We start from the raw sequence: 72089 nt of genomic DNA, 5'->3' as shown, positions 1-72089 counted from the left end.
GTCACATGGTCCTATGTTACATTGTATATTTTTTGTATTTTATTAAAACAAACAAACAATGATATCATGGGAACTAAAGTAAGAGGAGGGGCATCCAAAGCTAAGCTCCATCATATTTATAATAAGAATCATTATAGAATATATATGTCTAAAATAAATCCCAATCCCAAGCATTCTAGGAGGGGAATCTCTTTTTCTATATTATTATTCCAACTAAAATACTTAATAGTAGATAAACAAATCAGATTATTAGCTAGTCGGTATCTCTTATCCGGTTTGTAATTGAGTTTACAATTTACAATTAAGATATGAAAGTTAACAAAAGTTAGATACATAACATGATACAAAGCCAGCCACCAGGGCATTTACGCATTGTATTTATTTAAGAAAATACATAATCTTTATAGATTCCAGTAACCCAATCTCATGAATGATGCATGCATATTAATTTAAAATTAGAATGTGGCCACACATGCATTTTGCTTGGTTTAGATAAACAATAGAAAATGGAAATTTGTTGCTATGATTTTAGAACTTATATAATGATATGATACAGTAAAGGCCACCAGAATCAGTAGATTCTTTGAGTCTGACATTCTGAATTTGAGATTTGAGAATTTATCCACAAGAATTTCTATCTAATTTTGTTAGGAACTCAAGTTGGCTGCACCTATTATTGATTGTATATTTATAGACTATTATTAGTCTCAATTCTCAAATAAATTTTAAACTTTTTTATGTACCATAACAAATTCATTCTTGTGTCATTATAACCAATAACAAAGAAATTGATACTATTTTACACTTCTATATTATTTAATTTAAATTTATGATCATGACCATACAAACAATAGTTAGAATTATTGAGTTTGCTTGTTGCCAAACATACAATACAAGAGGATCATATTCATATTCCCATCTTCCTATAGGAAATGATTTTGATATGACCCTGAGTGCGCATCCCCTTAATCCTATCCTAAATGGAGTAACTCAAAAATAAAATAAAATTACTGCATAATTTAAAAAGGCTTAAATATGTATTTCATCTTTGCAATTAGAGGTTGTTTAAAAATTGGTCATGTATTCGTTAATTCTTGCAATCATTAATCATTTAAAATTTCGTCATTTGACCAACTTAATCAATGCCACGTCACTAATTTGATGACGTGGCAATCACTGTCACACATGAAATTCCAATTCTGCCCTTAAGAAGAGGACAAAATATTGAAGAAAGAATTGGAAACCCAGGGGTAAAATAGGAATTTCATGTGTGACAGTGATTACCACGTCATCAAATTAGTGACGTGGCAGTGATTAAGTGGGGAGAGGGAAGAAATTTTAAATGATTAAACAATGCAAGGATAAATTGTCAGGATTAGAGATTACAGAGATCAATTTTTAAACGACCCCTAATTGCAAGGATGAAATAGATATTTAAGTCAATTGAAAACTACTCTAGTGGCCCCACTTGTTCTCGTCATGGAAAATGACATCAAAAATCACCTTTTTTTTTTTCTCTTCACTCACACACAAACCATACCGTAATCCAAAAAAAAACAATGAAACCCATTAGTTAACTCTCTCTATAAATACCTTTCCACCCCATCACCCACTTCACAACCCAATCTTCATTTTTAAATCCTCCCTAAATAATACACATCTTCTCGTCCTTCCTTCTTACCAACTTCTCCTCTGTTTTCTCTCTGTTCTGTTCTGTTATACACCAAAAAAACAAAAATGGCTGCATACAGAGAACCCATGAACGTAAGTGAAAGAGCACCAATTTCATCACAAGTACCACACTCACCATGGCATTCACCAGTTCCATACTTGTTCGGTGGTTTAGCAGCCATGTTAGGTTTAATAGCTTTTGCTCTATTAATCCTTGCATGTTCTTATTGGAAGCTTTCAGGTTACCTTGAAGGTAACGGTGAATCAGAAAGAGACCTTGAAGCTGGTGAAAGAAACAACGACACGGATCAGAAACCGTATGAAGAAAAAATATTGGTGATTATGGCTGGACAAGATAAACCAACATTCTTAGCCACACCAAGCATGTCTTCAAGCACAAGTACAAGTACTAGTAGATCCTCTTCTTTTGGTGACAACACTAGTACTTGTACTTGTGAACATGACAAGGACCAGAAATCGATAGAAAATATGAATGATGAAGAATCAACCGTGAAACAAGGAGGGGGTGGTGGTGAAAATCATGTAAGAAGAACAGAAAGTGTGGAAACACCAACAACAGACACATCTTAAGATAAGAACGTTTGATATGATTAATCATGTTTAATGGAGTTTTTGCATGTTCCGTGATTGGTTATTATTATGTTATATATAGAGATAGAGATGAGATGGGTTTAGAATTTTAGATCCTTCTCTTCTTTTTATGGGACATGTGTAATTTTCTTCAATATCTACAAAGTACAACTGTACATTGATATTTCGGGAATGTAAATTTGATGAGGTGGAATGGAAGGTTTGCTAGTTCTCAATTTTTGTTTAAAATTTTCTTCTCTTCTTCTTTTTATCTTTTTTTTTTTTTGTTTTGTGTGCATTTAGTCGAAATGACAAATAAACACCACACACAAGAACCAGATAAGATTTATTTATCAGTGGGAATTTTAAGTAACATGAGGGTTAATTTTGGAAATATTTGTGGAAAAAATTATAATCTAGTACAAGATATAGATATTTAAGGAAATTGAGTTTAGATGTGGAGAGCTGCCATTGTATGGGCTGTACACAAAGAAAGGATAGGAAAAACTGTTGTTATGTGTATGATGCGACCAGAATGCACCATGGAACTGTTCCTCGTGCCACTATACTACTAATTTCAATATACTTTATTGCTCTTATTAATTTTATGGGTTTTTATTTTTTACATAGTATTCTTAATTAATTTCCGGTATTAAAACAACAACTGAGAATTCTTAGCGTGTTGTGTCTAAACCAGATTCACATTTCACACTGTTCTCTATCTGATTCCTGTCCATGAATTCACCACAAGTGTAAATTTATTAGCCATATGAAATAACAATACTATCCAATTGATTTAAGTCAAGCATAAAATATTTACTGTAACTCTTTTTTCTCTAGTTAAAAATACTTACTTCTATTATGAATAAAATGTACTAGCTAGTTGATATGAATGTTCTGATGTTAAAATATATTCTTGTTTTTGGAGTTGATGATATTCTTTGAAGCATCAAAAGTGGTGGGGTAAGGATGACGGTATTGTAAGTTTAATGTATGTCGATAGTGTGTCTCCCTGAATCATGTTCAACAATTAGCAGAATAATTGTTTGTTATTATTGGTAGTATCATAGTGGGAATTTTGGTATACCACTGCCACAACCCACAGAAGGAGCTAGCTTTCTTCTGCAAAGGATTTTTTTTTTTCTTTTTCTTTTCCTTTTATAGTTTCTCACCCTTCAAATTTGTAGATATTTTTATTTTTATATCACTAGCAAAATTCCATGCGAATTTATTTAGAGACTAATTAATTATCTTCTGGTTAAATAATTTGATAAGGGAAAGGTTTAATTACATATATGTGAAAATTTATGGTTGTAGTTATAGTGGAAAAAGTAATGTAAGTAAAATCAACAGCACTATAATAGATATAGGCATATAGCTTTCCATTTTGTGTTTTTTAAGTGGGGAACACGTAATTTTCTGCTTCATAACAAATTAACAATGGTAACACATACACCAAATGCAAAATCAAGTACGTTGCGCCTTTAAAAGTCATTTTTTTCAGTTCTCCATTTGAAGTAATTATTTCTCTAAGTGGTGTGTTAACTTTCTGGATTGTATGCCAGCTTAGGAAGTTACCTTCTAATTAAACGACTTTGATATTGGTAGATTGAAATACCCTTTGTACCTTTTATTTTAATATTTCAGTGTTCTTGCTGACAAAAATAATTCAATATAACCAGGTGATATTGGTAGTGATTTTTTGATAAACTACTAAAATATGATTTTTTTTTTTTTATTTTTTTTTTTAAGGGAATTACAAGAATACGAAAAGTACTTCACACAAATAATGGTTTAGATCAATTTAATCCTTTTTTACAACAAGGCTTGTAGTTTTCGACCTAAAGCAAAAGGAAAATATAAAGGAATTTTTATACTATTAGAAATTGTGGCTATGTCTAACACAACCCCATAAAGTCGGTTTGTGAGGTGAGGATTGCCCACACTTATAAACATATTGTCAGATCATCTCTTATTCGTTGTGGGACTCTTTAACACACCACTCTCACGGCCAGGGCTGGACGTGGACACAAATGGTGGATGACCGGATAACGAAAACCTGATAGCAAGTGGTCCAACGAATCTCGAACTACGGCTCTGATACCATCTTATAATTAAATCGTGATTAGGTCTAACACAATCCTACAAAACCGGCTTGTGAGATGACGATTGCCCTCATTTATAAACATGTTATCTCTTATCCGATGTGGGACTCTTTCACTGATAGACTAATGTTTGAATAGGTGGGCTTAGGCCATTGTTTCTTATATTATTTCCCTTAAGCAACTTATTCTAATCGTGGCCAAGTGTGTGTGGGAAATTATTTGCATTGCTTTCGTGAAAAGTAACGCCATAAACAAAAGTTTTCTAAAATATACATTTTTAAATGACAATTATGGTAGTAGGCATCCTTTTCTCAAATAATTCGTGAATGAAGGATAAGATGAATGCTTTTGCTCTTTGACTTGTACTTCTATAACTTTAAATATATACAATGCGTCCTCTAAATTGCTTAGTGTAGCGCACCATTTGCCCCGTTTAGGACGTTTGTACTTTGTACCCCAAAATTATGTTCAAATATTATATAATCTTCACAATCTACTCTTGTGTTTGTGTAATGTGTATGCATCTCCTGCGAATTTCAATTTTCAAGATACAACAAAACGTGAGGGTAAGATTTTCTAGTTGGCTTTTAAATCATCTTGATTGGGGTATCAACTTTCAACGCACATACAAACACGCAACATGGCATGCTGCATGCACATGTTTATCAAAATTAAGTTAGTATGTTTTGAAAAATCTTCATATGATTTAGTTTTAAAAATATAATCAATCCGAGTATCAAATAATCATTTTAAAAAGTTTTAATCCGTTTGTAACATTTTAGAAAAACTATCCTGTGAACATAGCTCAGTTGTTAGGACAATGCATTATTATATGCAGGGGCCGGGGTTCGAACCCCGGACACCCCACTTATTTACCTTATAAGGTGAATTCTAGCAACTAGGCTACCTGATCAAAAAAAAACTGCTTTCGTTACTCTTGTAAATCATTCTTATAATATTTTTTGTTATGATTTTTTTTAGGGTTATATTTGCTAACCCTGCCCCGAGGCACTAGTTAAACAATTAAAAATAGAAAGAAAAAACAACATTATCATTAGAAAGAACACTTTTTAATTGCTTAACTAATTTATGATATTTAAAAAAAAATTAAATTATTGAATATTAAAATTACTTTTTATAATTCGTAACAAAATAGACTCTGGAGCTTTTCTATTAGAATTTTTTATTAAAATCATGATTTTTGAGGTTCCATGAATCATACTAAATGCACAATTAGAGTAAGATTATTTAAGAAAAATTACAAAACATTTTTCAATTGAACTATTGAAGTTTATAAGTTTAAGTGGAAGCTGGTGACATCTACCAATAATAAAAGCTAGCATTCTATCAAGTAATTAAATAGAAGTTGCAATTTCTAGAAATAAGGAAGAATAAAGCAAAACTTGATAAGAAGAAGTAACAACTATTTTGATAAAATGACAAGGACAATTTATAGTGGGATAAATATGAACTATACGGTATAGCTGTTTAGCTTGCACATTATTCATTCATATATAGTGGGATAAATATGAACTATAATGCTCTCGTTGTCCCTGTTAAGGCTTTATTGACATTGATGTAACGAAAATTGTCTGTATTATTAAACCCTTGCATTATTAAAGAAGAAAGCGCTATGATATCTATCAAAAGAAAACAAAAACTGTATGATCATAAAAAGAAAGAAAACGAAAATTCAGGAAATTTCTCTAAAAAATTTAGGACAATCAATACTTTCATCTATCATTGATGTCATCATGTAACTACTTCATTTTTATTTCAACTCTATACATCAACATCCGTACATGTAATTAACAAGTTTCATCAATATTGATTAATTTATGATTGGATTGATATATATGATCAGACTCTGAGATGCACCAACTTTAGCTACCACAATTTAATGCGTCCGTAGTCAAACGTGTAAGAAAATTGAGATATGTGGTCATCTTTTAATAATGACCCAAATGTGACAAAGAGCAATAACTATATGCTCCATCTGCATACGCCTTAACAGTTCAAATCAAAAAAAGCCATCATAGCAATTAACCTCTCCATATGGGTTAGCAAAGCAACTGAACTTAGCATCCAATTATATATAATGTTTCTTTTGAGAGAATTGACCTGTGTGCTACCACCACCAGTCCACCATTGAATGGCATATTTCAAATTAATCTTTCATAATTTATATAATATGAATATAAAATAAATTGATTATTTTTTTTGGAACAAAAGATAAGTTGATTTTTATACACCGGCTATGTAAACTTTTTTACACATATTCAATTAAATAACACAATGATTTATTTTTTTAGGCTAGTTCCTAAGATATCTCTACCCAATACTTTGTGTAATTTAATAGGGTGCATGTTTAAATAAAAATTACAGTGCTATGGGTGCATTGAAATTAATTTCGCCCATATGCAATCTTTGACGAAATTAAACAATCGAATGTGTATTGTATTGCTTGCTACTATACATAGTTATCTACTTGACGTCAAATCAAACATTCCTAAATAGTAAATACAATGATGACGGCACTGTATGCAAGAATAATTTGATGAATTATTTATTTTCCTGCCATAAAATGGGTTGAAAGTTTCCCAAAAATAACTCAGTCCGTTCGAAACATCACATTATATATGTTGAAATCGAAGTTTAATGGCCAGAATCTTCTACTTATTTATTTTAAAGTGAATTTCTAATCATTAAATTATCTGACTAAAAAAATGAAATGGCCAGAAAATCTCAACTCTTGGACTCGGGTAAGGTGTATATGCATTTACATGGCTAGAGAAAAGTTCACATGCCTATTAGGAGGGTCACATTTGCAGAGTCAGTAATAATAGTTGGAAAAATATTTGATAGAAAAATAACAAAAGGAACAAAGAGTAACTTTATGAATAAATTAAGACTTTAGTATGTGGTTGGATGAGCGTTTAGAAAAGCAAAACCGCGATAAAAAACGACTTTTACATACCAACTTTTGATTTTCACCGTGGGGAGGCTCTCAAACCTGAGTTTGCGCAAGAAAATGTCAACCCAAACAAATGCTAAGTATTAATAAGGGGTAAATTCTATGGTACATTTAAAAATTTGAATGTATTGGTACATCAAATCAAAAAATTAATAGTCAAATGTGTTATTTTTTGAAGAGAAAAATTGTTTTCCATCACCTATAATTATAATAATAAAATCTTATTAACCAAAAACGTCGACGAAATAAAATTTAATTTTTCTGTATTTTTAATACTCATAATAGAGAATTTTGATTATTTTTTACAATAAAATGTAAAAAAAAAATAAAAAAAAATTAGTATGATTTTTATAAACAATGAAATGACGTTTTTTCTTATGAAATAACATTTTCTAAAATATAAATATCAACAAATAACTCTTTATTCCATAAAAATAATAGTTAATTTAAAGATTTTTGAATTAGGAGTACCGGTACACCTTAATTTGCAGGTGTACCGTAGAAGTTCCCCCCTAATTAACCTACTACGTGTGAGCGGAATGTCCCTTACGTAGTAGGTTAATTAGGGTCTTAGACTTGCAAAATCGAAAAAACTTCAACCAAATGACATGCAAGATCAACGAGTTCAGCCGATTCCCAAGAATACATACCTTACCATGCAATTTTTGGTGACACCCTCCAATAAAATAATCTAACAATTTCTCATTCGACATCAAACCTGACCGTTGGCCGCTAATGCCATTCGTGCTTTAATTTCAAGAACATACTCCTTAAGTCTCTCACCATGTCTGATCATTGTGAGCCACCGGACTATATATGCTTCCCGTTTATCCCCAAAACGCATAATCTATTTAAGCCATCGTGAGTCTTTCCTAAGAACCACTTGGGTTATTCGGTCTCCTGAAATTGAAAAGGGTGAAATGCTATGCCTTCCAATTGCAATTTTTGTCTACTAAGTTTTTGCATTTAGAGGAAAAATATCTACACTTGCGTTGCAAGCCATCCAGCTAGATCCGTTGCGTTGAACATATTGGTAGCTCATTTCTTGAACCACATAAGGTTGGTTACTAACGCCCTTTTCATGATGCTTCTTTGGGTCTGAGAAAGTTGTGCAACTCCCTATGATTAATTTCCTTCTCTTTCAAGAAAATCCAGAGCATTTTCTTAATTTTCTCAATGGTTGCGATGCGAATTTTTTCAAGAACTCTAAAGAGGCCTTCAAATTCTCCACATGAACTTCCATTGTTGTCGCAAGTCGCTGGCGTTTCCCCTAGATAGCGGCATGTTAGACCAATTGTTAGGAGAAAACAAAATTGAATTTTTATTGATAGGATAATTCATCTTTACAACTCTTGAAGCAGTTGTTACAATATAATGTTAACAGAAAACAAAATTGAATGCATAGGTCATTCTCTTCTGCTCCTATTTATACTTTTCTAGGGCCTCCTAAAGTTCACCTTTAAAATGGATATACTTGTATTCCAAATAATGTCCATAATTGATTGAATAACTAGTTGACAGCCTTAAGGGATTATTATAGGTCATGCTCTAATAAGAATGCTAAAACATGTTAAAGCTACAACTCAATGCATACGGTCATAATTATAATTGATCTACATCACATTCAACAAGCTAGCATACTGTTATGTCTTCGGACACTAATTATCGGTTTACATGATTTCGTCTCTTTTATTGGTTTAATTATACATTTGGTCCCTTAATTAATTTTTAGGTTTCGTTTTGGTCCCTTGATTAATAAAAGTTTTGTTTTGGTCCCTTAAATTTACTTATGTTAATCAATTTAATCCCTCCTCGATAATTTTAAAAAAGAAATCGTTGAATCATGCAAGTTTGTAGTATCTTAGAGTGAACCATCAACACTTAATCTTTTTTCCTTTTCTTCTTCCTCCCTTCTCTTCTTCATCATCTTTATGTACCTTCATCAAAACATACCAAAAAAACCAAGAAAAAAATTGAAATTCAATGAAAACATAAACTCACAATCAGTCTGCATTCAATACAAATTTGTGGGACCATAAATTGAGAATTTTGGTCTTTCATCAATTATTGTTTGACGTTGGCTATCATCAGGGGCGTTTCTACCGCCCAGCTAGCCTGGGCACACGTCCGAGCTCAACCGATACTTTCTTTGTATCGCTACAAGCAATTTGCAAGAAATTTGACTTATAGTGACAACCAAAAATCTGTCACTATAGGACAAATTTCCGTAGCTAAATCTGTCTGTCATTTTTAAATGGCTGTCACATGTTTACCACATTTACCTATGGAAAAAACGTAGGTAATTCTAAGGAGACCATTTTAAAATACATTACGGACCTCTACCTACGGTTTGGCTGTCACTAAAACTTATCATTGTTTTTATTTTTTATTTTTTTATTTTCTATTCTACTATAAATTTTAAAGTTGAATAATTCATAAAATTACCACTAAAATTAATTTAATCAATATAATAAAATATTATAATCAATATCATTAGAATTTGAAATCGAGTACTATAATCAATTTTTAGAATAAATTGTTGAAATGATTTAACTAGAATAATTCTCCCTAACTATGAACTATTATACCATTCCCCCAAACCAATACTCAATACTCGCAGAAATCAAAATCTATATATATATATATATATATATATATACTATATTGCTCATTTAATTTATGCTAACAACATGATCAACGGTGTGTGGTTCAATGACTTGATGATATGTTACATCGAGCGGGAGATAATCAAGGCACTTGATGATGTTGATATTATTCGAACATTCATCGCAAAGAGGTCTCGGAAAGGGCATTCACCTCTTAATTTCATTTAGCACACTATTGGCAAGTTATGTTTCATCTCTCTTATTTCAAATTGTACTTTTATCGACAAAATGACGAGCCTCTTTTATTTCGATTTATGACTATTTATATATTATGTCGCATGTGAATTTGCAATTAAAATTTTGTCCAAACTCGATAAAATTCTTAGCTCCGCCAGTGACTATCATTGTTTTAACTCTAACTTCTTTAATTCTTTTTTTTTATTTGAATTTGAAGGAGTTTTAGATTATCGTCTATCTATCTATCTATCTATATCTATCTATCTATCTATATATTTTTGGAAAGAAAACTTGAGTTAACTATATGCAAGTATTATGTCCAAGTGGCACTTCTAAAAGAGCTTATTCTCACTCTCTGTTATTCTCCATTCTCTCTTATTCTAAAATTCATTATTTATTATCTCCACTATATCAGTATTAATTAAAACCTTGTCTTACCAACAAAAAAAAAAAATTAAAACCTTGCCACTCTCTCTATTGAAACCATGATACAAATTAATTTTAAAACAAAAACCGATGCATTAATATATTTCAACTTTAGGAAGCTCCAAAACTTTTTTTAAAACGTTTTTTTATGTAAATCAGAGAAGATATACAGATTAAGTTAACTTTGTATTCATGATCAACACCACTCATTTAAGGTTTTAATTACATGGATGGAAGCTTTAGCACTTTTTTTTTTGTTATGTAAATTAGAGAAGATATATAAATTATACAGTTCATTTTGTATTCAAGATCGACACCTTTCATTTCTAAACAAGGTTATAGAGCACCTTTTCAATTCATATATTTATTTAACCAGTTTGATAACCAAATATTTTGTTGTTCCATTTATATATTCACCCATTCTCACACGGTTGTGTTAATCATCTATACTAACAAGCTCATCAAACACAAACACAGATGAAGTCCTTCTTATGATTCGATAGCTTTCTGTTCCAGAGGTGAGACAAGTTTCTTTTATCCTTTTATCTTCATTAATATTTAAGCACCCAAAAATGTTATAATATAGCTTTTTTTTACTCAAAAAATATGCACAATTTCTCTCATAAAATACATTGTCATTGCCATATTTTTTTTTAGGGAGCCATATCTTTATTCTTGAATGATGATTGAAGCTTAACAACCGTAATTCAATACTATCTCCGTTCCTTTTTAATTGTCACTTTTAGAGAAATTTTTTGTTCCAATTTAACTGTCACTTTCAAAGTTCAATACATCATTAAATGTTGTTTTATCAATATTACCCTTAAATATTTATTGTGGAAAGAGAAACATATGAAATAAAATATTAAATTAACAAGGTCATTATAGTAAAAGTAATAACAATTGTATCAAAAGTAGTATCATTTATTGATTGTCTTGGTTTGTGTAATTCAATACTACCAGCGATAAAACCCACACCAGAGATAAAACCCACAAAATGGCATTAATATGGTATTGTACAATATGGAAGAAAAAACGTTTTGAGAAATAAATAAATTCTTAGAAAATATCTTATTTAAGTTTGCAAAATCCCATGCGTTTCTCCATATTTTACAACTACATCCATTTTATGTGTACTCCTTACTTTCCCAAATTTATCAACTTCTTCATTGAGAAATATGGCTATTGTGTACCAAGCAATGGTAACAAGTAGATCACAAGTAAGTTTCAAAATATCAAAGTATATTCAAAGGACAACTACCCATGTTTTAAGTATTCTGATGTTGTTATTTTCTTAGTGAGAAAAGATAAACACATAACATCATTTTGTGGATAGTACAAGAAGACTATAACGATCCCATTGTGCAAGTGAAGGTAGGAAAAATTGAACAATTCACATTTTTGTATGGAAGTGAGTATATATTACTCTACTCACGTTTGTTTATTTATGCAATGTTTGTTAATCTAATTTTTTTAAGCTTCATTTTTTGTTGTATTTTTTTATGCGTTTATATATGGCTATTTTTTCCACGGGAATGATGAGAAGATGATAAAGGAGACTTCCATTTTCTTTTTCTTGTTTTGTTGCATCCTTGATACTATTGAAGCATCTGAAAATTGGCAGCCCATGTAAGCATAGGTCTTTGATCCAAATATTAGCATCAATTCTATTCAAATTTATTGAATTTGTATTACAAATTTTTATATAGTTGAAAATATATGTAACACTTAAATAATATCTTTCATAGACCCCTAATTTTTTATTTGGAACTTATTCATGTATTAATGAAGCTGTCGAATCAATAAAAATATATATATCTTTGAATTTGAAACTTGAACTACTCTTATACAAGAGTTTGATGATGTGGCATATCTAAATGAGCTTCAATTTCTCATTCTCTATTGATTGAAACTTTTGCCACTCTACAAAGAGTTCTTTCACTATTTTTAAACCAATTCAATGTCTAATTATATAACTTCAGCAACAAAAAACTGATGCTTTAAATTAAATATGTAAATGTATGTATATTTAAAAGGTTTCATATGATTGGACCCATGCATTGTCTTCTTTGAGTAAAAAAAAACCGTTGCTTTTACAATTTAATACTCCCTCCGTCCCAAATTGTATGACGTTTTGGTCATTTCACACGTATTAAGAAATGTAATTAATATTGTGTGGGGAAGAGAAATTATGAATTGTTTTACAAAATTATCCATAATAAATGGTATGGAAAAGATAAATGAAATAATTGAAAGAAGAGAGAGTAATTAATAGTTAAAGATATAATAGGAAAAATAACATTAATATTTCATTGGTATTGTAAAGCGACATATAATTTGGGACAATTTTTTTCCAAAGCGACATATAATTTGGGACGGAGAGAGTATTTAAAAGGTTTGGTTTATCTCCACAAAATGGTCATTAAATGACAACCGATGCAACTCTTGGTGGAATTTACAAGTGGCTTTTAAGAGTTTATTTTTGAAGGAGGATTTTCAGATTTAAGAATTAAAACTACTTATTTTTTTGACAACAAGAATTAAAACTACTTAAAATATTATTGTGTGTAGTTTTAAACAAAATATCGTTCCAAGCCAATAATTAATTTAATAAAAAAAAATTATATTGTAAAAAAAATTAGTATATACAGACATTTATCAAAGAAATGAAAGTAAATTTTGTTACACTTTAGTGTAACAGATTTAACTTAAGAGAAAAATATAGGTTTTGATTGTAAATGATTTGTCATTATCATGAGCCAATAATTTCGAGACGCTTTTTATTATTTTACAAACACTAAATTTGCTAAACTTCTAAACCTTAAACTTTTCAACTAATTACTTTTAGAAAGAAAATCAATAATTACAATAACTCTCTGTGGAATGATATTTTTACTACTTTGATAAAACCGTGTACTTGCAGATTTCACACATCAAGTTTTTGGCGTCGCTGCCGGAGAGTTAATAAATATTGATTAACTTTTTAGTATTGGTTAGACTGAATTCTTTTTTATTTTATAATTTAAATTAATAAATTGATGAGTTACAAGTGTTTTTAATTGCTTATTATCCCATTGACTTTAACAAACCAAAAAATAAGAATTAAATAAATAAGAAAATGGTCAACCAATCAATAGACTAAAAAAAACGAGACCAATACTAAATAAAAGTTAGAGATAAAAATATAAAAGAAATCATTGTATCAACACATGAATTGGATTTGCAATAAATATAAGAGAAAAAGAGACAAAACCTCTAAAGACAATCACATCCAAAATTGAGTGCACTTAAATGAAAAAATTATAAGTGCATTGTATCAAGATTACCGGTTTTTAGTCAATGAAATAATTTTTTATTATTGAACCGTATTTTTTATTATTGTATCAACGCACGGGTTGAATTCCTAGTATATACGTAAACTTTGGGGGCACCCACAAATCTTAAGTATTTTTTTAGGTGACTTCTTTTTACACCCTATGAGTTTTTCCTGTGCCTTATATAATTTGGATTATAGAATCTGAACGACATAAACACCCCATAAAAAATTTCAAAAATACGTTGAAACATTTTAAAATTTAGATTCCGAATAGAGCATGCGAGAAACTCCTAGGGTGGTAAAAGTAATGGCCTTTTTTTATGCTCCACTTTGGGCCCAGCCTAATTAGACAAAGACACAAGCCCATTGACAACAATATTTTGATTGTTTCTTTTCCAACCCTCCAACCTTCTCGTGCACTCTATTCCTGTTATATAATCTGGAAAGAAAGAAAAAAAGAAAAAAAAAAAGAGGTTTAGAAGGGTTTTTTACTGTGTTTTGAAGAGTGTTTTCCCCCACCTTGTCAAACCATCCACAAAATGACAAAAATTGTCTAAAAATTAACTCCCATACGAAGATAAGTATAACTATTGATTTCTTCTCAACTCCAGAGATACAGACCAATGTTTTAAACTAAGTTGGGTCATTAATTCAAGATCAAAAAGTCCGGTCATTTTTTCGCAGCATAATTGGCATGTGAAAATGCTTTTTTGACATTTAAAACTTCATATTGACACATTGAAATGATGTTTTTATCCCCAGTAGTAGTTAACTACCGTTGGATTTATCCGACGGTAGTTAACTACCGTTCCAAGTATACAGAAAAAAAAAAAAAAAAATGCTTGAGCGGTGGTTTACTACGTGGTCCATACACAATGTTAAACCTCCATGTACCGACATTGTCACCTTCATGTTCCTGCACTCAATGTTTCCCCTTTACTCTCATGAGTCTCACCTGTTTGTCTCCCTCCTTCAATGTCGGTTCCCTCACCCCTCTTCCCTGCCATTCACGTATCAAGATTGGGTGGTGAAAGACAAGTAGTAGCAGCTTCATCTATGGAGGAAATAAAAACTAATTTTACCCAAATTCAAACATAGAAGTTTCTTTTTTACATTCCTCACTTTTGGTTGTGTGTAGTCTCAAATTCATCCTTTGATTATCTTTTTCTTGTTTCCATTTTCAAATTTCAAATCAATGCAATGTACACCAAATCCTCATCTATATGTAAATATGGATGTGGTTCTTCAAAAATCTCTCTTTTATTTTCTTGTTTCTTTATCCCCAAAATGATAAAATTTCGGCCTTATTAATTATTATTGGATGTTGTTGTCGTGTGCAAAATAATAATAATATAATGCGCATAATCTTATTGAAGAACTTGATGTGTGAATACTAAAGGCAAGAAAAAAGACAAAGTTGTGGAGGAAGAAGATGAACATGTAGAGGTAAGAGAAAATGGAAAAAGATTGAGTATATAAAGGTTAACTACAGCTCGAGCAATTTTTTTTTTTGTGTTGTATATTTGAAACGGTAGTTAACTACCGCTGGAGATAAAAATGTCATTTTTATGTGTCAATATGACGTTTTGAATGTCAGAAAAGTAATTTTCTTGACTTGTTTAAAGTTGGACCCATTTTTATGCAATTTTAGAAAAAGAATCTTGCTCTTTACCCAGCACAAAACACTCGCGCCCAACTGAAATGACCAAACCCCGACGTGACTTAACTCACGCCAGTTCAATTCTTGGCCGCAGCTAGCAATAGCATACTTAGTGAGAGGTAAGGGTCGAAGCCAAAAAGAACAAAAAATTACCTCCAGCAGCACCAGCATTGGAGATGCAATTTTGGCAAATTGTTATTCATATTATTGCATCCAGCATTGGAGATTAAAATCACCCTTTTTATTGCAATTTAACAAAGTTAATTAACGAATTGAATTAAATGAAAGGGGTGTAGAAAGAAGAGAAAAATGAAAGGGGTGAATTGAATTAAATTTTTGGAGGTTGAATTGAATTGATCTACGAAGGTTGAATTGAATTCATCGACGAAGAAATCAAGAATTGAACTAGCTGAGGAATGGTAGCCGCTGATAGCATGCATGATAGTTGCTCTCAAGAATTTGAACTAGCGTGAGTTAACTCACACAGCTTTTAAAATCCGCGTGAGTTAACTCATGCAACAATTAACACTTGCGTGATTTAAGTCACGCTGCGTTTGTTAGGTAACGCAGAAATTAACATTTATGTTACTTAACTAACGCTAGAATATTTCCAGTATTTCAGCTTGGCGAGCAAAATCTGCTGGAGCAGAATTCTTAGAAAAATAGTCACTTTGTGTTGCTAAAAATGCAAGATAAATCTGGCCATTTAGATGTATTTTAGTGTTGAGAATTGAACTCGAAGTAAAATTTTACATTTTTGTCTAGATCGGATTTTACTTGAAGTTAATTTTTTTATTTAGGATTAATGTGAATATCCGATCTAGAAATGAATTTTTTCTATCATTAAAACGTAAAAAGTCAATCTTTTTCATCAGATCTTTCTTAAAACAAAACTTTCGGTATGAATACTTACATTGGATTTTTTTTTTAATTTCGATTACTATTATTTTTTAATTTGTTAGAATGAAGAATGTTTTGTTTAGTTTATGTGTTTTGCGGTAAAGGTACAATCATAGGATAGGAGTATAAAGTCAAATTCTCTTACTACTATTTGCTTGGATTTTACCCGATTGGACCATGTCACAGTGGCGGAAAAATAATTGGAAATTCAAGTTTAGAGTTTCGTCGGAAATGAAAAATTCAAAGTTAATTTTCCTATAATGCAATATTCATTTCAAAAAACTACAAAATCTGCAATTTTTAACTAAAGGAAGGATCAATATGAACTTTTTTTTTTGTTAGGGCAATATGAAGCCAGAAATTAAGATAGGAGATTAAAAAGATATTTAAGTATTTTATTAATGAGTGATACTAATTATCATTTTATAACATTCTTTGAATGATTTGAACTTTGTTTGTTGAGTTTCCAAGATTAAGATCCATTAAGTTAATTGATATATGAATATCGAAACAAAATTGCATAAAAATAGTTATTTCTTGAGTTTTTTTAGGTAGCATTTCATTATATATCAATTGGGTAACAGGGCCAGCCCCGAGGGGGCGCAAGCAGCTCTAGCGAGCCGAGCCTCCAAAATTTGGGGGCCTAAATATTATTTTTTAAAAATATAATACGTGTAATTATTTAATATATACAAATGGCGTAACAAATAAATAAGTCAAACTGAAATGGCCAAGCGGTAGCAGCACGAACTGGTGGTATCCAAGTCCTGGGTTCGTCACTCTGAATGTAGGTATTTTTTAAATTAGTACTTTTTTTTTTCCTTTTTTACTCTTTAATTTACCCCGGATCCGTTTTTCTTTAATTAATTATTTTTAGTATGAGAGGCCTTTTTGGTTTGGACATAATTTATTGTGGATTTCAGGCTCCTCAATCTTCTCTCCAATTCAACCAAATTGTCCTTAATATATTGGATTATATATTTAAAAATAAAAGCACAATATCATTGTTTTCTTCTTATAATTTTTGCCTCATACTTATCGTATAAAATTATAAAGCACTAACAACAAATATTATAATTTTTCATTTGAAAGGAAAAACATTATAATTATTTTCTAAAAAAACATTATAAATATTTTATTTTTTCCTTTGTACAAATTAAGGAAAATAACACCCTAGAAAATTGATAATGATATTCGTTTGAAGTTGTATTTTTATATTATTGATTAGAATATCAATTTTTTTGTGTGAGTTACAATAATGACTTTTTTTTTTTTATCTTTACGGATCTTATTTTTAATTTAAATTGATAATTGCTCTTTTAAAAAAAATTATATTTTTATTTTATTAGATGCCTATTTTTATATGAGAGCCGAGCCTCCAATTACTCGGGAACGGCCCGGTTGGGTAATACAGCGTGAGATGTGACTATCCGTATTAAAGCATGAGCGATCTTATTCATTTGCTCTAAATAAAATCGACATGAGAGTTTTGGAAAAATAAATTATTTATTTAGTTACATAAGTTTTTTACCCTTATAAATAACTCGGTTTTTCAGTTGGTGGCTAGAAATTCATCTTTTAAGGTGAATAAGTGAAATGTTCGAGGTTCGAACTTCGACCCCTGCATATATTATATATTGTTCATACCACTTGACTTCGACCCCTACATATATTATACATTGTTCCTACCGCTTGACTTCACATGGACTTCAGCTATGTTCTTTTATCACTATTTGAAGAATTAAATTTTTCACCACTTTTTTTGAAAGAAATTTTTTACTACTTATTTAAAGCATTTGAGTTTCTTATTCGAATTAACTATACTCATTCCGTCTCAAAATATAAGCAAAAATCACTTTTTAGGTTCATTCATTTAATGATGTATGTGATCCATATTATGAACCACATACATCATTAAATGAATGAACTTTTTATTTTGCTTATATTTTGAAACGGATGGAGTATGTGCCACCATATATGTCTAAGTTTTAATTAAAATCGTTTCGCAGCCGTGATATAACAAAAATGACATCAATCTTTTTTTGAAGTAGAGAAATACATCATCACATCAAATTAACTAATATTTTAATTTTTATGGTCTATTCAGTTTCAAGTTGAAATATTCACATCTTTTTTTTCCGAGAGAAATATTCAACATCTAGAACCTGTCATTTGTCCAATTGGCATGGCATGCTTCAAGTGTCTCAATTTTTAATTTTAGCTTTTGCAATATGCCGTTAACGAATGACTTGTGAGCAAATCCCAAAACTTTACAGAATTACATGACCGTGAACTTCAAAATTACCTATAATTATTAGAAAAAAAAAAAAGAAAAAAAAAGTTCAAAAGTTTGCTACTAAAGTGAATACAAGTACACAATTATAGTTAGTGTTTTCATTCAGCAATAATGGTAACCAAATATGATGAACAATTTGATGTCCCATATTTGTGTCCGAATAACATTACTTTGATAAGTTGAACATCCCTACCTATCAACTAGAGAAGCTAAGAATTTATGCACACAACAAAACAAAAAATAGTGACAAAATTAGAATGACAGCATATACATTTGCTATCAAGGGTTGAGCTGGCTTACAAACCTTGTGTAAAGCTAGTGAGGTTTCAAAATTATATTGTAAAATATCTTAAATGATCCAACACACGTTCTAACAAACACATTTTTTTATTTGTTGAATCGGTTTTTAAGGATGAGTTAGGCCTCCAATTTCATTATGGGATCCTATGATTTTGGCGTGGCCTACGTCATGAATTTTAACAGATAAAAGTTAGCGTGTTAGATATTCCGTGCTAAAGATTGTGTTGCTAGCCCTCCTTAAAATAATTAATCATTAATTTAATTTTGCACTATATGAGTGGGTCGTTACAACTTTTTATTTTTTTTACTCAATGTGTAATAAAACATAAACCAAAATAAAAATGCAAAATTTTAAATCCAAATATTTGAAGAGGAAAAATATGGGATTTTTGTTCAAGACAATTTGGTAGGTTAGGTCCTTGTAGACAAATTCGAGGCCAAGGGCTGAGAAAGGAATATTAATGGCATATTAGCACTTATGTCTACCAATCTATCTATGGTTTTAAAAAGCATATATATATTATATTAGTACTATACATATTATTATGACCCTTTGGCTATGCTATAGTGTTGAAGCAAATTCGATGTGACAAGTTTAGTTAGCCGGCCAAGGTCGATTGGCTTTGCCGGCATTTGAAAGTGAGATATTTTTGTGATGACCAGTTACCATTCTTTCTTTAAAAGAAAATATTTCATTTGGAGACATGTTCCTTAAAGTTGTTCTACACTTCAATATATCACATAACATAACAACATAGTAACATAGTACTACCAATTATGGGATCTTCCTTGAGTTGTTGTGGCTCAGAGAAGGTTGATGAAGTGTATGTATACTTAATCCACCTCTCTTTTTCTAATTATTTATTTTCATTTTAATCAAATGCTATGCTATTTAATTGATTGATTATTAGATCTCATTAATTTAGCATGATCATCAATGTTTTAATTGTGCATGTATGTAGGCCAACATCATATGGTGTAGCTAACAATTCTTGGAGAATTTTCACATACAAGGAGTTGCATACAGCTACAAACGGGTTCAGTGATGATTATAAGCTTGGTGAAGGTGGGTTTGGGAGTGTCTATTGGGGAAGAACCAGTGATGGGCTACAGGTAAAAAATTAAAAATCATTAGAACATTAATTTGGTGATGTAGACACGACATTGACATCGATAGTAATTTTAGAAAATGGAATCGGTGAACGTAACCACTGACACATATCGGACACGGAACATGTCTTTAATATGAAGTGACAAAGTCCTTGTCTTTGCCATTAACTCTCTTTTCATTGGAAATTACAGATAGCAGTGAAGAAACTGAAAGCAATGAACTCAAAGGCAGAGATGGAATTTGCTGTAGAAGTTGAAGTGCTTGGAAGGGTTAGGCACAAAAATTTGTTAGGTCTAAGGGGCTATTGTGTTGGCGATGATCAAAGGCTTATTGTCTATGATTACATGCCAAATCTAAGTCTGCTTTCTCATCTCCATGGTCAATATGCTGGTGAAGTGCAACTCAACTGGCAAAAGAGAATGAGCATTGCAATTGGCTCTGCTGAAGGCATTTTGTAAGCTTTCACCCATCCATTTTTTTTTTTCGATCATTAAACGATAAATTAAATCATGTTAAAAATTATAATCTTTCGTCCTCAAATATGTGTCCAATTGGCCTTAATTAAACATTATTCTTCCATCCGTCATAAAATAATTGTCGCATTTGACTATTTTGTTGCTAGGTACTTGCACCATGAGGTCACACCCCACATCATTCATAGAGACATCAAGGCAAGTAATGTTTTGCTTGATTCAGATTTTGTGCCTCTAGTTGCTGATTTTGGTTTTGCAAAGCTAATACCAGAAGGAGTTAGTCACATGACAACCAGGGTTAAGGGTACCTTAGGATACTTAGCACCTGAGTATGCTATGTGGGGAAAAGTTTCTGAAAGCTGTGATGTCTATAGTTTTGGAATTCTTCTATTAGAGCTAGTAACTGGTAGAAAGCCCATAGAGAAGTTACCTGGTGGGCTTAAGAGAACAATAACTGAATGGGCTGAGCCTTTGATAACCAAAGGAAGGTTTAGGGATATGGTTGATCCAAAACTCAGAGGAAACTTTGATGAAAATCAAGTTAAACAGACAGTTAATGTAGCTGCTCTTTGTGTGCAAAGTGAGCCTGAGAAACGACCAAACATGAAGCAAGTTGTTAGTCTTTTGAAAGGACAAGAACCTGATCAAGGGAAAGTGACTAAGATGAGAATTGATAGTGTCAAATATAATGATGAATTACTGGCACTTGATCAACCTAGTGATGATGATTATGATGGAAACAGCAGCTATGGTGTTTTTAGTGCTATTGATGTCCAAAAGATGAAAGATCCTTACAAGAAAATTGGCTAAATTTATGTAATGTAACCAACTTAAATGCTTTGTTATGTATTGGTAATTTATTCCATTTGGTAGTAGAACTATTTTGTAATGACTAATAGGTTCATTCATCTTAGACCAACTCTTGTATTGTAGAATCTTTAAATTGATATTATTTATGTGTTTTTCATATGAGCACTTTCGATTATCTGAGACCGAACACAGACTAACTTGTGAAGCTGATCAAATTGCAACAAGGATGAGTACACAAAATTTGAGTCAAGTGTTTTTGTGCTGCTAGTATTTAATTATCAGATAGAAGGGATTTGTTTTTGCAGTCATCAACTATTATAGAAATGAATATGGTTCCATCAATACTTTGATGATGATTCCGCATCCCTCTTATGGTTAGTACTAGTACTATTTGAAAATTTCATTAGATTTATGTCACCATTTTCTTTTGAGATATTTCCTTGTTGAACTTGAAATTTCTTGATACCAAAATAAGCCAAGGAATCACACACATTTGTTCACTCAAATTGCATGTGAATATGAATATACTTATGTTTGGAAATGTGGTGGCAGACTAATTATCGCGTTCCATTGAAATTTTCACCATGAAAACCAGAAGCTCCAATTTGTAGCTTCAGCTTCACCGTGAAATTGTCTAGCTGCACCACATTTCCAAACACATACCAAGTCTAGGGTGGCCACTACTTTTTTTATAAGAAAAACTTAACATTCACTAATATTAATATAGAAGGGGGAATGGATCAAAGACACAAGTTGAACCAGTAATCAAACCCAAGAGTTACAAGACAAAATGATGCAATCATCCAAAAGGTTTGGCTTACAAGGGCATTTACCATATCTTAATAAATAAGTAAAATTACCAAAAACATGTAAGAAATCTGAATGAGAAAACATGTAACCATGGAGTATAAGGTTAAACCAAGAGTCATCCATCCAAATGTAATCAACTAGTGGGTGCATAAAATTAGTGCTATTTGAGAGTCTGGTTCACAAAACACCTTTTCATTTCCAACTCCAAGCCATTTTCAGGCCATGCCATGAACAATTTCAATTGATGATCTGGTTTTACGTTAATGTTTGTACTTTGTATTGATTCTAGAGAACCTAGAAAAGCTTCCAAGGGACTCCTCCACATCTCTCTTTTATCAAACTTGCCAGGATTATCAATTAAATTTAACTTGCCCTCTAAGCTTCACAGTTATTTTATCCGCTACACATTTATCTTTACTAAATTAACTAAAAGTTAACTACATACCAACATTATGTAGACTAGTTGTGGATAATTTAGTCTCTTTTAAACATTGATCAATGTTTTTATAAAAAAATAAAAAAAACATATTAAGAAGTTACAAAATAATATCAATATTAACTTGAATTTGAAATAATACCAAGAAGAAATAGAAGTAGTTATCACAATTCACAATGTACTACTTTTTTAAATCCTTTCTAAATAATAAGATTAAAATAATTAGAAAAAATTGTAATGACTTTTTTTAATATTTCTTATTGTAGAGGTTCTTCTTGAAGATGGAGTGTTTTTTGTGCACAATAACTCAAGTGTCACATGTTACGAATAAATAAAGTTTTTTATGATATTCTTTGGTTAGAAGTAATTTCTAAAATTTGATTCCCTGTTGCCTTGTTGTTGCCCCTTCTACAAGAAAAACATGTGTTAGAGAATAGAGATGAGCGACATTTGAAATAAAAAGATAAAAAGAAGAAGAGTGAGAAGAGAATCGAGACATATACATATAGATAGTAGTGGAGTGAACTTTAATGAATAATGCAATAGAGTTTCAAGACCCTAAATTCTTCAAGTATAGATTTAAGAAATAATATTTGAACAATTATTTATTTTTCATACTCACTTTGTATTTTTATTTTCTCTCTCTATAAGAGTATATATTATTAATAACGCGGTAGTAGTTTCATATTCGTAAATGGTATAATTTTATTTTTTTTTGAACAAGTCAAAATGAGATATAATAGTAAAGAGTTTTGTTCCCTAGCGCAAGGAGTGCTAAAGGAGACAAAATAAGGTTACAAAATAGTTCCAATCAAACCACAAAAGACATCAACAAAAAATACATCAGCCAATCCCTAAACAAGCAAGTGGACGCTGCCACCACAAATGATATCCAAAAGAAAAGCATACATTTTTTGCTTTCAACCATTTGAGAGATGTAATCTTAACCTTCTCAAGAAGTTGCTCTGTTGTTTTAGTTGTGTTGACAAACAATCTTTTATTTCTTTCATTCCAAAGAACCCAAATACCACAAAGCCAAATCAAATGAAGAAAAGACCTTCTTGGAGCATAACCACCTGAAGAATAAACAAACTGATAATAATGGTCCAAAATCTGATGAGGATCCACATAAAACACGCCAATCCAAGTTTTAATTTGTTGCCAAAGATCACCAAAAATAGGACAATGAATAATTAAGTGGTCTATTGTTTCATTTTGTCCACAACCTGTAACACATAATTGAGAATCATGAGAAATAACACCTCGTCGCACCAAGTTATCCTTAGTTGGCCATCTATTGCGGAGAACACGCCACGCGCAAATAGAGACTTTCAACGGAGCACTCTTATGCCACGGAGCATCCGAGACAACGTCATAGTTGTGCATCTCCTGCCGCAAGAGCATTTGATACACACCACGAACAGTGTATCCATCACCAATGTTGGGCCGCCAAAGCCAGACATCTGATTCAGTATCCTGCAAAGTAACATTAGTAAGCAAATTCCTAATCTCCGCTACCAACTCCTCCTCCCAAGCTAACAAACGTCGCCTCCACCTCCAAGCCTCTCCATTTTCACCCCAACCCAAAATGTTCATCTCTCCCACTGACAGGTCCTTATGAATCGATAAATCATACAACCTCCTAAATCTCTCCATGAACGACATTGTCCATAACCAACAATCCGACCAAAAGAAAGTATTTAAGCCATTGCCTAAACGTTTTGAGATACTTTTTTCGAACCAACTACCACCTTCCACGCCTACATCATTTTGAATTTTAATTATCTCCTTCCACCAAGCTGAACCCGTCAATGGTATAATTTTGTGTCGACTGTATTAAATAATGATGTTGGTTTTGTTCACATTAAATCAAGCGTAGCATATATTAAATTTCATTGAACGTGCACAGATAAATTGTCCTCTTTACTTTCTAGTTATAATAGATTCATAAAAAATCTACCTAATATGGTTAAGATAAATTACAGGTTTGTTTTTAAATGAAGAAGATGTGTTAACAAGCTTGAACTGTATCTCACTTTTTATTTTAGCTTAAAACTAAGGCATCGTTATATATTAAATTTTTCTTTTCGAGACAGTAAACCATATAAAGTGGAATATGTTGAAATTTTTTAAGGTGTGTGGGGTTTAAGGAAAGATGAATTATCCATGTCTTGGCAGTTCCCTAATCCAAATCCCTTGCTCTCTCAACTCCACCATTCATTAGGTGTGGCTTTACGTTGTCATGTCTTGTGTAGACATGTTTGGAAGCTAGTTGATGAATTATGAAACTTATGTCGTTATAGCTTAAACTTCATAAAGTTTTGTCAAATCAATAAAATTAATAACAACTTCGTTGCAAATATTGAAGTGTCCCTTCAATACTGCTCATATGGATGGATGGGTGTAAACATATTATTTATTGAATTCATTTATTTTTTTTGTCAAATTATTTATTGACTCATAAATGTTACTTCTGTACAGTACAATGTAGTCCACTTTTCAATTTTTGGTAGCAGCAACCCCTACTATCTCATTTCATGGCAGCACATGTTCATGTTTTTTTATATACTCTGAATTGAAAAATCAGCATAATAATTTAACAAATCTTTAAGTGAAAGTTGCACATGCTCATAAGGCAATTCTTATTCTGGAAGCTATAAATGGATTTTGAATATTCTTGGAAGAGGGGAAATAAAAAAGGAATCCATTCTTTTTTATTTTTATACCACGCTAGAAAGGTCATCTGTTTTAAAGTAGAGTAAATAAAAAATTTGTTAGAATGTTTCAAACTACTCCCTCAGTTCTAAAATATAAATAAAAAAATCTCATATTCTTTGTCTCAAAATATAAGCAAAAAAAACCAACTTTTATGCTATTATTATGTTTTTTCAAACAAATCATCTTTTCCAATGTAAAATTAAATGCAAATTGCATTCAATTTGTTCTCCTTTTTATTTTCTCCATAATTTTTAACCAATGAGAATTATTTTTACATCTTTCTATGAAACTCATTCCAAGGAGAACACAAAAAATTATACCTCAAATCACTAAGTGTTAGTTTTCTTAATAAGTGTGAATTAATGTTTTTTACTTATAAATTAGGACGGAGGGCTAACCACATTTTAATATTTTGAAATTGCCAAATATTAATCATTTTACTTCTTCGTTTGAACTTGATTAACTTAGTTTTGTATTCATTTCCGATATTACCAATTTAATGTCATTATAGTCTCTACTAATTTGATTAACATTTTATAATTTTGCCCCTCAAAAAAAAACATTTTATAATTTCGTAGATCATTTTGAAATTATATTTATAATGTGAATGATTAATTTTTATATAAGCTAGGATTAAATTGACATAGTCCTTCAATATCAAGGAACAAACAGAGTATTGATTTCTTTAATAAACATTTTTAAAATATTTAAATGCTACATTTGGAAGCCATTTAGTTCGTGAGAATTTTCTTTCAAGTTTACTTCACCAATACAATAGTAAAAGCCAATTTTATGAGCCCTAAAAGTAACATGTAATGGATTTTCGGCTCATCGTGCTACAATCAGTTGGACATTTGTTTACACTAAAAAATATTCTAAATTGTAAGCCGGGAACGACATGAAGCAAAATTTAGGGTAAGTTAATTTCTATAGCCGAGTGTATAATCAATTGATATTAGAAAAGTCGAAGATTGTTTAGTCGAATCATTCTTATATGGAGAGGGGCTCAATGTAAGTGGATAATTTAATCTAAAGAATCTACTTCTTGTTTTCAAGCCTTCGAATAACAAACACAGCTAGAATCTAGGAAGCGTTATCAAAGAGAGAGAGAGAGAATATGCTTGAAATGAGTAATAGAACAAGACACATAAAGACCAATACTATACAAAATAACGGTCACATTTTCACACAAGTTTGTGTAAGGTTAGCCGAATAATAGCAATTAGGACACGATCTTTATATGTCATGATCATGGCTAATAGGATTTAGGCTCAAACACATTTGTCTGTAAATATCACTTGTAATTTGTAAACTATATATCAGAGAGACTCAATGAATCAAATAACTTAGTTTTAAAATATTGTTTGTGACACTTAAACCTCTTTGTAGAAGCTAAGAAACACGCAGTCAAGAGAAAATAAATAAAATGTTAAAAGATAAACTTTAAAATTGGACAATAATATTATTTCTACATAACGCCTTCACAGTCCCCTTGCACAAAATAAAACCTCTAATGCTGTTGTGTATGTCAAAAATAATGAAGGCTATGTGGCAACCTTGCAAGGTTTGATTTAGAGACAGAAATATTTTCCACTTTATCATCCATCAGAAAAAGAGAAAACAGTTAGTGTCCTCTCAAAGTTTCATTGATGATAAAGTGATGAATGTAACTATTTTTTTCAAGAATTGCAAATAGTCCAACAAGCTTTCCTACCAACTGGAAGTAAAAAAAAAAAAACTAAAAATAATAAAGGCACAAAATTTTGTAAAAAGGAGGTTCATTTTTGGCTTATATAACAAGACAAGATAAAATGATATACATGCCCACCACCTTTGCTTATACCCCAAAGCACCCAACTACAATACTTAATTGTCACCACCACAGATAGGCTATTTAATTTCCTATTTTGCCACTATATTATATTATTATTATTAACAATAAAGGCTATTTATGCTTCTCAATCAAACAAGTATAATGAAATTCAACTATATGGTTGGCCTCACACCCTAACTGAAATTTAATCATACTCTTCTTTACATATATACACTACTTATTCTTATATGCTAGCTGAGCCAGAATCAACAACATACCAAATAATTCCAATTCCATTTTCTCTGCACTTTTGCATTTGAAAATGGAACTTCCTTCCTCTTCTACAATACTAATTGGACTCTCTTTGGACCCAAATGATAGCAAGGAACTTCTATCATGGGCATGGGCAATAAGAGTTTTAGCTAATCCAAATGATACCATTGTTGCTGTGCATGTTCTTGGTTAGTCACTGTTTTTTTTTTTATTTTAACATGTACAATTTATTCAACCGTTTTTTCATACTGTGAATTATTAGTGTTCTTTTAATAGCCTGAAAATTTGTTCAATTTTCAGTAGCAGAGAATATGAAGAAACGTGTATCAGTGAGAAGAAGACAATCACAACTTAGGCAAGCAAAAGCATATGTTATATCTGTGCTTGGAGAATTTGCACAGACTTGTTGGTCCAAACAGGTAATTAATTTCAAACACACGTGAATCAAATCATACAAGTATATATGTGTCTCCATCATCAATAAAATTGGGGAAAAAATAATGTTTTGTTATTGGATAGGGGGAATGCAACACATTTGCCACGTAAACTTTTTACAAATTTAGTTAAATACTACATAATTTAAAAAAGTTTACGTGATTTGCATTCCTTCTGATTAGTCTGCAAAAAACGACATTCGATAGGGATGGATTCTAGAGACATGGAGTGGACCAAATTTTAGTAAGTACTAAGATGAAGAGTATTTTAGAGGGAATAAAAAATATAGTTGACCCTGTCTGTCATATAATGGTTAGACTTTAATATGGTTTGCTATTAGAGTCGAAGAATGCTGATGAAAACATCATTATCAGGTTAATTTGGAGGCAAAAGTGGCATTGAGTTCCACAGTAGGTGGTGGTTTAGTGGAGGAAGCCAAGTCAATTTCTGCTGATTTTCTTCTTCTTCTTGGCGGAACAAGAAACAAAACAATTAAGTAAGAACTCATCAGTGTAACATTTATTCAAATCATTTATAAAGATCTAAGCATTTGACAACCCCCTTTATCATTGTTTATAGAATTGGCACCTCTAAAGGAATTACCAATTATTGCTTTGAGCATGTGCATGAAGGCTGCACAATTGTCTCAGTTGGAAGGAACACAAAAACAGAACAGAATATCAATTCAACAGATTTTCAAGGTAATTCAGTTTTTCTAAAGTAATGTTAATTAACAAAATACAAATCAAATTACTGAAAAATAATGTACCTTGATATTTTCCTTTTTTTTTATCTCAGAAATGAATCAACAGAACAGTTCACCTAGAACAGTACTTCTAGATGGACTACTAGAGGGACAATCCAACAGCACAGAAGATGACACATTTAGCACTAGAGCATCAAGCTTGACATATACACCTTCATCTGGTCCTAAGATTAAGAGAAAATCACAATTATCATTCAGGTTCATAATATCGTTTCTTGGTTCACCATTCAGAATAAAAACCTTCAACATGTCCAAAATTGAAAAACATCAACCCTTGTTGAATTGCTTCAGCTATGAAAATATATCAAATGCTACTAATGACTTTCACCAAGGTATATTATTAATGTTATTTTTAATGTCATATGAAACATTGAATTGAGGTTTCTAATATACTCATTCATTTTTTGTTTCTTTGAAAATAGATAATTTAGTTGGAAGAGGAGGGTACTCAGAAGTATACAAAGGTGATCTTTGTAATGGAGAAACCATTGCTGTGAAGAGATTAGCCAAAGACAACAAAGATCCAAACAAGGAAAAAGAATTCCTTATGGAGTTGGGTATTATTGGACATGTTTGTCATCCTAATACTGCATCTTTATTGGGCTACTGCTTTGAAAATGGGCTTTATCTGATTTTCAATTACTCTCAAAATGGAAACTTGTCAACTGCATTGCATGGTTATGGTAAGTAAGCCTTGTACCCTCAACTCTCAATGTTTTTACCTGTTTCTGGATAAATAGCTTAATTAAGCGCTTAGTATAAGCACATATCATATAAGTTTTTATGTATAAACTGTTTTCATAAGCTATCTTGGAGAGCTTATGTAAATAAGCTGAAAACAACTTATGGACATATGATATGTTGTTTCCATAAACTCGTTTAAATAGCCTCACATGTATTTATGTCATTAGATAATCTCAAATCAATCCGATCAAGAATTAGTGTTTTTTGTGTCATGTGAGATTTAAATGTGCTAAAATGAATATATATATCAGGTAAAGCAGGAAATTCACTTGACTGGCCAATAAGATACAAAATAGCTATTGGAGTTGCAAGGGGACTCCATTATCTTCATAAATGTTGCAAACACAGAATAATTCATCGTGACATTAAAGCCTCCAATGTTCTTCTTGGTCCTGATTATGAACCACAGGTAGATACTATAGAACAGCAAGCAATGTTCTAATAACATTGATTGATTTTATACCAAATTCAATTCACACAACTAATAGTTTTAAATTATTACTTTTTGTTGCATATATTAGATTACTGATTTTGGACTAGCAAAGTGGCTTCCTAACAAATGGACTCACCATGCTGTAATCCCTGTTGAGGGAACATTTGGATATTTAGCACCAGAGGTCTTTATGCATGGTATTGTGGATGAGAAAACTGATATATTTGCATTTGGTGTTCTTCTTCTTGAGATTGTAACTGGAAGAAGACCTGTTGATTCATCAAAGCAAAACATTCTCCTATGGGTAAATATGCCTTTCATTTCATCCATGATATCAATGTAGCATCTAAACTTCAGTGTCGGGTGTCTGTGTCGTGCAAGTGGTTAATAGTTGATAGCTACTTAATGTCATAATTCATAAATGTTTCTGATTAACAAAATTCAGGAGTTATCAAATCAAATGATGATCTTCTAAAACATGTCTCCATAAATTTGTTAACAAAGACATTTTAATTATTAATAATAATAATAATAATAATAGTAAAGTGTTGGTAACGTCATACAGGCTAAGCCTCTGATGGAATCAGGGAATATTGCTGAGCTGGCAGATCCAAGAATGGAAGGTAGATATGATGTAGAGCAACTGTATAGGGTAGTCCTAACAGCTTCATATTGTGTTAGACAAACTGCCATTTGGCGTCCCGCAATGACCGAGGTGAACTAACAAATAACAACCGATATGTTTTCATGTTTAGTGGTTCTGTTTGGTTTGAGAAAACGTTTTCTATTTTCATTTTAATTATCGAAATAAAAATAGAAAACATTTTTTCAAACACCAAACAGACCTTAAGGTTTATTTGTGTCTTAACAAGATCACACTTCACTAAAATTTTCATGTGTTTTCTTCATTTTGATTATACACAGGTGTTAGAGCTGCTAACCAATGGACAAGACTATGAAGTTGGAAAGAGTTGGAGAATCCCAAAGTTCACTTCTGATGAATTGGATGATTACTCTATGATTTTTGGGTATGATGTCCCCTCAGACATATCTCTAGAGGATTATTTGTGAGGATGAAAAGTAGATTAGTTTCAAAGTTTGTTGGCATATACAATATTTGAGGTTTCAGAGAGGAGTATGTTGTAATGAAGTTGAAGATTAGAAGTTGGCTGATTATTTTTGTAACTTAATAACATATGAGAATGTTAGAATATGAAAGCATGAGAACAATTAATCTTCACAATGGATGGATGGTTAAGATTATTTTCTTTTTTATATGAAAAAAGGCCAGAAGATGATATATTAAAACAACACAATTGCAACACAAGAAATGCTATGATTAAAAATTGATACAATTTTAGCAAGTGTGCTAATTTATATCGAGTAATAAGTAATTTAATTCATATCCAAGCATTCAGGTAATCACAGTTCTAAGATTAAGAGAAATTCCAAGTTAAGATAATCACAGTTCTCATTCAGGTTCACCATTCTGAATAAAAGCATCAACCTTTGCTATAGTGCTTCAGCTGTGAAAATATTTCCAATGCTGCAAATCACTGTCACCAAGGTTTATGATCAGTGTTATTTTTCAAGGTCGTAGAAAACATTGAATTGATGTTTCGTAGTATTTATTTACGGGAAATGCCAACTTTTGCCCTGAAGGCACGAGTTAATAAGCCAAATATATAAACATAATTTTGAAAATTGTGCATTCAATGTCTTAAAAGTTTAAATACTTGGTACTTTTACAATACAAAACTTATGCCTTGCAATTCTTTATTTAGATCCTTAACTTGTGCCCTAAGGGAGTCTACAAGTTAGCATGACCATTTATTTATTTATTGGTTTTTTTGAAAACAATATTTATTGGTTTTTTTTAAAACAATATAATTTGGTTGGAAGAGGAGGGGAGGTTACTCAGAATTATACAATGGTGATCTTTGTAATGGAGAAACCATTGTTGTGAAGAGGTTAGCCTAAGACAACAAAGATCCAAACAAGGAAAAAGACTAAATGAGTTCCTTATGGAGTTGGGTATTATTGGACATGTTTGTCAAACTAATACTGCATCTTTATTAGGCTACTGCATTGAAAATGGCCTTTATCTGATTTTCAATTACTCTCAAAATGGAAAGTAGTCAACTTCATTGCATGGTTACAGTGAGAAAGCCTTGTACTCTCCACTTCCAATGTTACTACCTGTTTGGATTAATAGCTTAATTAAGCGTTTTTTGTATAAGTAATTATCATATAAGTGCTTATGTATATAAAACTATTATAACAAAAGATAAAATCATATTGGTTGGTTAACATTATATTCAAACAAAAACAAAATTAACCATCTGTGTTTAACTGCATAGTAAAGAATTAAGATCAATTGGTCTTATGAGAACTTTTCTCACTAAATATATCCCCTAAGATATGACTCTATTTTATTATGTATCTTGTGGGGTTCGTTTTGTACACTTTAGTCTAGTTTGTCTAGATTGAACAAGAACAAATATTGATAGTATTTTCTTTTACTTTACAGAGGCGGGGGGGTCTAGAAAATAAGAATTTGTATGATGATTTCAGGGAAATATTGTTATGATAAATTCTTGTGTTCAAATAGATCTTCACGTAAAAAAATAAAAACTTTTAGATGTAGTTTTTGGTCCTCAAAATAAGTTTGCGTCGGACAAATAATCACAATTGTTTTGATTTTGACCTTCAAGTTTTAATTGCTCGACATTAGACCCCAAGTTTATCTCATTTTGCATTGGTTAGTTTGTAAGCATTTTGATTGATAAACGCTAACGTGGACATTTCATTCACGAGTGTTTGATTCAAATTGGCAACTTGAAAATGTAAAAATTGATTTAAAAAACATAAAATAGTATGATGTGACTTGTTGAAAGAAGAAATGCGTTTTAATGAGTTTTTACCTAGATGGGGAAGAGGAATTTTCAACTGCCCAAGAAGTAAGAGGGTAAGTGGTGGCCTTTTTTCGTTTTAAAAACAACTTATTTATTTTAATATGCAACGTTAGTGTTTCATGTTAAAATTTCAATGGTGACTGGCAAATCGTAACGGGGGAAATTTGGGATAAAATCGAGTAAAATCAAATAATTATAGCAGGTCAAAATCGAGTAATTGAAACTTTTGAGGCCGGTATCAAACAATTATAGAACTTAGGAGTTCAAAACTGCATGTAAGGTCAAATCCATCTTGAGATCTTTTATGTTTAGAGTTTGAACTAGATTAATCCTTTAAGTTTTTTTAGTTTTAAATTGATCAATTATCTTAGAAAAGTGTGTATTCATCCTTTAAGTCATAAAATAATGCACTATTACCCTATTTTCATCGAACTTAGTTAAAAAATACTTATGTTGACGTTTATTGCAAAGTTGGTAGGTTCAATTTCACGGCTAGTTGTTCATGGCACCATAAACACTTGTTGGACCTTCCACCTTAGGCTATGTTTGGTTTGGAGAAGAAAGTTTAAGGAAAGAAAGAGTAAGGATGGATAGTAGATGGAAAGAAAGATAGAAGAAAGTGAGATGATTTGTTTAGTTGTTTGGTATAAAAGACATTGAATAGATTGTGAGAGGAAAGAAAGATATGTATATTTGTAAAATGACAATTATAACCTTATAAAGTTTTAGCTAAATTTGTTTATTTTAAATTAATTATCTATCTACACATTTAAATATATTTTATTAATACTTTTTAATTTACATAACATTTATTAAATTTTTTGTTAATGTCCTTTTTGTTCAAGACATCATGTCAAGAGAAAAAAATTGGAGCATGATTCAAAAGCATAGCTTATAAGACCATTGTTTGGTTCAACATAGTAATATTAATAATACAACAAGGGTATTTTTGACATTTTCCCAAAAAATAGTGTTTCCTCAATGTTTCTGTCCAAATTAGGGAGGAAAGGTTTTGAGCGTGGATCCCACCTCAAACTTTCTTTCCTCTACTTTTTGAAGTGCTTCCAAACTACGGAAAGACAATCTTTCCACAGACTTTCTTTCCTTCCTCAATCTTTCCTTTATCTTTCTCTGGATCTAAACACAGCCTTAGTGTTAAATGGCTACGTATGCATTTTTTTACAAAGTTAGATGCAAAACGAGATGAATTTGTTAAAATAAAATAAAATAAAGGACTAACTTGTTCATTTATGATGACATAAATGACCAACTTAAAAATAAAAAAATAAATGACTAATCTGATACAAACGTTAAACTTAAAAAATCCTAGACGTATTTAGTCTATCTCTTATTAAAATTTGAGAATCAATAAAACCCCGCCCTTCAATACGAAGACAAGTTTTTAAGAAGGCCTTACATTAGAGTGTTCCTTTTCCCACCCTATGTCTTTCCTTGCGCCTCTATTTTTTTCCAAAATTATCCTCGGAGCAATCCGGATTATATAATCCGGAATGGTGTTTTTCCAAAAAAAAAATATTTTAAGTTTTCTATTATTGTGGAATTGGTTGCTAATCCTTCAATCATCTTCATGGATGAACCAACATTAGGCCTTGATGCTAGAGCCGCTGCTATTGTGATGCGAACTGTGAGAAACACAGTAGACACATGGAGAACGGTTGTGTGCACAATTCACCAACCAAGCATTGATATTTTTTAAGCTTTTGATGAGGCAAGTTAATTTGGAATTTGAAATCTTTACAATTCATGACTCATGATTCTAATGCTTTGAAGTGGGTATTGAACTTTACTTTTCTCATTCATCACAAGAGTTCTGGATATGTCAGCTTCATACTTTGAGCATTGTTATGTAGAGAAATAAGTACTCCAACACCAGGTTTCAATGATTTATTCTTCCCAACAAAATATTCTCAACCATATTTTATGCAATTCAAAGCTTGTTTTTGGAAAAGAAAAAAAAAATATTGGTCATACTAGAGAAGTCCTCCATATAATCACATTCCTGATTATAAAATCCGAATTGTTTTAACGCATTCCAGATTATGTAATCCGGAATCATCATTTTTCACCCTATTTGTTGACTTTCAACGGGGTGATTTACATATTTCGGATTATATAATCCGGAATGTGTAAAAACATCCGGATTATGTAATCCTAATCCATACATTGAAAATTGAAATCAACAAATTCCTTCATATGGATTAACCAAGAAAATAGGAATGAGACTTCCACTTCGATTAATATCAATAATCAATCTTCTAGTGGAGCAAAAGCTGTGTCGGAAGCTAGTGCAAGCACCTCAAGTTATGGTCCAGCTTGAATCTACTCAAGCACCAACTAGTAAACCATCAGATTCTTTAGTACCACCAGTAAGTTCCACTGGTACAGCAACACTAAAGAGTAGCAACAGTTTGGAAGATCTTACAAAGCCTTTGTTGGAGAATGATAAACAGGGGTATTTGATTTGAGGAAGAAGATGGGGGAGAAATTGGAAGAGAAAAGGCGTCATATTGAAGAAAAGAGCAGGCCCTTGTCATGTCGATTTTGTCTGGATTTTAAAATCCGGAAAGCACTAACAAGGGTATTTTTAAAATTTTGCAGGGCGCGTAAGAAGACAGTAGGGTGGGATAAGTAACACTCCTTACATTATCTTTTGGTAGAATAAAAGGTCTTTACTTCCACATAGAAAAAGGCCTTACATTACAAGTTACAATGACACCTCCAAATAATCCACCAACTATAAATTTTGCATATAACAACCAAATTGTTGTGTAGTAAGTTTAAATTAGAAGTTTTACATTGTTTAGACAATTAAAAGTTGAATATTTTATAAGTGACAAGACCCATAAATCCAATGCATTAAGGTTTTAGGTTGAAGTGTGGTGTCTAACTCACTTGCGTTGTTGCTCTGAGCCCAATGTGGATGATTTTTTGGGATTCCCTCGTGACCTAATAGTGGTATTAGAGTCGAGATCCGACAATGGGCTCGATCGATTCCTTGTGTTGAAAGTCTTCCTGGCAGTGGTTTTAGGCGATGTGTCATATTGATGTGGCAGGTATAAATAGAGGTACAAGTATAAGTGTATGCAGGGTAAGGCTTAATATTATAGGAGGATCCACAACTGGAGATGTAATGTAAGGTGTAGAATCAAAGGAGAGATGAATAAGAGCATCCATATCTGAAACAGTGCAAACGATAATCATAAAACCGGTATGTTTATGTAAATGCAAGGTTTTCTAAATTTTCAGATTACATAATTTGAGCGGTATCAGTATAAGTTTGGTGATATGATTGAAACGAAAATGTTTAAAAATTGAATGAGGAAGGTTTGAGTCACATTATCTTTGCTTAGACAAAAATTGTGTGAATGGAGTCTACTGATGCTTGGATTGTGACAATATGAATCATGTTTCGACATATGATGGTGTTTTTGGGAGGGGTTTGGATTGGAAGGTGAGAAATGCGGTGAGGTGATGCCTAATTTTGGACAACATATAAATAGGTGTATTTCAGAGTAAATAATCTGAAAGCGGCAAAACATGCTTTGAATTATATAATTTAAAATGAGTTTTTTTTTTTAAAAGAAAGGTGAATTGTCCCATGAGATGATCGAATGGGAGATATATACATTTCTTATATCTCACAATCCAAAACATCTCAAATATGTTACGAATTATAAAATCTGAACTGAAATAAAATAAGTATTTTAAAGGATACACGAGAAACATGTAGGGTGGAAAAGAAGTTCACAAAATAATTAGTCTCTCGAACCTATAAATGACGCTTTAAATTAGACAACAAATTTGTGAAAGTAATTTGATATCTAATATTCACACCCCTCACGAATAGAAATGGCACGTTATTATAAACTTTTGTTCTTTCACACTCTGTATAGCTTCAATGTTTTAAAAGTATAATTTTTTTATAAATACATTCTCTAGTCTAACATACCAACCGAATGGTAAGAGTATGATTTTGTAATTTTAAGAGCGTCAATATTTTTTTGTCAAAAAAGAAAGAGCTTCAATATTTCAAAAGTAATTTTTTTTTTATAAATATGTTCTCTAGTCTAAAATATTAATTGAACGGTAAGAGTTAGACTTTGTAATTTTAAGAGATATGGTTACAATTCATCTAAAGTAATAATTAGCGCCACCTCAAATCTCCATTTTTTTAATATTCTCTAAATATTCAAGAGTTGGGGTTCGAACCCATATTACCCATTTCTCCACATATAATGTATAACTATTAGGGTACTAGACAAAAGAATAAGTTCTGTTAGACAAACTGCATCATTTTCTATCAATGTAATAGAATATTTTTTCCTCAAAGAAAAAATTAATAAAAAAAAATTTGACAGAAAAATAACAAACTTAAAATAAAATAATTGCAAGCATGCATAAAACAAAGAAAAGGACCACCAGCCACATGGTAGGTTTATGAAACAAAGTAGGCTACCTTATTGTAAGGTTGAAAAGGATGGACACAGATAGATCCAAATACTTCTATAAACAAACAATTTCTGCAATCCATGCCCCTCAAACTTGACTTGCTATTTTCTTACAACAACTTATTTTCCAATTTATCATTCAGTTGTGGGATATGGAAGAATGACCATTCTAAATTGAGAGTAATCATTTATACCAAGAGGAGGAGACCAACCCCTAACGTGTTCTCTTTCACTAAATTTGTCCAGTCCCACTCCCCAGTTCCCAAATCTAAACATGTGTATTTATTAACACAAAAATCTGAACATGGATACAGTACCATCCTCACAAATATGTACTGTTTTTTGGTCTCAAAAAAAAAAAAAATCGATTCGATTTATTGAAAGACAACTCTATCTATCAATCTTATCTCACTTTTTCATTTTCATATATTTCATCGTTTCTAAGATACATATCTGTGTGTATTCACAAAGCATCTTATAGTAAAATATTTTTTAAATTGTAAATATATTTTTATATTTCTAAGGTACATAGCCATATGATATCATTATCCAGTACGGATATGTTTCAATTTTAAAGTGTCAGGGCGTCATGTGTTGAAAACTGTTTAATATTTTTTACCATGGCAAATATGTTGAAAAGGTTGCCTTTGGCATAGTCTGGATAGGCCCAGATAGGTGGCATTTAGGGTGGGTAGAAGGAATTCTTTCCCACCATAAAAAAGTAAATATTGACCATTAAATAAAGTAGAGAACATGGTTTTATCATAGACACTCAACACCAAATCTTTTTTCACACTCACCTCCAACTGTCTCAACTCTCTTTCTTCCTCTCCTACTCGTGGTCTTCACAGTCACCAATCACCACTAAATCTTATGCTTGCTTGACAACATCTTTCAAAAAATGAGAGAAGAGTACAATAAAGCCGGTATAATAGCAGAACAAGCAATTTCTTCAATTAGAACTGTTTATTCCTTTGCAGGAGAAAGCAAAACCATAGCTGCTTTCTCTAATGCTTTGGAAGGATGAGTGAAATTGGGATTGAAACAAGGCTTAGCTAAAGGCTTAAGCATAGGAAGTAATGGTCTTCTTTTTGCTGTATGGTCTTTGATGGCCTATTATGGTAGCAGAATGGAAGTTCTAATTGAAATTTCATGATCCAGAAAAATCATGAAACTAACATAGGACTCAAAATCTCAAGAGAATTGCGTTCAAGGGTTAAAGAGAAGCACAGTCACCATTAACAAAGCCACTTTTCTTAAATTCTAATTGAAATTTCTTCTATGATGTTATGTTTTTTTTTTTATTTATGTTTTTTTTTTTGACTGTGGAGAGAAACTCATGCCGAAGGAAATTTTTTGTATAATGATTTAGGTTCATCATTTTAATTTTGAAATTTTGCCCTTAAAATTTAGAGAATGGTTTTTGAAAAATCTATTTTTTTTGTCACCAACAATGGTTTGAAGGAGACGAAGAAGAAGAGGAAAAGATTTGATGTTGAGTGTCTATGATAAAACCATGTTCTCTATTTTATCTAATGGTCAATATTTACTTTCCCATGGTGGGAAAGAATTCCTTCTACCCACCCTAAATACCACCGCCTAGATAATATTTTTGTTTTAAATAGACAATACCAAGACTTGTGTATAAGAAGACTATTAGCCCAAAAGTTGAGAGAAATACATGGTTAGACACAGTAATACATATTACATGTTAGATACACCTGGTATTAAAAAAACAAAATGATATTAATTGATGTGACTATTTTTTATTTATTTTTTTATTTATATGTGTGTCTAAATTTTGTGTTTAAATGCTTGTGTTTATGTAAGACTATTTTAAAAGTTGAATTTATAGGGTAGCACTTGGGTGATATTGGGGTGTCAATCATGTAGCATTGGTCAACCACAATGTCACAAATAAACAAAAAAGTAAGAATCTTTCTGAGAGAGAATAAAATCACTTATGACACTACATTTTTTAAGATAATAATTTGCTTAGGGTGTGTTTGTTTTGGCTTTTGAGCAACAAGAAGCACTTCTACAAACTTCAAAAGTGGAAATTGAGTTTTTAACGCCGTTTGATTTGGCTTTTTAGAATTGATTCTATCCTCCAAAAGCAATTATCCTTAAAGCTACAATTCCTAACTTTTGGCTTTCCTATAATCAATTCTACATTAAATTTTATATTTTGATTATTACAACCTATTATTTTCCTTTATTACCCTTTATCAATCCTCCTTCTTTTTGCTTTGTAATTAATTTGATGAACCAAATTTAATCAGAAAACTTAACGAACCTAATTAGCCCCTGAAAAATGTTTATGGTCATGAGTTACCAAATTTTGGATTTTCCTTTACGGTGTCCCCATTCAAATTTGTTTTTCTTCTTTTACCTTTCTTTTACGCTATATTGTATCATTTTTGGCAACTAACTCTAGTATTATTTAACTTAAATATATCTTATCAAAAAATATATGAACAAATATTTTGTAAAAAAAATTAGTTTAATGATCATATTTATTATGTTTTAAATTAATATATAGAAAATTTATTTATTTAAATTAAATAATATATCTACATTTAGTATTGATCTACATATACATTCAACTATGCACATTTACTTGAATTTAGTTATGTCTATTTTAGTAATTATACATTCAAAAACAATTTTGTTAAAAACTATCCAAACAACATTCAGTTTGTTTAATCAATTTTGCATTATTGTATCCAAACATAAATCAATTCTTTTAAAATCAATTATGTCATAATCAATTCTATCAGAATCAATTCTATGCAAAATTAAACCAAACACACACTTATACTAGCATGCATCAATTTTGACATATTTAAAATTATAACTGTCAAAAGGATTTAAATTATTAACAACAAATTGATCCAAATAGTAAAAAAGTTGAACCTCAAGTGGTCATGGGTTGATATTCTTTCCGGATATTACTCACCACTAACGGGTGCAAAAACTTTGTAAATATAACATAAAAGCTCAAAACAATAAATAGAATTTAAAATATATATCACATAAAGTTAGATTATCTAAAAGTTCATGTTTGATATCAAAGTAGAATTTAATTTCATTAATCTTAGTTCGTTAATATAAAATATATCTTTAAGCTAGTAGAGAAAAGTTTTGTCGATCTCTCTAAAAGGCTATATCATTGCTTCTCAACCAATCATCAATCAACTCAAGAAACAAAGGCTAAAAACAATTGTATGCTAGATAATAGATCAAACTTGGTCTTTGCAATTTTTAAACAAATTAGGCTTATTTATGACCTGTTTATGTAAAACTTAAGAGAAATGATATTTGTACAACTATTTTGTAACAATTTTTGTACAACTTTCTCTCTCATATTCACATGATGTTCTTATTCTCTCTCTTCATTGTTTTTGACTAATAAGAAGAGAGAAAAACAAAATTATCACTAAAGTTGTCATGAAATGGATGTACATATATCATTGCTCAAAACTTAAGTCGATCCAATCCATTCTGAGTGTTTCTTTTGTTTTATTTTATGTATTATTATTACTACTGTATTAGTGGTGAATGGCCTTGAGATTGAAGTGTTGTGTTGACTATTCATTCATACCTTAACTTTGGTGGGCTCCTTCCAAAGTGGGGGTAATAGACTGATAATGGATTGGACATAACTGGGTCTGGAATGGGACCACACAACCACGAGACAGCAGTGCTACACGACAACAACCCGAGCCCACCATGAGATGGTTGGACACGTGAAGTGAGTATGGGCTTGGGCCCACATTGTAGCCCATTTGATTAAGACAGCGCGTGATACAAAACAATCGACATCTTTTTCGCGTTTCCGTGTTGCGTCGCATAAACAACACCAATGCAGCAATGCTATCCATATCAGTGTTTCTGTTTTCTTCAATCAGATCATATTTAGACAGTTTGGTTGTTTTGATGCTTATAATTGAATGAGACACAATTGTAACTTGTCTATCAACAAACATTTGCATCTTCCATGGCTCAAATGTTGCTATAAAAATCAGTTTTGTCTTTAGATTTATGAAAGGTGTAATTATTTAGGTTAAATATATTTTAGTTACTATAAAATTCACTATTTTTTAGAGTCTACAAATATTTTATCAAATCTTCACCGATCTTTTTGATACACAAGTTGTGTATCGAGCTTTGATCACTTGATTAAGAAGTTTAAATATCTTACTGTTTAGATCAATTCATTGATTATTTTTTAGACCAAATTTAAGGAAAGAATAGACTAAATGTGAATAATATTTTTTAAATGATTTAACTTATTTATATAATTTTATATGGACTAAAAATATATTTAACTCTAATTATTTTTATTATTTCATTGAAAATATATTCATTAATATATACATGTAGGGATAATATTACTTTAAAAAACTCGCGTAATTTTTTTAACGAAACAGACGTAACTGATATCATTAATAAACAAATATTCAATACAAGTAGGCTAAATCTAAAAAAAAAATATGGTGACTAACCCAAGAACATGCCGCCCGTGCAAAGTATGAGTAGTCATGTTCGTTTATCGTCTAATAATTTTTACCTCGAAGTTGAAATGTAAAGCTAACTCATAAATAATATAAGAAACAATAAAAAAATCAAAAGCTCCATGATGCTTGTCTTTTAGAGATGCCACCACCATTTGAGAATCTTATTCAAAAATCACACACTCACATTCTTTGGTACGAGTGAACTTGGTTGCTTCAAGAAGAGCGGAAGCCTCGCCTTCAAGCAACGACATATGGCCATGTCTCCATTGTGTGTGTGTGTGTGTCATGTGCCGTCATGAATCAACCATCAGAATCATGAGCGCAACATCCAAAAGAAGTGGACCTATCTTCCTGTTGGAAATCCACATCCATGTTGCACTTAAGCCATATATACGTTGGTCTTTCCTATGCTATGTTGCGATGTTCATTAGCAGCCCTCCCATTGGGCAGATTATTGGTCTCAACTCACAATGAATTGGAAAGCAAACGTTGAGAAACATATGAGAGAGAATATAAGATGTATATATCTAATGTCTTAAGATTTGGATGAACATGTGGTGCTCAAATTCACTAGTGTAGATGCTCTTTGTTGTGGCAAGTATGAGATGAGTTAGAAATTTCACATTGCTTGGAAAAATGCATGTTCAGCCACATATAAGTGAGAGGACACATAATTAACCCCGGTGCATCAAGGTTTTAGGTTACGATGTGAAGACAACTCACTTGCGTGGTTACTCCTGTCCAATGTGGTGATCAAATAAGCTCCAATCACGACCCAACAACGTATCAGTGTCAAAGGTTGACCAAGGTGACTGGTTCCTTGTATAGAACATCTTCCTAACCATGGGTTCCCAGACGATAGTACAAGTATATGTGGATAAAAAAAATTCACTTGAGGAGAGCATAATGAATGAAATGACTCACACTCGAGGGGGAGATTGTTGTGGCAAGTGTAAGGTGATTTAAGGTTCCATAATGCTTGGAAAAATGAATGTCGACAACAATGAGACGACTCATAAACATGATGCCTTAAGGTTTTAGGTTAAGTCCCAATAGCGGTGTGAAAGTTTGATTCAAGAAGTGAATAGTCTCACACTTGAAAGAGAGATTGTTGGATGTATCATGTATGACTTCGAAGACTCATAGAAGATGAAAAGTTGATGTTGGGCTATATATATGCAAACATATCCATATATTTAATACCTTAGGTTTTTTTCGATGAAGATTCTCTTGGTGAGACATGCCAAAAAGAGAAAATTGTTAAAACTTCTTTTAAACCTAAAAACATAGTTTCCATCTCCAGACCATTGGAACTTCTTAACATTGAGCTACTTAGGTGTGTTTGTAGTGCCTCTGTCGAGGGAAAAAAATATGGATTAGTCATTGTTGATGAGTTTAGTAGATAAACTTTTTTATATTCACTACATTGACATAATTATCAATATTAAAAAATAAAAAATGAAAGAGTGTAGAATATTTGATATGTTGAGATTTGAGTTGAAAAACGCAATTTTTCACATCTTAATACTTAATAATTTCTCTCTTAAAAAGACACTTAATAATTACGAATTTTGTCAACATGCTCTTTAGAACAAAAACAATACCAAACAAGATTTATAATAATGGTAAAACCTTCACACTTGAATTGATTTAATTAGTGCAACGATATTTTTTGAAAGAAAATCGACAGTTGAATAATGACTAATAGATAAAGAAAAAACATAAAAACTAGTTGAACTAACTCCGATAGAAATGAGTTTTCTAAAGGCTTTTAGCTTGGTTTGAGCTTAGCCCCCTTCTTTATGAAATAAATCAATTAATTAATTTCAACTTGTTCACTTCAATTAGGTTTTGTAACCAAAAAAAAAAATTAATTAGGTTTGAGTGACTACAATTTAAAGGAAATAGAAATTGGACGAATAGACTGATTTCTAATTCAATTGATTGAACTCGCTAATTGTGTATTATTTTTTAAAATACTTTATATTATTTTTAAGAAAATGTTAACGAGTATCCTGACAACACTCTTTAAAGGTTTAATATAATAAGTTAATAATCTTAAACTTTGAAATTTGTATATTCAATACATTTTAAATTAAAGTATTTAACTTTATAATAAATAATTTTTTAATTGAAAATCTTTTTTTTTTTTTTTGTCACTAACACACATGATAACAAAATCATTATTTTTATTGACAACTCAACTTCCTTAACCTAATCTTAGAGTGAATAGATTACCAGATATGACATTTCTACTTTATTGTCTAAAAAAATTCATGACGGGAAGAAGGGAAAAAAATTCATGACGGGAACACGATCATGGACTTGCTCCTTGTCTAATTTAAGAGTTAATAGTGTTTTACCCTTTCTATAATATAACTTATTTTCGGTTTTATCTCATGTGAAATATTTTTTTTGGATTTCGTCCTTATAATTTGAAGATTTTTGGTTTTGGACCTTCATAAATTTTTGTTTAAGAAATCTACCGTAAGATTTTTTTTTTTAGAAATTACAAGTATGAGTCCTCAAGATATTTTCTAAGTACATTTTATACAAAAGTTATGATTTTTAGTTGTTTAAACAATATCTTGACGATATTTACTTTTCCTAGTTTAAAAGTATCCTAAAGAATGAGAAAGTTATTCCAAAATTTCCTATGATAGACTCCTTCCTCTTCTCTTTCATATTCTTTAGATAATTGATGCATCTTTTAGATAAAATCGGTTTTTTTTTAAGGATCTAGATAAAATAGATATGTGATCGATGGAATATAGCACTCCTTCCGGTTCTATTTATAAGAAAAAGTTAATTTTTTAGATTTATTGTATAACTAATGTATTTTGTCTAGAATATAGACCAAATACATTATTCATACAATGAATAAAAAAAGTTAAATATTTCTTATAAATATGACCGGAGGGGATATAAAATAGATAAAATGATAGAAGGGAGGAGAGGAAGTATATAATATATAAGCTGACAAAAACAAGTTGACTGGAAAAGTTACACAAAAAAGAAAAACACGGATACAGAGATACAGCTGGAGAAAAGGAGTGGCACCCCATCCAATAGGAATGGGGAAAGAGATCCGTGATCCCATTAGAAAAAGACACTTTCTTTTTTCTCAAAATAGATTTCAATCAAACAGTGAAATATGATTCATTTTACAGTACAGATTCTAATTCTACACCAGATTAATAATATCAATATCAACTAAAAAAGCCCGCTCCTTTCTTCAACAACCAAAAGTAAAAAACGGGCTTTTTTTACTCCAGACAAATCTTCAATTCAATTCAAAGTTCATGCAAAGCTTCTTAACCATGCTCTGCCCCTACACCGTACAACCGCGCCAAATCTAACCAATTCACCACTTTTCATCCTAATAATAATAATCAACATTATTAAAACAGTTGATCCAGTTGGTAAGAAGTCCAGTGATAAAGACCTCGTTAGTGCGCGACGGGTAAATATCTTTGTCTCTGATCATTGATGTATCTGAGGGACTCAACTTATCTGAACTTTTAATTAGCAATAAAAACAAAATAATCAACGGTTCCCACAGAATCATCATCACTAATTATTCTAACACATTGAAACCATAGTATAGGAGAATCATACTCCTCTGTTATCCTTGTTTACTAAAACGTGGGAACGACGCCGTATGGACAGTCCATTAGCATAGATGAAGGAACTGAGAGAGGATCAGCAGGGTTATAGAGACGGTCCACATCCGAGTCAATTTCGGTTCGTTTAGCGAACCGGCCTTTAATTCTAGGCCGGGTTTCTGCATAAGCTTTTCGTGAAGCGTAACGAATAGTCTTCTCGAATTTTCGGTTCTTCCTTTTCTCTCTGTACCTCATAACCCTCGCTTCACGATCCATTCCACATAATTGTGTTGCTCCTTGCACCCCTTGGTTACTACTATTCACACCCCCTGAAACCATCGATTCCGATCCGAAATTGTATGATATCTCTGACACTGTGTTTCCGTCTGGCACCACTCCAACGTCAAGTGAAGATGACGAAACCTGCTAATAACAAATCAAATCATTATTAATTAACTACTTCTAATACTTAATCAAATTATTAACTTACTAAATACTTACGCTATGGCTAATCGAATGTGATGGATAGTTAAAGGAAGATAGCTTCGATCTGCAAAAATCAATGTCAAAGCAACCTTCTGAGTTGTGATTCATCATCGGCGCCGGAGTAGGTTTAGTTTGAACAGGAACAACGCTATCGTTCATCGCGTTGCTGCAGTTATTGTTCTGGAAGTTGTTTGAGTAATCAAAATCGAGAAACGGATCCATATCAGAGAAAAACATCTCTCTAGTTTTGATATCTTGAGTTTCATTGAGTTTTGATCCAAAATTAGGATTCGGAATAAGCCACGCAGCTGCTTCAGCATCATCTTGACCGTAACCGTCGTCAGTAGGAACAACGAAATTGAAAGACGCAGCTGCTGCGGCGGCGGCGGAGGAGGATTTGACTACGGATTCAGCGGAATCAAAGAAAGGTTCAACGGGGACACGTTCGTGACGGCGAGCGAGTGGATTGGCAGAGTGGATGTCGGAATCGCACGTGACGCAGAGAGCGGCGGCGTCAGCTTTGCACGTGACGGAAGCTGGTGCTTGTTCGCAGACTTCGCACATCCAGACACGCTCGTGGCGGGAAGAGAGTTTGTTAGCAGAGTGAATGGTGGAATCACAGTTGATGCATAGAAACGCAGAATCAGAACGGCAAAAAAGCGCGGCGGGAGTAAGCTTGCAAGAATCACATAGCTTAGGTGGCACACTCCAGCCGCCACGAAGACTCTTTAGTCCTCCTCTTTCAATACCCATGTTATGTTATGATTCTATGATTAATGAAATCGCTTATTTATTTTTGTTACAAACGCGCTTCTTAGCTTATTAGAAGAGTGGGAGGATAATGTTGTTTGAATGAAGTTGGGTGAGTTTGTTTGATTACTTTGGGTGCGGTTTTTGTAATATGTATAGTCAAGTGACTGGTCATAGAGAGGAAATCTAGGTAATGACGAATGAAAAGAAGACACGTGGGTGAGTATTGGCCATGTAAATGGTTCGCTCAAAACAACAAAGTATTAAAAAAATATTAGATATATATTGGGGAGTAGTAGTTGTCATCGTGTTTTGTCTGTGCCGACGTGGGACCTCCACGAATGTACATTAGATGCAATCAAGCTAAGCTATGCTTTTTTATATGGGAAATGCTAATTGGTGTCTCGGACACTTGTTAAGGATATGAAAAAAGAAATTATATAATAGTTAATGTATTGAAATTGTGTAATTAATTTATAATAAAGTTAAAAATAATTTTATTTTATGGTAATAATTTCATTTTATGGTATGCTTAATCAGTGCCTCGGAGGCACCGGTTAACCAGATCCTTTTATTTTATTTTATTTATTTATAAGAGATTGCCAATAATAATAATAATAAAGTATTCCCATGAGTTTAGCTCAATTGGTAGAGATATTTGATATTATATGCAGGAATTGAGATTCGAACTCTGGACACTCTACATTTCTATAATTAAATTGTGTAAGCTCTAACCACTATTGCTATTTGATAAAAAAAATAAAATAATAATAATTAATAAAGTAAACATAAAGAACACGAGGATCAACTCCATCTTCTTAAAGGAGGGGCAAAAAAACTGTCTTGGTGCATGTTTGATCTCACTGAGTTGAGTTGCCAAAACTACAGTGGGCCACTAAAATTGTATTTGGATCCTCCTTTCCTTCATATTTTAAAAAGTTATATTTATTTATCTCTAAGATTTAGAGAGAAGATCACAAAAAATAAAAAATAAAAAAGAAGACTAAGAAAGAGGGAGAAGGTCAAGAGAGAGATATAAACAAATGGTGGAAGAAGGGCGAAGGTGAGAATGAGAGAAAGGAAATAGATTTCACTTAATGTTAAAAATTCATCATAAATATTATGCTTTGACGCAAATTGATTGAGTAAAAATGAATCACAGATAAAATGATTTGTGTTTGAATATATTTTTGCAATGATTAATTGAACTATAAATTTGTGTGTTAAAATTGATTTTAAAATCCAAATCTTTAAATAATAGCTTCAAGTAGAAATGTTTTTAGTCTTCAAATTGATTTCTCAAAAAAAATGTCAAACAAATTTTATACTAGAGTTAAAATCATTTTATTACTTGAAAAACACTTATAAGACATCTAAGAGTGAAACCAAACATCCTCTTAGTATTTTGTTAGGAGTTGAGATCAAACTCTAACATTTTTAACACTCCTTTTTTAACTCATATACTCCCGTCATCAAACCATCAATTTTTATCCCTTAGCTTTAGCTACCTCATATTTTTTTTTATTTGTATGAGTAAATGTATTTTATGTTTAGCTACTCCAATAAAATATATTTACCTACTCTAAATAAGTTCAAGTCATGAGGAATAAGATACTTTAAAAGTAGAGAAATGATATTTGAACATCTATTTTATGATAATTTTTGTGACAACTTTCTCTTTCATATTCATATTATTTTTTACTTTATCTCTCCATTACGTTAGTTTTTGTGCAACTACCTACTATTTCTTTGTAAATTATGGTTGTCCCATAAATTATCAATCAAATTGGTTATTCAAATAACACTCCTCTTAAAATTATTACTTGTTTAATATATTTATTTTGTCTCATTTCCACACTTTTGATATCTTAAACAACTAGAAATTGACCTTTGCTAACAATGAAAATTGTATAGACCATAGTTTATTTTGCATATATAGCTTATTTTGCTTAAATTATTATGAATATTTTTCTTATGAATTAACTTTACTAGGTTCATTTAAAAATGGGTCTTGCAAACCAGTGTTATAAGGATAATGGTTAAAAATTCCATAAATAGAAACTTTGTCTTGTAAATACAAGTCTTTACTTTTTTCTTCGCAATAATTACACCATTTTTCGATGCAAACATACTTATTTTAATACTTTAACCAATGACCTAATGACAATGGTTAGCATTCTCCTTTAAAAATTGGTTTGGCACCGATCAAACCATCGTGCATAGCCCCTCTCAATAATGAACATAGTTTCGTTTTTGTTGTTCTTGTCAGAGCAATGTCTCTTTTAAATGTAAAACGATGAAATTTGTTTTTTTTGACGAAGTGACAAACATCACAAAAAATTCAAGTAACAATAAAATCTTGAATTATAACTTAAATATCAAACTTAACAACATCAACATTGACAATTGAGTTGAGTCTTAAAAAAAGAACAATAAAAAATGTTGTCAATTGTCGTTAGAATTTTAGCATTCCATCTGCATACAAAAAGTCAGATGCCTTTTTTTTCATATTGAAAGAAATGGTATATGAATTTCAAAAAAAAAAAAACTAAACATATTTAAACTGATAAAAATATCAAAATGGTTAAATTAAACGTCATGATCTAATTTAAATTCTGACTCCTCTACTTTTTTATATATATGTGTGTGTGTTTTCTTAAATGATTATTACTATTTTCTCTATCAAACATAACAAATATTACATGATACCACAAAATAATTGAGATTTTCTTCACGTTACCTAATGGAACATTTATTTCTATCAATCATAGACCTAAACATTGATCAGGAGACACGATTGAGAAGAGGCGACATGCTCAAGCTGGCACTGAGACCTAACAACCAGCCCACATGGGATAAAACGAAACACAACTGATATTATTATTCTCATAAATTAAAAGTTTGTTCTTCAATACCTAAAATAATTTATTTATTTATTTAATCATTGCATGCTAAAAGTTTTTGTAAAATACATTAATTTTGTACGATATAAAACGTGTGACCAAAAAAAACGTGTGAAAATATGTGAAAATAGCATTTCTGAAAATGAAATATAAAGGGATTTATGTTATAAAATAACTAAATTTTTTATTTATTTCTTAGGATATCATCACTCAATACGTAAACACAAAAAATGATATCATGCATCCACTCCGTCCTTAAGGATTTAGGATCTCTCTATTTTTTTTTTTTATCTTTATTATAGTTTTAAAGAAAATGGAAAGGATGGAAAATAGAGAGGATCATTAACTCACCCAAAAGCATAAAGACTAATCACACTATGGAGGATCTTAGACATAAAAATCAGGACCAAGATATAAAGCATATGCAAGAGTTGTCTTCGCATTAGACTTATATAAATGTGGCTTAGATGCTTTTTTAATCCCTTAAGTATTATTTAATTGGTATTGCTTCGGTCTCTTAACTAAAAAAAAGATTGTTTGAATACTTTAAGTTTTTTTTAATCTCGTTTTGGTCCCTTCTGTTAGGTTTAATAAAAAACGTTAAGTGTGGACACGTGTCACCTTGTCATTGGCACTAAGATTTATTTATTTAAATTTTTTTTTATAAAAAAATATTTTTCATTTTTTTTTTATAAAAACATATTTTTAATATTGTTTTTTTTAAATATATATATATTTTTTAATTTTTTTTTTTAAAAAAAAAATTGTAAAAAAAAAACTCAGCCAATGACAAGGTGACACGTGTCCAGGAGTTAATTTTTTTTTTAAACCCTAACGGAAACCTAACAGAAGGGACCAAAACGAGACTAAAAAAAAAACTTAAAGTACTTAAACAATCTTTTGTTTAGTTAAGAGACTAAAGCGATACCAATTAAATACTTAAGGGACCAAAATAACATTTAAGCCTATAAAAGTTGTATATCATATAATCATTGATCAAGTTTACATCAAATATCAAGAGGAAAGGTTGAAGAAAGAACGAATCTGGTTCCTATATTCCAAGTTTGATACAACACACTATTGATCTTGGTAAATAGTGTTCTATTATTTCAACTTCCAATTGATATCTTTTATTTGTGTGTTTTGGTATATTTATTTCTTGCTTTTACCTGTAACTTATCTTTTTTCTGGTTTTCAAATATTTTCTTTCAAAATGACAATGATTCACTTTAATAATTTGAGAAGCATTTCCGAAAATATCAAATAAAATGGAAATAGACATAGTACATTTGCATGTATTCTACACAAGAGGGAATATTATTAACTAAAAATAGGAAGAGACACATAGTAAATGTGAAATGGTGGGTGTCTCTATCAAATTAGATCGAGGGACCTATAAAGAAAAGTCAAATGATGCAAGGGGGATAGGAAATGATCTGCTTGGGATAGTGGGGACCGATAATTTTCATTGCCTTTGGAGAAAAAAATTGAATGAGTGTGTAGCCATCTGGCCATGTTAGAATGTAAAATAGCACAGGTTTAGCATGGAATTTGAAGTTCAAAGCTTAGATATAATCATATAAATAAATTATATATAACTTATAACGTATATGTTTTTTATCTTGCATGAAATTTTTTGTATGTTTTTTTCCTTTATATATAACACTTTTTCCTTTTAATCTTTATTATTTTATTTTAGTCTTATAAAACTTGTTGTTAAAACTGGATCCACAAAATTTCTTCATGTTGGAAAACAGCACATTGAGCTTGATTTAGTGGTTTGGTTTTATAGAAAATTAAGAAAATAATGAGAGAAAAAAATAAAGAAGTATATATATATATATATATATATATATATATATATATATATATATATAGTGAGAATGGATATCTTACATGAGAATGATGAGAACACTTATGAACGGTTAGATTAAAAATAAACAGTCAAGATTAAAAACAACATTTTGAACAACCATATGACTCTCCATAGCCTATCAATTTTGATGAACCCATTCACGGTTCATCTTCTCCAAGTCACTAACAGCAATTTCAAGACAGATATGAGAAAATCATTCCATTGAGATTATTAACCCTAGCTGTAAGTATTTTATGAAATTGTAATTCTAGATCTAGATGAATTTTACAAAATTGTTTAATATGACAATTAAACTCAAAAATGAAATTCCTTCCTATGCTTTCCAACGTGATTCCCAGTTTCTATTTTTTCCCAAATAAATTGTGTTTATATAGATCCAAAACAAACAAACAAATTCAAATTCAAAGGCTTTGCATCAAGAAATTATTTCCAAGCCTTGAAATTGGATCAGAAATGGCTTTCTTTTATGGGGTTGCTTGCCATGAACGGTATATGAAGGTGCGGTGGCGGCGGGATTCCGACCGTGAACGGGTGATGAAGGTGGCGGCGGGTTTTGCGTCGGTGAGGGTTGGGGTCGCCGGAGAAGATTGATGTTGAGGGGGAAAAGGAAGAGTCGCAGAGAATGAATGCGTGAAAGTAATTGAGTGAGATTTAATTAGATGATTGACACAAAGTCATTTTTAATCTCAGCCTTTACTTTTTAATCTAAAGGCTGTAGTTTATTCTCACCATTCTCACATACAAAAACCATTATCATGTGATATGTCCTATATATATAAGCAAAGATAGCCTAGCAACGAGCTAAAGCTATCCAAATTGTATTATCAAAAGAAAAAGGAAACAAGAACACAAAAGGAAAAGAGGGGGGTCAGACCAAACCTCTATTAGAAGTTAATAAACCTAAAACATGGCAAACATAGCCTGTTTTGATAATAAAAATTCCTAATACAAGGAGGAACCTCAAGCCAGATAGTAAGATTATGGAGGGTGAGGCCAAGATTAGCCAGGGCATCAGCACACCCATTCCCTTCCCTAAATACATGTGTAACCAAAAAGTTCATGTGTTTGATGATATGCATACAGTTATGCCAACGGTTTCTAAGCTTCCATAAAGAATGATCGACTTCTTAGATCATGTATAAGATTAAGTCGCTAACTTTTATGTGGTTGAAGGCGAAGTTTACTACCCTTCCTTTCAATTACCATGCTTGATGGCTTAGTCCATTCACAATGTTGGACATTGACTAATGTTGTTTCTTCTTGTTTTTGTTTTCCGTTTCCCTGTTTTGTACATATTTTTGTAACTCTTCGTTCTTTACTAGTACACCTTGTGCTAGGAAGAACGCTTTGATTGTGTACTATATTCCATTTTAACCTCTTAAAAAAAAGTAATAAACAATTATTGGTATAAGTAAGAAATAAAGTCTAGTGCTTAATCTTTTATGTTAAAACTACATCTGAAATCATTTTTTAGGTTTTGCTAACCATTGCTCTAAGAGTATATATTGGTTAAGGAATTCATTAGTAGAAATTTTGTTTTGAAAATATAAAATTTTTACTTTTGTCTTAGCAATAAATACACAACTTCTTTTATACAAAATTACTAATTTTGACATTTTAACCAATGTTCCAAAAGCACTCATTAACATTCTTCTTTTTTAACATGTTATGTTATTGGTATGAATTTGTTCACAATACAGTTACTGAGTAAGGGGGTTTAACTCCCTACCCTACCAATAGTTGAACCAATTATACATTTAAAATCATTTATATTCAATGTCTCCTTGAATTGGTTTTTCCTCAACGGTTAATCCACTAACATATAGTTAGTGAGTCCTCATAATTGGTTGTACGGTATAATTGTTATCCATATATAGCACACAATCATACTTTTTGTACGAGCACATTGTTCTGAAATTGCTATTCTAATTTTATCAAGCGACATCATCCAAAAATATTTTGATCCTTAGTATCCAAACTCAAATTGGTTTTATTTACACCTTCATGAGTTTGATGGGGATGATATGATGAGAAGATAAAGGCCAGCAAAATAAAAAATAAAATGATAAAAAAATTGCTTGATTTTAGAATTGATTGAATGAAAAAATTGATACAATGAGTGTAGAATGCACCTTATAAAATATAAATTACCATAATATGTAACTAATGTAATCAGCTTGTAATTATAGCTAACAAGTACCTTAAATAGTATTCAACTAATTCTAATTATTATCCAAATATATCTAATATGATCAACAAGTAGAATAGTGGCTGAATAACTTGATTGCATTTTTAAATTAGTTTGTTGTTATTTTATATTTATTTTCAGCTCATTGTAAATCCTTTTTTTTTTTTTTTTTTTTGAGGGAAGCTCATTGTAAATCCTACGAGGTTAGCTTACGAGTTATATGATTTGCGTAAGCATCAAATGTATATAAATGAATTTTCATTTTTCCTGTTTCACATAAATAGGAAAAACTTATCGGGAACTAAAATTAGTCTCGATCAATAAGCAAAATGCAAAATTGAAAAGAAAAGAAAAAGGTACATTTTAAAGATATTATCCATTAGTTTATCTCTTCTTCTATTGATTGCACCGTGTATGCAGGTTTTAGTTTAATTTTTAACTATAAAAATTAATATGATACTATCATGGCTCAGTCTAGGATGGGAGACCTTGATAGGTTCCTACCGTGAGTGGGTGAACAAAACAATATTTTTTTTTGGTATAAATAATGAAACAAATTTTAACCATTAAATTGTAAAATCATATGATTCTTATTATACACCAATAACATCCAATACTTTTTATTTTACCGTCACTTTTTCTATTGTCTTTCCTCTTCTTCATACATTCATCTTTCTTCATTGCAGATCCCCACCATCTCTTTGCCATTGCAGTTATTTACGAATGTTTTTTCCTCTATGTTTCCTTTTTATTCCTTTCAATCATTGAATTTAAATTTATGATTATAAAAATTCCAAATTATGCTATCTTCAATTTTAATTTACAATAACAAAAAACTTTCAATTTTCGACATTTTGACGATACCATATATAATTTCATCAAAGTGCATAAGGCTTGATTTTGTGGTCTTGTTGAATCTCTCTTGGGGTTGTGAATTACGTGTTTCTTAGTTTTTTTGACAGTGTACATTTGGGTTTTAAACCAGATTGAAAACAAAGAACACAAAGAGAAGAGTGAAACATAATAATAACAAGAATAATAAATTGATAAAACTGAGTGAAACATACTTAGGAAGATGGATCTGGTCTGAATAAATGATCTGATGGAAGGGATCTCAATTCCCATGTGTGAGAGAGGAAAGAGAAGAGTAATTTAGAATAAAAGAAAGTAATTGGGTGTTGGAGGTGTATAGTAAACATTTTGATCTAAATGTTGGTTAATCCTTATCTAATAGTTCATATTCATTTTGTAAAAAAAAAAAAAAAACACCATGTCTCCTACGGTAGGTGACCTATTCAGGTCTCCCACCGGAGACGGCGCCATCAATCATGGCTTAGTTCAAGTTGTAAGAGACATGGACTCCTTAATCATATATATATATATATTTTTTTTACTAAAATAAACGATATATATTCATTCATTCAAATTGATAGAGTACATCGATACAATTACAAATCCAAATTCGCTAAAAACAAAAAGGATGAATATGTGAACAAACTCATAACATCCATGTTAATAGCATTAAACGGCAAAGTACCTATGCCTACAAATATGACTATATCCATGTCTCCGGATCTGCAATGTTGGCGACGCCAAAGTCATTGTCATTGATCGGATCTGCACTTGCTCAAAGTTAATTTTTCAACCTGAATCAAATAAACACCGCACTAAGACGGAAAATAAAAAACACACCGCACAAAGACGTATGAAAAAATCTGATTAAAAAGAATTTTTATACTTTATGTGTCATATATTCTTCGACGAAGATTAATCACTACTCACTATTAAACAGCGGTGGTAAAAACTTCGTATTAATATAAAAAAAAAATACTACATAATAATCAAGTATTCAACTTCTGTTTTTTAGGCAAATCTCGTAATCAATGTGTATTTTTAATTTCTCTACCTAAATATATTAATTCAATAATTTTTTTATTCATTTGTGTTTCTTTTACATCCAAAACAAGGATTAATTAGATTTAAATTTAGAGAAATGATATTTGAACATTCATTTGATGACAATTTTTTTTTCATACTCACATAATTTTTTTACTTTATCTCTCTATTGCTTTGATTTCCGTATAAATACCTATCTTTTCTTTATAAATTATGGTTGTCACATAAGTTGTCAACCAAATTGATTGTTCAAATATCACTTCTCTAAATTTTAACCAAAAAAAAAAAAAAACAAGGATTAGGAAGGCAAGATTCAAGAATATCCAAAACATTTTGGCCACACCGAGTATAAGGCGGACCTACGCTAAGGTGATAGTGTGCATTCTGCACATGCACAACACACCAACAAAAATTGGATTATATTATTTTATAAATTTGTGGGTTTTCCAATGTACATATTCTTTTTAAATTACCATCGTCTATTAACTTAATTTTAAATAATTATTTTGTCACTTGTCAATTATCACATTTTTTACATTGTTTTTCTTATTTCTTTCTCTCAAAGTACAAAGAAAGGGAAAGAGATAATGAGAACAAATATAATGGTGTAATAATGGCCGAGTCTCAATTATTTTTGCTATATATTTGGACACTTAAAATTTTGTCTAGCTTCGTCATAGTATCCACCAAATATTTTCTATAATAGAGGGTGAGAAATCTTGATCGTCGGATTTTGATTCAGCAGTTGAAACTGTTTTACTGATTTTAAAATCTTAACCGTTTGATCTTAAATCGTAAAAGGGCATGTTTTTTTATGAGCAAGAAATCCGTGTACTAGTTTGGTCCACTTTGAGAATTTGTTGGGCGGTGGCAATAAGGCATGGTGAAAAGGAAAATGCATAGAAAACGACAAAAGAGAAAGGAAAATAGGTGGCAAAAACGCATCACGATTGCGAGTGGGTTAAAACGTGATGAGACTCCAAAAGGCTGCGCTCGTCTTTTTGTGACAACCTTACCTTGCTTTGCTGGTTGCTCTTCCCTTCCCCAAAGGGCATTACCTTTCGGCATTAAATGAATATCTCTAAATAACCTTTCAACTATTTCATCTTCCACTATCCTTAATTCCTACCAAAACCTTTGCTGTCTGATTCATAATCAAAATTTTATTTTATAAAAATAATTATGTGAAATTAAACGTGATTTCAAAAGTTCTCCTTCATCAGTTTTGATTAGCCAAGATTTTCAAAGATCGCCTAGCAGTTATTAGTTGGGTTATATTGTCTCCCAATGCCAAGTACGACTAATACTCCCTCCGATCCTAAATATAGGAGAAGAATCTTTTTTTAGGTTTATTGTCCGAGGCTCATTCATCAAGAATGAATAAGAAATTGAAGGATTGAGTTAGCCACCAGTGTTTACTTAGAATTCGAAATTTCAATCACCGAAGAAAACTTGGTTACTTTCTTTCCAAATAAGTTTCTAGTTGCTTAATAAGATCGAATTGTAGACATGTCGACTTTCATGTTGAGATTAAATCCATTCATTAACATTTGCACGTGACATCACATTATTTGCAATGTGTTTCATCTCCCTTTTTTGGCCTCTTAATAACACCTGGTTTTCTCTAGGTTGCAAATTTTGCTTGGATCAGACAAAATTTTGAATAGAAAATTTCCGAAGCTCTCATGCAGTCACTTTGGTTCACACAAACTCTAGACACCTTCTTTATTTTCTTTCTTTTTCTCAATTATATTAAAAAACACAAATTAAATATTTGTCTTATGAATGTGCAGCTGCCTTCAAAAAAATTAGTTGACAAATTTTATTAGAATGTTCAATTTATATATTTATCCAAGACCATAGTTTTAATTAAAAAACATTAGGTTTTCTTCATTTTCTTTTGAAATTTTTCTGGGATTTTTGTTGTTGAAGGTTGACGGAGATGATATGAAGTGAAAAAGAGGAGAAGAAGATAAAGAAAATCTAACGTTTTTGAATTAAAACTAACGGAAATGACCAAAATGTGTAACGGAGAGAAGTTAAAGGACCAAAATAAACCGAATTTTAATTAAGGGACCAAAGCGATACTATCTAAATAGTTAAGGGACAAAAAAAAAATGCAAATTAGCCTTTATTTTTCTTAGAAATTCAGGGCTCTGGCAAAATCAATGTAGATATTTTTCAGAAAGAGGCTTCTTCTCTAAGGTTAGAGCTTTGCGTCAAACTATGGAGATGATATTTGAGGACAATTGATACTGTTTCTATTGTTTAACGTTGACAGCACCAAAATTATGGAATAGAGAGAGAAAATGAAGTTTAACATTGACACAGTCGTGAATAGAAAGGAAAGCGAGGAAGGAGTTTGGTTTAGGAAAGCAAAAGTTACACGAGACACTAAAGATTAAATTTAATCACAACCATAAATTTTAATCTAAGGGCTATCATTTAATCCTCTCATCTTCTCTCACATTAAAGCTCCTCTCATTTGATTTGTCATACATATATATAAACAGTGTTGTCACTTGATAAAATGCAATCTCAGTTCAAATCCACATTCATCAACAACCATTGTCATTTACTAAACTGCTATAAGGTTACGTTGAAAACACATAACTCCAATATAAACCCCATGTAGCTCGATTACACAAACAAATTTGAAGACAAATTTTTCTTTCGAAACTACTCTATGCAGAGGGGTCAAGAAATGAACTTGAAAAAACAGCAGCAACAAAAAGACAAACATTCATAGTTAATCTTTGAAAACAAAAAAAGGAATAAAATAGGTGAGCCCAATAACAATAATCATTATAACGTCTTAGTGAAAGTGATACCAAAAATCAAATGTCGACCATCCTTCAGAATTCACCAATCGATTTAAATATATCTAATTTGCTGAAGCTTGCACCTTCAGCCACCTCCAGATTTGAGTGTATTGCTCAACCTACATATTAACATTTGGCATCACGTAACCCCAGTGAGCAACAAGGAAGTGCAAGGTTATATCAAACTTTCAGCTTGAAGCAGTGTAACTCTAAACATCTCGAACAGTGATATTAACATTGGCAAATATCAAACTAGTAGTAACAAGAAAGACCCATTAATAACTACACAACGTAAAAGTCCATAGGCGTATTTCCTAGACCAAGATATACCTCCCTTCACATTTCAAATGTATTTCCTAGACCAAGAAATACCTCCCATCACATTTCAAACGACCATAAGTAAGGTTAAATCTCATACTATTACATTGGGTTTCTATCAGCAGACCATAATAATTTCTACATTTTGCATATATGTCACTAGACAACTATTCAAAACTACCAAGATCGCTGCACATTCATACTTATGTAGCCATAAGAATAACTGTCCTTAAATTTTGTTTGAGATATAAAAAAGGGTTAAATGTATTTTTAGTCCCTATAAAAAAGGGTTAAATTTTGTTTGAAACTGTGCTTTTAATAATTCCTAACTGAGTTGATGATTGATAACATTGGAAAAAATATCCTTTAAATACTGAAAAAATGAAAAAGTATAAATTAACAATGCAGCATCACCTTATTTACGATATTTGATATACTTTAACTACCTTGAAATAGCATTCAACTTTATTAGACTTACCAGTCAAGGCCCTCAAAAAGTCCTTCGCCTTTTATAGCAGAAGTTTTAAAAATAGCCCATTGGCGATTTTTAATCTTGTGCAACTCAAGAGACTCCGTCACTGCAGCATCATCAAGGGCACCTGGTAGGTCCTGCATAATGGAACGGGACACACATGAGAAGTTTTACACTATATTTGCCATATTATCTATGTACATGTGCAAATAATTAGTTAAGCCCGATCATATCAGCTTCATAACTCTTATATATCCAGCCTTTACTTCTTATCCCCCTAGTGAAAATATGAGCATCCAACAACTATGAATCAAATTCTGACCTGTTTGTTTGCAAAAATGAGAACAACTGCACCTTTTAGTTCTTCTTCCTGAAAAAAAGGTTCAGAGAAAATAATTAGTGTTAATTTTGTTATTTGTAAAACTGAAATCACAATCACATCAGACAACAAAACCATAGTCAAAGGAGAAACGGATAAAAATCAATTAGGCATCAAATTTTAACACACACACACACATAAATTAAAAAATGCACTAGATTATAATGACTCAAGAAATGAAATTGACAAGTAGGCACATGCATATTTATTAATCAAATTTCAGATTCATGAAAACACCTCCACAATAAAATTACAATTGCTAAGGATTTGTTTTTTTTGAGAAAACATTATTTCAGTTTATTTTATTGATAAATACAAAATGTCACCATAGTTTTAATTTGTTCCCGACTATCAAGGAGTGCATGAAATGATGAAAACGCAAAAATGTAGTCACCATTTTGTAAACAAATCCTCTAAAACAGTAAATACAATTACAACGAAGTAGCATTTTTGTAATTACCAGTAAAAATAAGGAATAGAAAATAAAAAATTACTTTTTAAACAAAACAGGCCCCTAAACATTCAAAACAAGGATCAAAACCTATTCCAACTAGGATGAATCAAACACCAGAACTAGATTCAGTCAAAAACTAATTCCTCTTAGCTTAGGAGACGCCTATAATCACAAATAACACCTACATCATCCTTCTATAGTCCTCTTTCAAAATGTTCAAGCTTCACGTAATCAATATACTTTAGAAATACAACTTAGAGCCACCAATCCCTTGTAAATTGTAATATAGGCTACAAGAGAATTTTAAGAGGAACAAACTGAATTCTTGCGCCAAAGGTCTAGATGAAGTGTGTGTGTGTGTGTGTGTGGGTGTGTGTTGTATCAGGAACATATACCTCCAGAATTGCATGGAACTCCTCCCTAGCTATCACAAGCCTATCAGTGTCACTTGAATCAACAACATAGATTATTGCTTGAGTATTTGGAAAGTAACACCTCCAATATGGCCTATGGACAAAAAAATAATCAAAGACAGTAAAAGGTTATAGAAATTTACTACATAGTTATTAGGGATGAATTTAGTTTCCCATCTTGTGGTTTGGTCCACCTGGTTTTCAATTTTCCCGTGATTTGTTCTTTTAATCATTCTAGTGCCATATATTTTTTTTTCCCACATTTACAAGTGAAATGGCATGTCAGAACTGAGAAGTAATGTATGCGATCTTTTCTGGGTGTTGAAATATTTTTTGAAATGACATATTTTTGTGCTGCGCATGCTTATACATGCAGTTTTGTTTAAACTGGACAGAAACAAGTATATGATAGCAAAACGATCCTTAAAGGAAATGTAAAAAAAACTCAAATTATAGGGGGACACATCGGAAACGAGCAAGACTGCTTGGGTCTAACACTATAAATAAATTAATACAAGAGAAATTCATCTTTGAATCCATAAGGCATTTCTTTCCACAACATGAGCTACCGTAGTTTCAAAAATGAATAAGATTGTGTTATGTGTTTGATAATATCTAAGCAAGAGTGAGTGACTTAGGTTATTTGTTGGACCGAGATGGTCAGAAGAAATAAGGTATGTTGCCTATAAACAAAAGGAGGGGTTGAAAGAGAGAACCCCTTGTCATTTTGGGAGAGAATTAGGAACTTTAGCAATACAGAGGTGCAGACCCTCCAAGTTCTGTGGCATCTTTCTGTTGTTGGGGGAGTCTTTTTTTTCCCCTAATAAAATACCAGGTTTCTTAACAGATTAAACAGCATATTGAAACTTCTCATTATATTTGGTCCTTAACCTACAATATCGTGCATGATATTGTCATTATGCATTGTTTTTCTTCAATTACGTTTTATTCTTTTAGATTTTAGGCATGTATATTTATATTATTGAAACCTACACACACACACATACTCACACTAATTAACTGCAGAAGGATTGGTATCTTCTTACTAGAAATACACACATCAAGGACTTTATAGTAGGTTCATTTACAGCTAAACAGAAATATGGAAGAGTTAAAGGATTAGAAAAAAAAGGAATTGCATGATGAGTGGAGTAGTCGCAATTGATTTAGATCATAATATTGAATAAGGGATAGAAAAAAATTCTATTGGTATGACATTGTAACACATCAGAAGTCACCAGCTATTGTTGTTATAGTAAATTTTTTTAAAAAAAATACACATTTTCCATCAGTCAAAAGATGCAAGAATGAAACCATAAGGCTTACCTGATACTTGTTTGCCCACCTGTATAAAAAAAAGTTGGATATTAGAAATTGAAACAAGCCAGGGCTTATTATAATAGCACTATGTTATATCATATTAAGTTTCATGTAACTATAAGCTCAACTGACTGTAAGTAATAAACTATATTTTAAGGTTTGATGCCTGTTTATTTTCTTTCATTCATACTAAGAAAATAGTTTGACAAAGGAAAATATAATAAATGTTGTCAAAGGTTTCAGCTTATTTTTATCTTCGCTTGCACTACATCAAAACTTAATACTGCATATAGATAAAAAAACAACTACCAGCCAGAAGAGGACAAAATTATCCAAACTCGCTTTGTTTCGTGTTTCACTTATCACTACAGTACCCAAAAATGAGACCAGCAAACTTTAAGTTTAAAACACGAGCCCATGTATGCTTGCTAGTATTTAACATGAGACAGAAATGTCACGACAGTTGACAGAGTCCTGCGTGTAGGGTTGGAGGTAAGTCAAGCCAGGTTCACAAGTTAATTCAAAATTTCGAGTACAGGATTTTAGTGAGGAACAACAGTGGTTGTTGTATAGGATTTGAGCCTGGCTCATCAAGCTCAAGCAACTTGTTGTGAGCAAGTTATCCGAGCTTCAGAAGAAAAAAATAGGCTAACTTTCTTAATAAGTACTGCTTGTTCATGTTTAAGCCAAACCCGAGCAACACCTTTAGTGGGCAATTTTTGTAGGTAGTTATTGTGTCCTGCGTTTTAGTCCAATTTCCATCCGCTGGTTCATTCCTACCTCTAAGATAAAAGGCCTTAGATTGTCTGGGAAAAACTAATAAAACTTAACTTGGTGTGACATCAAACTCTGTTTTGTTTGCAACCCACAAGTCATTAAGATATGTAAGTCGCCTACTTTATAAAGGGATGGAAATTGGACTAAAACGCAGGACACAATAACTACCTACAAAAATTGCCCACTAAAGGTAGAGTTTTTACCACTAAACATGTAAGGACATGGGTAATTTACCACACTATGGTCATCTATTGTGTTTAATAATTAGGATTTGCAAGACCTTTTAAAAAATCGTTATCTATTATGTTTGATAATTAGGATTTGCAAGACCTTTTGGAAAATTTCACATCGAGTTAGATATTACATTTTTTATAAATAATTTCTCTATTGCTGGTTTTTTACATGTTTAAATTTTAATATAGTGCTTTTGTTTTACAACTTAGAAATAAAATAAAGGGAAAACATATTTCATTGTTTGTTTGTTAAACGTAGTTAGCTCGTACATGCACATGTGCGAATGTACCTTACTCTTTGTTATCCCTATACTAAATTATGATCAAAAGATGCAAAATTGTAAATATAGCATGGTAATCTCAACAATGAAAGATCACATGGTCATCTCTATGACTCTGTAGTCGGTTTCAAATATGTTTAACAGCATGTACACCATAAAACATACATAAAATACAAAAAGAATTCATGTGAACCAAGCAAATTAATTAAAATGATTACCTAAATCCCAGACTTGAAATTTAATGTTGTTATACTGCACAGTTTCAACATTAAACCCGATCGCTGTATCAAATAATCAAATAAACCAATCAGACATCCATCCATACATGCAAGTATAAAAAATAAATAAGATACCCATGCTGTAACATTTTGTTTGAACAAAATAGCATTGCTAATAACTAGAATTGAAAATCTAAAACTAAAAAATTCAGCAAAATGAAGATTCAAAACAATGCAAAACGAGATCGAGTACGAACTTGGAATGGTAGAGACAACTTCCCCCATCTGAAGCCGATCTGAAAAAAAAAATGAAAGAAATTAATAATAAAAATAGCGAATTGAATGAGTAAGATGCAGAGAGTATGAAGAAGCATACAGAGAATGGTGGTTTTTCCGGCATTGTCGAGACCGAGAACGAGAATTCGAGCTTCCTTGTTACCGAAAACAGATGAAAACAGTCTAGTAAATACTAATCCCATCTTCCGATTCGGCGGCAGAGGGATTACGATTAGAACATGAATGAATCAGGTGCAAACGATTCGGATTGAGAATTCTTCGATTATTCTGAAATCGGATCGGATCTCAGAGCAGAAGCAGCGAGAGGAAGTGCATGCGATGCGATTCAAGGATTAAGGTTAGGTTTCGGAAAATAGAAGAATCGAATGGAAGAGGGAAGGACGAAACGATGATGAGAATCAGGATTTGGATTTGGATTCACTCACCCTCTTCTCCTCCACCTTTCAGTTATGGGATCTATTGTTACTTGTTTTCGAAAATTCCTTTTAGACTACAGTATTTGCTAAACTGACAAAAATACCCTCGACCGCTAGAAACTCATGTTTGCTTGTCTATTGTACTTGATTGTCATTGTCCCAACGATAGTTAACGTTGAAATACGTATTTGACTGTCGTTGTCCCAACGGTAGTTAACGTCGAAACATGTGACTTTTGTCGTCTCAACGATAGTTAACGCCGAAACACGTTTCAAGCAAGAACACGTACAAACAACTGTTTAAAGACCACTTAATACGTTTGTAAACAAGACCGACAACAAAGTGATTTGTGATTTTAAACAAGCCCTCATTTCTTTTTAGGTTTTGGATTGAATTCAACCTTTATGAATATCTTCGATTGATCTAACCAATGATGTGTCCAACTCCATCGATTTTATAGTACTGTACTGACCAAATATTTAGATCATGGTTCTCACGTCGACAGTTTTTAAGCTTCATATGGATGAACTGGACGTTTCCATCTAAGTTAGTTGATGAACGACGATACTCAACGATGTCCACCGTTCGTGTCTTTGCGGTTGAATTGACAGTTGATTTGGTATAGTTGATCCTTCAACCCTGAAAATGTGACATCAACTCAAACCCTGAACAAACTGAATTTTCCCCCGCTGTAGTGTTTGGGGTTCTTTTTTGTGTTTTGCAATAGATGAACCAAACACATCGATTAATAAAAGTTTAGACTAAAATGAGCTTTTGACCCCTTCAACTTCCCAAAACCATCGATTTTGGCCCATACTTTTAGCCCTCCATCTTTCATCTCATTTGTAAAAAGTGGCCCTCCTTAATATTGACCTGGTCAAAGCCAATGAGTGGTCGTTTTTTACAATATTAGTATGTGTTTAGAGTTTTTATTTTTCTGAAATTATTTGTCATTTTAAATTTTTGTTTTTGATGAAATATCATTTTAAAAATTAATTCAACATTTATTACATTTTATCGATGTTAAATTTTTTTTAAGGACAATGTTAATTTTATTTATTAAATTAGTTGCAAATATATGATGTATGATGGATAAATGATAAGTGAAAAACACCAAAAAAAAAAATTACTAAATGAAATATAATTTTTTTTGATATATTATTTTATATTGAAATTGATATGATTAATCTTTTTATTAACAGGAATGTACAATTCAATTTTATTTTTTTCAATTAAGTTAGTGGTTAAAGATTGATAAATAGGGAGTTCTAAATGTGTATATACACCTTCCCTAAAAAAAAAAAAAAAAAAAAAAAATTATTATTATAGAAAGACCAGAAAAGCTCTCCACCAAACTCAGTTGAAGATAAATTCTAATTTTCAAGGTTTTGCTACTCGAGTATAAATTGATTTTATGTGACGGCAAGAGATGTAATGTTAAATGAATTAGAAGGAAATCAGTGATTCACACAGGAACATTAATAGAAGCTGAAAAAGTACCATATAAACAAAATTTCTTCCGCATAGTGTGGATTAATGCTTTGACAGAACTATTTATTGAGAAAGAAAGGATCTTCAATTGAGCACTAAACAAGTAGAAAACTTGAGATGTATCATGAATGTTTTGAAATTATTATCATTACCTCAGTTGGATCAACCTCTCCTTGGCTAGCATCTTTGGTCCGTGCATTTGGAAGGGGATGCTCACTCTGAGTCATAATACTACCTTGCTTATCAACTGAAAAATGACAAGTTGATTAGAAACTGCAAGACCTGACTTATGATTTTAATGCTTGAATTTTTAATAAGAGTCATCAACTTATCATATTGATCCTAAGTAATGCTAGGCGAAGCTGCTTTGATGTGACGATGTGATTCTGTGAAGTTGAATTTCATTGAATTCACCCCCATCAGCTGCTGATACATTGTGAACAGAAGAATTGGAATTTCTCTGCACGTAAGGACGAAATCCATGCTTCCTATAGCATACTTCAACAGTGTGTCCTGATGTGTTGCAAAGGGTGCAAAATCTTGCACCATTTTAGAGCAAGAACCAGTTAATAGGAAGATGATTTGTTATATTTGGAGTGAAGTTTCCTGTAGTCAACAACATTAATCAATACTTTGGAATCATCGAGAGGGAGCAAGATTATTCTGTCTTTCATGTTGAATGACCATAGAAAGTATTTTTTTCATAGAGGGTAGAGGATCTAACAATAGAATCTTTCAATTAGTGGATATTTCTCGGTTTAACTAAAGAGATATTATATGCAAGCAAAAAATTATTCTCCAATTCTTTCAGAGACAAATACTTAAATTTTGTGTATAATGCTCCATCAACAATTTTCAAATTCAAACACGGAATATTCTCTTTCATAAATCCTTTAGCTATAAGCTCTTTTGAAAGAAACAAAAATCTAACAAACTCTTCATCCTTCTAATACAGCTATAAACAGAGAGGATACTATAGGGGCATCAAACTGTAAACCAAGTATATTCAAATAAATTAATTATGGTGAATGGTGAAAAATTGTTTAGATAGTTCAAAAACCAGGTAGAAATAGAGACTACATATGGTGGCTGCCTTGACATCTTGTGACATAGAGGGTCAATGGGTATTTGGGTAGCACTCCCATCAGTACCAGCGCCTAAATTCAAAGACAACATCCTATTTTTTGAGTAAATCACATTTTGTGCATTTCATTCAATGTTAATTGTTAGGGAGAAAAAAAGAAAAGAAAAATACATAAACGGACCTTATACTATGATGTGACGCTTTATATACTAATCTCAGTGTCACATAAAAGTTAATTGTTTACCTTTTAAAAAAAGATTATTCAGTGGGAAAAAAAAAATTCAGATAAAGAATTCATCCAATATATGTAGTATGGAAAAATAAAAGTGGAAAAAGGCTTGCAAGAGAGTTGAAAGATATACCTTCACCTGTATTAACCATAAAATAAAGCTACCGTAAAAAGAAAAAAAAAATGACAAATAAAAAAGAGTACAGTAATTAGAATTCATGTAACTTCAATAGTAGTATTAGTATATGTCATGCTCCTTCTTAGTCAACATAAAAATAGAGCATTCATTTCTTGATGCCTGAAATAACCATGTTCACTTTTTTTTTATTTTTTAATCAGCTTATATATATTCCACCAAAATCATACAAGATGGGGAGAAAGGAGGAAAAGCAAAAAACAAAGGGCCACTTGATAGTTGAAAAGGGGAGATAAAATGGATAAGAATTAGCTTTTGAAATAATTAGTGATGTTGTTGGCTATTGGAACAAAACTACAAGAGTGATTTGGATATAATGTGTTTTGGCTCTCGTAAATACGCCAAATCCATCCCTGAAGCATAATTCAACATTCATACGATGATATTTGCTAGAGATTAAAGTATAAATATTGTACTTCACAAAACTCATTTGGTTTAAACTAAGGAAGAGATCGTTAAAACCACATTTTTCTAGCTCATAATTGTGGACGAATTCTCCTGAAGTTTGTTCTAGATCTTCTTCTTCTTCTTCTTCTGCAAAAAGACAAAATCAGAGTACAAAACATCACACGGTGGATACATATAGAATAATGTAAAAAGGGAGCAAGGCTTTATCCCCTAGAACATAACATGTCCTTTCGTCCCTGTTTAGAAGTATACTCCAAAAATATGTGAATCGTTGTAGAATTCAGATGGTGAAATACACTCACTCAATAACAAATGATGTTTGATTTATGTGTGCACAAGTAAATAAGTCACATTGTGCATAAATATATTTTTATCATTATATCAATCAATAAGTCACATTTGATCAGAGACAGACTCAGAAGTTTCCAGTAGTGACGGCAATATATATATAATTAAAAAGCATTAAATGTATTTTTTTTTTTAGAGAATTAAATGTATTTCTTACAAAACATAAATATACATCATAGTTGGTTGTTGTGTGCAATTTTTCATATTTTAAAAACATTAAATATTTTCTAATTTTAAATTTCATTAAAAAACTTTTTATATAAAATTAAATAAACAATCATTTAATCATTCATCTCTCTTGCAATTTCGCATTCAATTCTTGATAATATTCATAGTAGAGAAAACTCTATCAACAATTGCGCTTGCCAAATATTGAAGCAACATGTTTTGAAGCAACTCTTAAATCAAATATATCGACAAGTACGCAACATGTTTTTTTTTTCCCGTCTATACTATAACCTACTACAAAGATGGTCAAAATATGTATATTTGTGTGTGCGCGTGCGAGCGCGATATTACAAAGATCATTTCAGTTGAGCATGTATCTTACTAATGATATTTATTTTTATTTTATTTTTTGCAAATAAAAATGAGGGTCAAGGCCCACTATGTGTTCAACATCGGCCGTTAGAAAATTGCTCTTCTCCCAAATATTTTTGCTCATTCCCACCAAAACTACCGAAAAAAATAACTTCAACGTGAGTTAACTCACGTTCGATATAACAAACATGCGTTAATATACATTGCTCCGACATAAGTGAAATCACGTTCAGAACACCGGTGTGAGTTAACTCACATTAGTAACATTTTTGCTTTTTCAAATAATGTACAATACAAATGGGAAACAAACTGCTGTTTTTCTCGACTATGATGGAACTTTCTCTCCAATTGTAGCAGATCCAGATAAAGCCTACATGAGCAAAAAGGTTGATCTTTTGTTCACTAACGTTTGATTCTGAATTCATTTTATAAAATTGATAGAATGTAACTTTTTTTTTTTTATTGAATTATATGAGAGTGACATTGAAGGACCTAGCAAGACATTTTCCCATGGCCTTTGTTAGTGGAAGATGGTTAGACAAGGTACATTTTTTTAATCCCCATGAGCTTAGTTCAGTTCGTAGGGATATTGCATATTATATACAGGAGCTGGGATTCGAACCCCGGACACTCCACTTCTCCACAATTAAATTGTGTGAGCTCTAGCCACTAGGCTACTTGACCAAAAAAAAAGTACATTTTTTTAATCAAATAATCTCATCATTTTAGTATATTTTTTTAAAAAATAAAATTATTTTGTATATAATTAATTTGGATTTTCTTTATAATTTTGTTTTGTAGCTATTTAGCTTTGTTGGCTGAACTATACTGGAAGCCATGGGATGGATATCAAGGGACCAACAAATAGGAGAAGCAATAAAAAAGTGAGAAATAATTTCTCTATCCAAATTATTGCGACGGAGATTATTATATTTTGTTTTTTTTTTTTTTAACAAAAAAGAAATCTATTATTATTTCAGGGTAATAATGATGGGGGTACTTTTGCAGTCTGCTAGTGAATTCTTGCCAATTATCAATGAGGTTCGTAGCTTTTAATTAATTATTATTACCACCAAATTGAATCTGCATTCCCATAGTCAAGATGTGTGGCAATGGAAAAATGACTGAAAGAGCAAAAAAAGTTACCAACGTGACTTAATTTACGTTGGTGTTTTGAACGTGATTTAACTCATGTTGGAGCAGTTAATGCACGTTGGTTATACTATGGTTTCAATCAACAAAAAAATTAATATTATTGTGGTTGTCATTCAGGGACAGACCCAGAAGTTTCGACTAGTGAAGGCAATATACATATAATTAAGAAGTATTAAATGAATTTTTTTAAAAACATAAATAAACATCATAGTTGTTGTGTGCAATTTCTCATATTTTAAAAACATTAAATGATTTTCTAATTTTCAATTTCTTTAAAAACCTTTTCATATAAAATTAAATAAACAATCATTTAATCATTTATCTCTCTTGTGATTTCGCATTCAATTCTTGATGATATTCATAGCAGAGAAAACCTATCAAGAATTGCAGTTGCCGCATATATTATTGAAGCAACTCTTAAATCAAATATATCTACGAGTACACATGTTTTCTCGGTGCGTGCGTGCGCGTGTGATATTACAAAAATCATTTTTTTGATGAGCTTGTATAATACAAAGACTATCACTTTTTTCACCCTGCCTGCTTCTCGTGCACCCTGCAAAAAAATTGAAAATACCCTTTGGTCTGGATTATGTAATCCGAACCAGATTGTTAGAGATTTCTGGAACACAAAATCTCGATACATTTGAAATATGATTTTTGGTGTTTTCTTTGATGTCAAATGTCTTTGTTGACCGTTATATAAGTCCTATGTCATAAGTACAGACAATGAAAGCGTGTTTGTCATTCAAAACCGTTCAAAAAACGCATTAAAACTCCATTAACCGGCCAAACCTTTGGTGAAACGCACTATCAAAAAATAATTGAGGGTGTCCAGATTATATAATCCAAACTGTACCAGAATGTCTATTTGGGAGATCATCAAACTTATTTATGATCCTAGGGCGCCACATGTCACCTATTTGAACTTTCCATCTTCATCCATATTGCAATTTCTGATTTTCATCATCATTACACCTTTCTTCACAAGATTTCCAAGATTTTATGTCTCCAAAGACAATTAATTATCCACTATCTCAAGGCATTTTTGCTTCTTTCCATGATAGTTGCTTCTCTCCACTATCTCAAGTCACATTCACCATTATAAAATGTCTTGTTACCTTCTTGCTCTCCACCAAATCCTGACTTTCTTTCCTTTGCATCTTCCCTTCTCCCGCAAGACAACAATAAACTCCTTCACGCCATGGAAATTGTAACACCCCGTTTTCCCAACATAAAAATTTCATAAAAATAATCAGAGTTTTCCACATAAACGGAATGCTACACTTCTTTTCTTAAAAATCATAAACGGAATAATTAACTAATTATCCATCAAATTTCAATAACAAAATATTCAATGCTTTGCAGCGGAATTTATTTCAACATCTCATAAAATCCAATCTAAAACATAGTCATGTAAAATCATAAGCAATACGTAAGGAATAGAAAAGCATGCAACAAAGTCTCATCCCGTTACGTATCAGAGCACCTAAAGACACACGTGAGAGATAGTCCACTCACGACAGCAATCTAACAGCAGCCTAAACTCGATCACCTGCAAGTTACTCATACGAAGAGCAACATTTCCAAGTAGAATGGGTGAGATTTCACATTCAATAATAATAAGCATATAATTCATCAAAAATATTTAACAACTTATACTTCATCAATTAATAACATTATTCTTCTTATAAAACTTCATTAATAACTCAATCAACTTCTAATCATCATTAACTTCATATTCATTACATTATACACAACGTCATACAACAACATAAACATCGCATCATAAACATCATTTTATAACATCATATACTTCACATCATAAACAACATCATAAACAACATAACAACATCATAATCAACATCATAAACACTTCATTAACGACACATGGGTAAATAACAACTTAACAACAACGACACGACTTCAACTCGACAATGCAACTTAGACATCTTACACATCTTGAACCATCTAGACAAAATGCAACTACGACATCTTAATCATGCATGTGGTACCAACCAGGGCATCAAGCCCCCAACGTATTGAGCATAAATACACTCCAGGGCATCAAGCCCTCAACTTATTGAGCAAAGGCTCCAGGGCATCAAGCCCTCAACGTGTTGAGTAAAGGCTCTAGGGCATGAAGCCATCAACTTAAATGAGTATGCATGGACTCAACAAATTACAACTTGGACAACATCAACAACTTAAGACTCCAATACTTTGGAATGACAACTTACAACTTTACAACTTAGACCAACACTTGCAACTTGATCAATATTCAACAGCAACAGAAACAGCACAAGCAATTCACATCATAACAATATTAACGATAAACAACCACAACTTCAACATCATACATATTCCACATAATGCATGTATAAGTATATCACATTACCAACAACATTAATCATCTTAATTTCAGACTCTCTGAACAACAATAATAAATACAATCAACAACAGCAATGACAACAACAATAACAACTTGCATCATAACAATATTAACAGCAACAACTTGAATGATATGAACAACAATATTTCTATATCATACAATATTCACATAATATATGTATCTCAAATTATCCAACAAAGATATTCACGTCAAACCAAATTAGATCCATCACAACATAGGTTAAATACTCTTAAACACCCTAATTGAACTCATAATACTTCTAGTTTTGAGGTTTTGAATTATTCCATAAGTTTTGGATTAACTTAGAAACGGT

The 72089-nt window shown here is 31.5% G+C and overlaps 6 protein-coding genes across 7 annotated transcripts; 3 read left to right on the top strand and 3 right to left on the bottom strand.

Annotated features, from left to right (window-relative positions):
* Positions 1–1598: 1598 nt before the first annotated feature.
* On the top strand, positions 1599–2511 carry LOC11445831 (protein GLUTAMINE DUMPER 3). Its single transcript, XM_003610147.4, has one exon. The coding sequence runs from the start codon at positions 1738–1740 to the stop codon at positions 2260–2262; it is 525 nt and encodes a 174-aa protein (XP_003610195.1). The 5' UTR covers positions 1599–1737; the 3' UTR covers positions 2263–2511.
* Positions 2512–19695: 17184 nt separating this feature from the next.
* On the top strand, positions 19696–21651 carry LOC11440789 (PTI1-like tyrosine-protein kinase At3g15890). The gene is made up of 4 exons (XM_003610146.4): positions 19696–19906; positions 20045–20195; positions 20385–20647; positions 20816–21651. The coding sequence occupies exons 1-4, from the start codon at positions 19860–19862 to the stop codon at positions 21474–21476; spliced, it is 1122 nt and encodes a 373-aa protein (XP_003610194.1). The 5' UTR covers positions 19696–19859; the 3' UTR covers positions 21477–21651.
* Positions 21652–23565: 1914 nt separating this feature from the next.
* On the bottom strand, positions 23566–24387 carry LOC112420978 (uncharacterized). The gene has a single exon (XM_024780838.1). It carries the CDS (start codon positions 24385–24387, stop codon positions 23566–23568), a length of 822 nt encoding a protein of 273 aa, XP_024636606.1.
* Positions 24388–27434: 3047 nt separating this feature from the next.
* LOC11418668 (probable receptor-like serine/threonine-protein kinase At5g57670) lies at positions 27435–31212 on the top strand. Its single transcript, XM_003610145.4, has 10 exons — positions 27435–27714; positions 27827–27945; positions 28336–28457; positions 28541–28662; positions 28760–29059; positions 29150–29410; positions 29723–29880; positions 29993–30208; positions 30470–30619; positions 30829–31212. The coding sequence occupies exons 1-10, from the start codon at positions 27576–27578 to the stop codon at positions 30973–30975; spliced, it is 1734 nt and encodes a 577-aa protein (XP_003610193.3). The 5' UTR covers positions 27435–27575; the 3' UTR covers positions 30976–31212.
* A 13557-nt stretch (positions 31213–44769) lies between these two features.
* LOC11425462 (zinc finger protein CONSTANS-LIKE 5) lies at positions 44770–46787 on the bottom strand. Of its 2 annotated transcripts, none has more exons than XM_024782217.2 (2): positions 45915–46787; positions 44770–45839 (listed from the first exon to the last, which is right to left on the bottom strand). In XM_024782217.2, the coding sequence occupies exons 1-2, from the start codon at positions 46650–46652 to the stop codon at positions 45447–45449; spliced, it is 1131 nt and encodes a 376-aa protein (XP_024637985.1). In that variant the 5' UTR covers positions 46653–46787; the 3' UTR covers positions 44770–45446. The 2 variants fall into 2 exon arrangements, with proteins under 2 accessions (XP_024637985.1, XP_003610187.1); XM_003610139.4 differs by having other exon boundaries at positions 44770–45836; positions 45915–46786.
* Positions 46788–58034: 11247 nt separating this feature from the next.
* Positions 58035–63965, bottom strand: LOC11428372 (ADP-ribosylation factor 1). Its single transcript, XM_003610137.4, has 8 exons — positions 63576–63965; positions 63457–63495; positions 63200–63262; positions 61697–61715; positions 60353–60464; positions 59447–59494; positions 59131–59261; positions 58035–58453 (listed from the first exon to the last, which is right to left on the bottom strand). Exons 1-8 carry the CDS (start codon positions 63676–63678, stop codon positions 58420–58422), a joined length of 549 nt encoding a protein of 182 aa, XP_003610185.1. The 5' UTR covers positions 63679–63965; the 3' UTR covers positions 58035–58419.
* Positions 63966–72089: the final 8124 nt, after the last annotated feature.

This window comes from Medicago truncatula, chromosome 4, assembly GCF_003473485.1.
Source record: "Medicago truncatula cultivar Jemalong A17 chromosome 4, MtrunA17r5.0-ANR, whole genome shotgun sequence".
Lineage (NCBI taxonomy): Eukaryota > Viridiplantae > Streptophyta > Magnoliopsida > Fabales > Fabaceae > Medicago > Medicago truncatula.
Note: the sequence above shows the minus strand (reverse complement) of the source record. Positions and strands in the feature narration are given on the sequence as shown.

Coding starts and splice junctions, on each gene's coding strand:
- LOC11440789 (XM_003610146.4), top strand. CDS start 19,860: ATGGGATCTTCCTTGAGTTGTTGTGGCTCAGAGAAGGTTGATGAAGT. Junction 20,196..20,384: donor GAACCAGTGATGGGCTACAG/GTAAAAAATTAA, acceptor TGGAAATTACAG/ATAGCAGTGAAGAAACTGAA. Junction 20,648..20,815: donor GGCTCTGCTGAAGGCATTTT/GTAAGCTTTCAC, acceptor TTTTGTTGCTAG/GTACTTGCACCATGAGGTCA.
- LOC11425462 (XM_024782217.2), bottom strand. CDS start 46,652: ATGGGTATTGAAAGAGGAGGACTAAAGAGTCTTCGTGGCGGCTGGAGT. Junction 45,840..45,914: donor CACATTCGATTAGCCATAGC/GTAAGTATTTAG, acceptor ATTTGTTATTAG/CAGGTTTCGTCATCTTCACT.
- LOC11418668 (XM_003610145.4), top strand. CDS start 27,576: ATGGAACTTCCTTCCTCTTCTACAATACTAATTGGACTCTCTTTGGAC. Junction 28,663..28,759: donor CAATTCAACAGATTTTCAAG/GTAATTCAGTTT, acceptor TTTTTATCTCAG/AAATGAATCAACAGAACAGT. Junction 29,411..29,722: donor AACTGCATTGCATGGTTATG/GTAAGTAAGCCT, acceptor TATATATATCAG/GTAAAGCAGGAAATTCACTT.
- LOC11428372 (XM_003610137.4), bottom strand. CDS start 63,678: ATGGGATTAGTATTTACTAGACTGTTTTCATCTGTTTTCGGTAACAAG. Junction 59,495..60,352: donor AGTTCCATGCAATTCTGGAG/GTATATGTTCCT, acceptor CCTTTTTTTCAG/GAAGAAGAACTAAAAGGTGC. Junction 58,454..59,130: donor CTTTTTGAGGGCCTTGACTG/GTAAGTCTAATA, acceptor GTTAATATGTAG/GTTGAGCAATACACTCAAAT.
- LOC112420978 (XM_024780838.1), bottom strand. CDS start 24,387: ATGTCGTTCATGGAGAGATTTAGGAGGTTGTATGATTTATCGATTCAT.
- LOC11445831 (XM_003610147.4), top strand. CDS start 1,738: ATGGCTGCATACAGAGAACCCATGAACGTAAGTGAAAGAGCACCAATT.